The 60,948-nt window shown below is 36.3% G+C and overlaps 8 protein-coding genes across 12 annotated transcripts; all 8 read left to right on the top strand.

The window, feature by feature from the left end:
- Positions 1-265: 265 nt before the first annotated feature.
- LOC113762073 (F-box protein At1g61340-like) lies at positions 266-2,274 on the top strand. Of its 2 annotated transcripts, XM_027305327.1 has the most exons (4): positions 266-680; positions 878-1,154; positions 1,475-1,549; positions 1,662-2,274. In XM_027305327.1, exons 2-4 carry the CDS (start codon positions 924-926, stop codon positions 1,911-1,913), a joined length of 558 nt encoding a protein of 185 aa, XP_027161128.1. In that variant the 5' UTR covers positions 266-680; positions 878-923; the 3' UTR covers positions 1,914-2,274. The 2 variants fall into 2 exon arrangements, with proteins under 2 accessions (XP_027161128.1, XP_027161126.1); XM_027305325.1 differs by lacking the exon at positions 266-680 and having other exon boundaries at positions 694-1,154.
- A 5,661-nt stretch (positions 2,275-7,935) lies between these two features.
- LOC113762596 (heterogeneous nuclear ribonucleoprotein U-like protein 1) lies at positions 7,936-13,197 on the top strand. Its single transcript, XM_027306111.1, has 9 exons — positions 7,936-8,154; positions 9,390-10,153; positions 10,271-10,459; positions 10,589-10,697; positions 10,804-10,862; positions 10,946-11,042; positions 11,305-11,667; positions 11,792-12,127; positions 12,649-13,197. Exons 1-9 carry the CDS (start codon positions 7,989-7,991, stop codon positions 12,744-12,746), a joined length of 2,181 nt encoding a protein of 726 aa, XP_027161912.1. The 5' UTR covers positions 7,936-7,988; the 3' UTR covers positions 12,747-13,197.
- A 5,736-nt stretch (positions 13,198-18,933) lies between these two features.
- LOC113763154 lies at positions 18,934-20,205 on the top strand. Its single transcript, XM_027306885.1, has one exon. It carries the CDS (start codon positions 19,208-19,210, stop codon positions 19,964-19,966), a length of 759 nt encoding a protein of 252 aa, XP_027162686.1. The 5' UTR covers positions 18,934-19,207; the 3' UTR covers positions 19,967-20,205.
- A 3,140-nt stretch (positions 20,206-23,345) lies between these two features.
- On the top strand, positions 23,346-29,246 carry LOC113761126 (external alternative NAD(P)H-ubiquinone oxidoreductase B2, mitochondrial). Its single transcript, XM_027303979.1, has 10 exons — positions 23,346-23,739; positions 24,670-24,952; positions 25,253-25,459; positions 25,760-26,010; positions 26,826-27,045; positions 27,186-27,290; positions 27,790-28,062; positions 28,146-28,267; positions 28,614-28,733; positions 28,864-29,246. Exons 1-10 carry the CDS (start codon positions 23,651-23,653, stop codon positions 28,949-28,951), a joined length of 1,758 nt encoding a protein of 585 aa, XP_027159780.1. The 5' UTR covers positions 23,346-23,650; the 3' UTR covers positions 28,952-29,246.
- A 1,122-nt stretch (positions 29,247-30,368) lies between these two features.
- LOC113756575 (heat stress transcription factor A-2-like) lies at positions 30,369-32,121 on the top strand. Its single transcript, XM_027300212.1, has 3 exons — positions 30,369-30,722; positions 31,223-31,961; positions 32,087-32,121. Exons 1-3 carry the CDS (start codon positions 30,369-30,371, stop codon positions 32,119-32,121), a joined length of 1,128 nt encoding a protein of 375 aa, XP_027156013.1.
- A 1,563-nt stretch (positions 32,122-33,684) lies between these two features.
- On the top strand, positions 33,685-34,818 carry LOC113756565 (heat stress transcription factor A-6b-like). The gene is made up of 2 exons (XM_027300204.1): positions 33,685-33,924; positions 34,291-34,818. The coding sequence occupies exons 1-2, from the start codon at positions 33,685-33,687 to the stop codon at positions 34,816-34,818; spliced, it is 768 nt and encodes a 255-aa protein (XP_027156005.1).
- Positions 34,819-40,951: 6,133 nt separating this feature from the next.
- Positions 40,952-47,308, top strand: LOC113763994 (protein TRANSPORT INHIBITOR RESPONSE 1-like). Of its 4 annotated transcripts, none has more exons than XM_027308011.1 (5): positions 40,952-41,029; positions 41,720-42,255; positions 43,867-44,359; positions 45,054-45,815; positions 46,647-47,308. In XM_027308011.1, exons 2-4 carry the CDS (start codon positions 41,735-41,737, stop codon positions 45,804-45,806), a joined length of 1,767 nt encoding a protein of 588 aa, XP_027163812.1. In that variant the 5' UTR covers positions 40,952-41,029; positions 41,720-41,734; the 3' UTR covers positions 45,807-45,815; positions 46,647-47,308. The 4 variants fall into 4 exon arrangements, with proteins under 4 accessions (XP_027163812.1, XP_027163811.1, XP_027163814.1 ...); XM_027308010.1 differs by lacking the exon at positions 40,952-41,029 and adding an exon at positions 41,096-41,251; XM_027308013.1 differs by lacking the exon at positions 40,952-41,029 and adding an exon at positions 41,441-41,552.
- A 5,823-nt stretch (positions 47,309-53,131) lies between these two features.
- On the top strand, positions 53,132-55,616 carry LOC113760868. Its single transcript, XM_027303604.1, has one exon. The coding sequence runs from the start codon at positions 53,415-53,417 to the stop codon at positions 55,173-55,175; it is 1,761 nt and encodes a 586-aa protein (XP_027159405.1). The 5' UTR covers positions 53,132-53,414; the 3' UTR covers positions 55,176-55,616.
- Positions 55,617-60,948: the final 5,332 nt, after the last annotated feature.

Genomic DNA, 60,948 nt, shown 5'->3' with positions numbered 1-60,948 from the left:
TACAGTTAGATTACACGTGTATGGTCATAATATCAACCAGCCAAAAGACCCAGTCCATGAACCCATAAACGTGTCAGATAAGCTACCGACCCCGACCAGCCGACTTAGACCGACCATTCCAGCCACGTCACTGGAACCACCCAAGTTACTTCCTCCAACCTCTCCTGCTCCGCCACGTGTCTCTTTCCATAACGGCTAGTTCTTATTTTTTCCCTCTCGACTCTCTATTCTCTATGCATTGCATTCCTTCTTTTTTTTTTTTTTTTTAACCCGCCAATCCCAGGGTGCTCCAAGATCTCCAGTAGTTTCTAGTGAAAAATCAAATCTTTTACCACATCCATTTTCCCTCCTGGATATTTATCTAAAAGCACCCGACCCAGCCCACAGATATTTTTATCCGAGATTTCCAGTAGTTTCTAGTGAAAAATCAAATAAAATCAAAATCTTTTACCATATCCATTTTCCCTCCTACGTATTAATCTATAAGCAATTTAAAAATTGTACCGATGTGTCAGCACACAAGATTAGAAAAATCCTAAGTTTCGTACAAGTATAAATATCTTGACTTACACGGTTATAAGTGGCTTTATTTGTTTCCTTCTCAGCAAACGGCAGTTACAGCCAACCTCAATTTACTCTCTCGCTAAAATTTAGGTATTTAGGTCAAGTTTCGCCTCAAGGTATCTATCTATCTACCGCTTGTCTCTGCCTCTTATTTTTCTAGTTTTCTGTTTCATAGATTTTATCATAACGATTTTAGATTCTGGGTCTGTGTGTTATTTATAGGTAATTTGTTCGAGTCGGAAAATTGGGTTTTCCTTTCTTTTCTTGGTGTTTTGGGTGCTGATTGATTTTGTATGCTTGGTGGAAAAATCAGATCTTGGATTCACGGAACTTTGTTGAAGAGACAGAACAGGACAAAGATGGCATTGGGGAAGAAATGTGGTTGCAATTCCCAGAGGGGAAATGGAGGGTTTGGGATGGGGTTGGTCAGGAGCACCTCATTTGGGCGGAAAAGGGTTGCTTTACCATCCAATGATGTGATGGAAATTGATTGCTTTGATAGAACTCCCACCAAAAAACGCTGCAGCTATGAGGCCTCATTTTTCACTTCAGACAAGTCTACTCTTGAAGCATTGCCTCAAGATGTCCTGGTGAGTTGAGATTTTAACTGAGCGTTGTTCTTAAGCTTTCTGTGTTAATCATACTTGGATATGCAGTTTGTACTTTAATTATGCTGAAATGTAGTTATTGGCTTGGTTTTATGGAGTAATTTTTTTTAATTGCTTAAGAGTTGAAGTGAATGTTCTGCCCTTTTCTTAGGGGCATTTGCATTTACGGTCACTAATTAAGTTTTCCTTTACTGGTGAAAGATGAGGGCTTTTTTGGATGGTCATATTTGGAAATTAATCTTAAGGTTACCTTTTGGGCTGAATGCTATTACTCAAGGATGGGATTTGTTTTTGTCCTGCAGATTAGGATATTATGTGGTGTTGAACATGATGATTTGAAGAGGCTGTTTTTTGTGTCCAAATCGCTAAGAGAAGCGGTAAGCTTTTATATATCTCTATGAATTGAATTAATTTAAAATTTGAGTGCTTTCTTCAACTTGTCTTGAGCATTAGTTGATTTTGATTTGGATTTCTTAAACAAAAATGCAGACTTTGATTGCAAAGCAATGGCATTTTGCATATAGTACCCCCAGGAAGACCCTTGGATTTCCAAATGCTATTGATTTGGAAAATCTGGATGAGTTCAATGAAATCGAACAAGCTCCAAGGCAAGTGAGAATTCCGAGGGCTCGATTGAGCAGCAAGAAGTTGGCTGACATTTCGGTGGCCTTATTTACTTCTGCTGGCGAAGAGAATTGGCCACGAAGAGAGCTATTTGTGGCAATGGATGCAGAAATATGAGTTGAATAATCTATGAAGATCCAGAACGGTCTTCTTCTTGTTGTACAATTGGTAACTTGGTTAAGCTAAATAGATAGAAGACAGAGAGAAAAATCTGACGTGCGGGTCAGATTTTTTGATAGTTTGTACATGACAAAACAAATCCATGCAGGCCCATTTTCTTCAATTCTTTCATTGAAGATAGGATTGGCTTGTTTATACTTTGTTTGTACATGTAGAAGAAATGGTTTAGGGATTTCATTTAAGGAGCTGTAGTGGCCCTTTTTATTCTCAAAGGCGTGTATATATGAGCCTCCTAGCTCTTTGGTAAACTTATTCGAATTGGTTGAATGAATACATCTCTTCCAAGCTGATTTTGCAATTTGATTGTTCTTCTGTTCGCCCGACACAATGTTGTTCTTCCTCCTCCATGTAATCACTACGGTGCAGTAGAACTATGTAAGAGATTATTGTTGGCCAATTTGAGACGTCAGCTGAGATTCTTGTTTCATTTAGGATATGTACTATATATTTTTTTGCCCTTTTATGTTCTGCATTAATGCATCTGTGTCTGAACTCCGCTGATTCTATTTGGTCAATACCTTTTCAACAATCAGGTGATGGGGGGCTACCTGTTGATTTCTTGTTGAAATTACCAGTATTAAATCCTTTTGTTTTCGGGGACGGTTATCGCCAAGATTGTCAGGCAGAGATTAGTACATTATGAAAAGGAAAATGAAGGATCTACCATTATGTTTATTTCCATTCCCTACTTGTTTTGGTGAGCGGCGTCTTCAGAGAACATGGACCTTGCGCTTTCTGCATTAATAATAAGATGTTAATTTCCTATTCTGATACCTAGGATTTCATTGACGATCTGGCTGTATCGGAGTTAATGGTTTGAGGGAACCTGGCTGGAATCCTTGAACCTTAATTACAGGATCAAAATTTGCGCCGCAATGATCTGTCCACCCAGTCAGGGTTTAGTTTTCGGTGCTAAGCTGTCCCAATCTAGAAAAGCATGCTGATAAGCTGCCAGCCAGATATCACCAGAGAAACACGCGGCTTCGGAAACTCCTACTTCGTTTTCCTTTTACCAACAAAGAATCTACTTTTAAGTCCCAATTATCCAACCATGGAGATCAAGCTTTCCTATTTGTTACCATTTGACTTGTGAAAATACCATTTATATTTCATAGTTCATATCATACAACTCGAAGTGTTCCGTAGAGACAAGTTTACGGTACCTAGATTACCTTTTGAGCCAAAGGAATACTGGGTACATTTATTTTTATATGCTAATAAGAGATTCCCAATAGTAGGATTAATACAAATGAGTAAGGATTCAAAAACACTAAAATTATTGAAATTCATATGTAATTGGATGAAAATTAACGTGTAGTTAGATTGAACTTCCATCTAGTGAGATTTAAATCCAGAACGTTTAATTCTTGAGCATTAAAACGAATTGAAAACATGATCACAGGGAAGGTGCCCTTACATGATGAAGGTCTGTTTGCGGTTACTTTCTAGCACCTTGCAAATTCCATTTGTACTAATCCACAATCCTTTAGTTAGCCTTACCTTTCAGAAGATTTTCTTGTAGCTGGCTATGATCATGCATGGGAAGTAAAACCAGAACAAAGAGAAGGAAAAAGAAAGACCAATGTTGCATGCTTGAATACGGTAGGCACAACACAACCGATGTACATACCTTGACACTCAGAATTTAGATACAGGATTATGCCTACTTTTGTTGGTCAAGAGTATCTTGTTTGATTAGCAAGTACTGGCACTCGTTTATAGTGTAGTACCTTATAGTCAGCATATAAAATAGGATTAATCTTATATACGTTATCAGTGTATACACTATCACCAGTAGATATATCACATGCGCAAAATTTGAATTTAAAATTCAAAATTTGCTTCTGTGTCGCCCATCCAACCATGATAATGTATACATTGACAGTGTATATAAAATTTACTCAATATAGGCCGTACTTGTTTTATTGGTTTGTATGGAAGTGATTTTATATTGACAATACTATCCTCGATCTGGAGTTCGAAATTTGCATAAAAAGAAAACAAAAAATATAAATGAAGATAGATAAATATTACTTCAGGTGGAAAGAAGAAGAAACATGAACTTAGCATCATGATAAAATAATAATTTTTATTTAATTTTCCTTGAACTTTTTATAAACAACGTACTAAAGGTTAGAGCAAATGACACACATTGTCACTAAACTATTTAGACTTCTCTATTTTGATCACTAAACTCTTTATTTAACTAAAATGATGCGTTTTGTGACTACAAAGTGTACACTCTCATTAGATTGGTGACTTAGAAATGTAAATATTTACTACGTGGCTGACAAAAAATTATACTTTTTTTATTAGTTCAATGATTATTTCGGCTAAATAAAATGTTGAATTACTAAAACAAAGAATGCCTACTAGTTTAGTTACTAGTTTTGCCATTTGCTTCAAAGGTTATTAAGATGTAAAACATTGTTACATAGTCTGTTTGGTTTTCACATTGGTATTTCGGGCTCAAACACTAATGTCATTTTGTCCTCAAAGCATCATAAAAGTAGAGGCAACAACCAACCTGGATATTGCAAATATAATTGCAAGTACTGTTACTAGAGTTTGTGACCAAGGAATAAACAAATCTAGTATTTCTTGATTGGTGATTAATTTGCTTGCAATGGGTTTTGTCGTTCTGGTTACGAGGCTTTGTTTCAATGGTGCTCGAAATGATAATATTTATGAAGTTGTTTGGGGTCTATTGTTTCATAATTTTCATTTCAGCTATTATATTGCTGGTTCCGACTATATGCTAGTTTAATGAACCCCTTGGAAAAGCAATTACCGTTTTTACCAATCTCATACACACGCACACATAAAATAATGTTCAGTTTTTCATATGGTAGATTGCTGAGTTGAACGTATCCGCATTCTGTCAAGTTGAACATATTCATGTTCTATCAAATGGACTATCCATCTTTTCGCCACTTCTTAAGAATTTGTGTTTTTTATTTTTAAATTCTTTTACTGCTTTTTTTTTGTAATAATTAATTCTCTTCCTTTTTTACTTCCTTATTTATAGTAATTTTAATTAATTTATTAATTTCCACTTTATATATATATTCGTATCACTTATGTCTTACTAAGGCCCTATTTGATAATTCAATTCAGTACTTAAACTTAATGGATTCAAATCTTAACATATTCAGATTGTATGATAACCAAAAATTGAATATCTGAATTAATTAAGTGACACTGAATTTTCTGGGCAAAACTTGCTCCCAAAATTAAGTGATAAGTTATTCACTTGTCACTGAATATGACATACACTCAAATGTATTAGATTTAATACTTAACAATTCAATGACTTAATATCAAATCGCACCCTAAATCTTTTTATCAATCAACTTATAGTTTTTCTTTTTTAAAATCTTTCAACAAATTATGGGCAGTTACTCTTAAGTAATAGGTTAGGAACTAGTTAAACGAATATTTCTGGGTTATGCTCCCAATTGCTTTGGGGCAATTTCTATGCCTTGATTATTTTGGGGCAATTCCTGTACCTAAAACTGAAAAGTCTGTAATAGTCGCATGGACAAATCTTTTAGGGCTAAAGGTACTAAGCCCTGGTTCTCTTCTGCAAATGAACAGAACTTTGATAGGCGGAATTGGCAAATTGCTTCCTCTGTTAAATTACATCAGTTTTTAAAAAATGTCTAATGTTTCAATTTCGTCCTTATCTCCATTTTCTTTTACTCTTTTTTCCCCTGCCCAAGCTTCTCATGTCATCCATTTTTAACAATGCAATTTTTTTATTTTTTTGGCAAATCAAAAAGTAAGTTCCCAAAACATTCCACTTCTATTAACAAAAAATTATACCATATTAAGTAAATTCGAAAACTTTGCTATAGTTAACCTTATTCATTCTCAGATTATGGATATCAATAGATGGAGGTAAGTTACAAATATCGTAAGATGTCTCTTATACACATATCGTGTAAATTTAAATATTTAAACAGAAAATTTTGTTTTTAAAGTTATATGGTATTCTTTCTTTTGCAATCATTTTATGATTTTTTTGGCACTTGAAGTGATTTTATTTTGACTTCTAAAATAGATTTCAAGGGCACGTGATTTTTTTAAGTGGTTGGATTCCATTTTTAAGAACATTCACTTGAAACAAAAAGCCAAATCTTCTTTCCGAGTATTATTTCTACTAATTATTGTTTTGAGATCATTAATTTTTTTTTGCCAAACTATTAATATTGATTGTTAGTTGAGGGAAGAAAGTGCAATAAAAGTAATGTTAGGGGGAAAGATGCAAATGGCACCAAACCATTAGCGGAGGAGAAGGAAGGGGTTAGTGCTTTTAACCCAATCTTTCATATGTAAGTCAGATACTGATGACCTCACTACTTCTCGAGAAAACTAAAACAAGTATGAAATAAAAAGATTTTTGTAATAAAACAAGTACGAAAATTTTTCATCCTCAAGAAAACTTAAGAGTTAGTAGTGCTAGGGATAAATCTTTTATCTGTAACTTAACATACTGATGTCTTAATTATAAAAAAAAAAAAAAAAAGCATACTAATGTCTTTAATAAGGCATCATTTTCTAGGCAGGAAAAAAAAGATTTTTGTAAAAAAAGAAGGGACAATTTCAAAAACCTCCATTGAAGCTTTTAATAATTTCACTTAGCACCCTGAACTTTGAAAAACATCACTTCTCTACTTTTGACTTTTTGTAACAATGACAATCCATTTCAAAATATATTATTACAAAACTCAATTCTGAATTGAGAAATATTTTCATTCTAAAAGTGCCCTTTGTTGTCCTTTTTTTTAAAAAAAAATTAAAAGTACATTAAAAAAGGCTTGAAGTTAATAGACAAATTATGTGCATGTGCAAATTTAGTGGGATGTAATATAACAATAGGCACTTTAAGGTATAAATAATTTAAAACTCATTTTTGAATTGAGAAGATGTTTTCATTCTAAAAGTGCCCATATGTTGTCCTTTTTCTTCAAAATTTAAAGTATATCAAGAAAAGCATGAAGTTAGTAGACAAATTGTGTAAATGTGCAATTTTAGTGGGATACAAATATAACAATAAGCACTTTAAGGTATAAATAATTTATTTTTAGGAGTATATTTAAGGTGTTTCCAAACTAAAAAAATATTATTAGTTATTACAATGTGTTTACAATCAACTCGAGAAGTTTTTCAAATTGTTAGAATTTCTAAAAATTAGAAAAAATTGCGTTTAAAATTATGTTTATAAACTCATTTGAGATGTCTTCAAAGACCAAAAAAATTATTCTTTACTAAAAAGTGTTTGTGAATTTCTAAATTTTATATTTACTGTGCCAACTGATTTCTCCATTTCTTATTAATTGCATGATCCCTTACTATTGTATCCTTTGCAAGTCATGAATTTGGGAAAATTAGGAGGGGGAAATTGTCTAATCCTTTTATTTATATAGTTTGGACTCTCGTTAAAGAAATTGGTGAGGGAAATTGAAAAAAAAAAAATTAGGGTTGAGGGCCTGTGACACTTTTCTATTTAGCTTTATATATAATTTTTTTTTTTACTTTTTACTAATGCACATACCATGCACGTCATCAATTCCATTAGTATTCTTAAATTTTCGATCCAAATCATCTCTCCATTAACCATACCTTAAAGGGATGAGAGATTAAACATAATGGATCAAGACGACCACAAAAGATGATTGACTAAAATAACTTTTTAAATGATGCACCTAAAGTGCACCTGATTAGTTTCTTTTAAGGTTATTAGTTTCATCATAGAGGCTCCCTAGTGGTGCCATCAACTGCAATCCCAGATTACAAGTGTGACGCAACCAATAAAAGTTAAAAACACATGTCACGTGCCATTGCACAGGCAAGGCGGTGCTCAGGTTCTCTATAAATACCCAACTCAACGTAACGGATATGCCAGCAGAATACTGGCTATATATAGTGAAGTGAAATGAAGTGAAGTGAAGTGAAGTGGAAGCGAGCATCAGCTTACCTGAGAGAATTTGCGACAGACATTGCTGAGCGATGGCGTCATCTGCAAAGCGTCCTCAGCCGATCGAAGAGGGTTACGGGGCGCCGTGGAGGGATGCCAAGAAAGGGAAAATTGAAGCAGAAGAACAAGCCTCTGCTGATTATCATCCGGCGCTGCCCGTTCGTCGCGTCCTCCTCAATCCGGCCGATTGTGATATCGGTATGAATTCCATTTCTTGATCGCCGATTTCTTCAATTTCGCAAGATAGAGGGTTGAATTTCGATATCCTATAAAAGGATTCTTTGCATGTTTTTTTTTTTTTTAATTTGTTGGGATTATTTTGTTTTGTGGCTTGTCTTTGTGTGCATTGGGAAATGATTACATGCATTGGTTAATCCGTCAATTTTAGGTTTCTGTTCTGTTGCTTTAGTTTTTTAATTATGACAAAAATGTGTGTTTTTTTTTTAAAAAAAATTTAGGTAAGAAGTCATTGGATTAGGCTAGTAACTTGGGTTCAATTTGCCTTCTCTTATCGTTGTTTAAGAAAATGGGAGAAGAATGGGAGGATGTAAAAATCAAGAGCCCCTTTTCCCCGAGAGTCAAAGGAGGAAAACCCGGGTTTAGGTATATGACAAATAATGCTTCTGAGTGGTTTCGGTGAACTTTTTTAAAATTTTTCCCTCTTCATAAGAGACTGTCATCTTCCTTATTGCAAAGGACTGAAAGAAAATTTTGTTAGATAATGGTGGGTTGTTGGAAATTCTTGCCATTTGTGTATACCTTCTTTTACTGATAAAATGCCTCTTGAATTATGTTCTTGGTGAGGCGGAGGGACTTGAATAGGTTGAACAGATCCATTCTGTATAAAAAATTGGCACATATGACAATTAAATCTTTGTGTAGTTTCCCTCGTATGATGATTGATTAACTTAATAATAGGTGCATCAATGAAATTGTTTCTCAACCTATGTATATGTGTACACAAGTACACAAAAATTGTGATCAAACAGTAACTCCATTTGGAAAGTTTCCTTGTACCTTGTATCATTTAGCATTTACATCAGACATGTCAGGACCCTGAATGTTTAAATTGAGGTAGAGGTCAAGTATATAGAACATTTTTCAGTTAAACTAATCAGAGCTGGGATTTTTTTCAACTAAAACAGTCAGGGCTTGGATGCATTCTACTACCCTATGAAAAGAAACCGTCAGGCATATTCTTTTTATTATTATTATTATTATTTTGATATTGGGGGTGATACACTGCTAGTTTTCCAGCTCGTATGTGAGATTTTCTTCAATTGTTTGCAATCAAGAAGTGTTTCTTTGTGATAATCTAGGGTACAACTCAATCACAATGAACAGCTATCTTTGATCTAATATTAGGAGTAAATACTTTTCCATTATTGGTTTCACCTTTCTATAGCTTGATGTCGGACATCACTCTTTGACAGATTTCAATATTGAAGAAGATGGTCTGCGTGGTTCAGCACTTTATGAGGAGGGATTTGCTTATTGCTGGTCTGGTGCCCGGGCCAACGTGGGAATCACTGGGGGAAAGTATTGCTTTGGGTGCAAAATTATTGCACATCAGCCAGTTGATATGGATGACACTCCACTGGACCAGCAGCATATATGTAGGGTTGGCATCTCAAGGGGAGATGATGTTGTTGGAAATCTTGGGGAGACCCTACACAGTTTTGGTTTTGGGGGCACAGGAATGTTTTCTAATGCAGGAAAATATTCAGGTTATGGAGAGCAGTTTGATGATGGTGACACTATAATTTGCTGTGTCAACCTTGAAAGTAAACCCGTGGCTTCAATTGGTTTCTCAAAGAATGGGAAGTGGCTGGGAACTGCAATTCAGTTTCATGCAGGTTTTGGTGGCCTCGAAGTGGTTAATTGTCCAATCAAAAACTTGCAATGGGAATCAGCACTATTTCCTCATGTTTTGCTAAAAAATGTTGAAGTTCAGATGCAATTCAGGACTGAAGATGGATTAGTTCCACAAGAAGGCTACAAACCGTGGGCCTCTGCAATTGAGGATCGGAAGGTGATATTGGGACCTACGTTTCAGAATGTAAGTGATTGTGAACTAATAATGATGGTTGGATTACCTGCTGCTGGCAAGTCTACGTGGGCTGAGAATTTGGTCAGGGCTCATCCAGAAAAGCGATATATTCTGCTTGGAACCAATTTAGTCCTGGATCAGATGAAGGTTGTACGCCTTTCATATTCACGTCTTAGTATCCTTGTTTTAGTTTTAGAGCTTTTTCATTTTTAAGTAGCATTTTTCTCTTCTCAATTTTCTGATAAAAGCTTGAATTTCATAAAGGTGCCTGGTCTGCTTCGTAGACATAACTATGGTGAACGATTTGATCGTCTGATGCAACGTGCAACTGCGATTTTCAATACTCTTCTGTCCAGAGCTTCCAAGGTGCCTCGCAATTTCATAATCGACCAAACAAATGTCTACAAGAATGCACGTAAACGCAAGCTGAAGCCATTTTTGAACTACCGTAAGGTAACTTTTTCTCTCTCTTCAAAGTATGATTCTTTCTTTTCCTGGAGATTTATGTTAAAAAGTTGAAATTATGCTTCCCCATGCTTGCATTAATATTGTGATATTAAAGGCTGTGTTTTCTTGAGGCAGATTGCCGTTGTTGTTTTTCCGAGACCGGAAGAGCTCAATAATCGTTCAGATAAAAGGAACAAAGAAATGGGAAAAGAAATTCCTGCTCAAGCTGTAAATGAGATGTTAGGTTTGTCTAGATCAGTAGTTCCTTCTATCTAAATTGCCATGCTTTGGCCTTTCCTTCTTCATCATCTGTTTCCTTTTTGTGGTGACCTGTAATCGGTGCATGGCAGCCAATTATACTTTGCCAATGAGCAAGGACATGCCCAATACAGATGAGTATTTTGATGAGGTAAATTGCATTCTTATTCTTCCTTCCTCTATTCATGTTTGGGTTTTAGGCTGCATTGTAACCTGTACTTTTTGTGCTGTAAGGTTTTTTTCCCAGAGCTCAGCCGAGCAGAGTCGCAGAGATATTTAGATCAGATGAAAGCAAATCTCAATGCGAGTGTGGTGGTTTCCTCTCATTCTGGTAAAGGCATTTTCCATTCTCATGATAGTCCTTCATTGTCCTATATAGATCTTCTAATCCTTCATGTGGAGCCCCTGTGCAAAATTATCAATGAAATTCTCATGAAACATCTATTCCTTCCTATGGAATAGAAAACATATATTCCAATGGAACCCCTGTGCAAAATCAATGCAGTTTACCTAGTTTGTCTCTCTTTTGTGGTGTCCAAAATTGCCACATGCAAATGATATGTTTTCGTCTTATAAATAATTTTCGTTTTCAGATGGCATGGGCTTTGCTGGACCTTGGTCTAATAATGCATACTCGCCTTATCCTCCTGTTGGAACACCTGCTGGAAGTAACTCATATTTGTGTCATGGAGGGTATTCTCATTCTGGTGGAAGTGATTGTGGAAATAGATTTGCTGCTTCTCTGGATGTGAATGAGCCTTACAGGAGCTATGGAGCAGGATATACGTCCATTGCTATTGATAATAACAGAATGCACATGACTGAACCCTATGCAAGTTTGGCTACAGTTCCATTCAACTCTCAAGATGTGTATGCTAGTCAGCCACGAGGAAGTTCTCATGAAATGTCTATTCCTTCATTTGGAGCCCCCCTGCGAAATAAAGGAAGTTTACCTGGTTTGCCTCTTTTATGGTTTCTAAAACAGCTACATGTTAATGCATTCTTTTCTCGTCTATATTTTTTCCTTTTTGGATGGCTTTGCTGGACCTTGGTCTAATTCATGCTCACCTTATCCTCCAGTTGGAACCCCTGCTGGAAGTAACTCTTATTCGTATCCAATTAATAGACTTGAAAGCTATGGCAGTCATGGAGGGTATTCTCACTCTGGTGGAAGTGATGGTGAAAATAGATTTGCTGCTCCTGTGAATGGGAATGAGCTTTATATGAGCTATGGAGCAGGATATACATGCAGTGCTGCTGATAATAACAGAATGCACATGACTGAAACCTATGCAAGTTTGACTACAGTTCCGTTTAACTCTCAAGTTGTATATGCTGGTCAGCCACAACGTTCATCACAGGAGCTCTTGGGTACAGGACCACCTACATTTGGGTCTACTACAGCAGGACCATACGGTTAGTAGCTTCCTTCATCACATTATATTTCTTTTAAGCAGAATTTATGAATTATTTGTTGTTCTGTTATTGTGACATCCTTGGTGATTTCCAGTAAAACTTATATTTGGAAAAATCTTGTTTTCATTAATTTCCAAATATTTGTAATAGGAATTAGGAAAATATTCAAGTATGATATCGAGTTACATTTTCTTCTAATATCTATGTGGTAAAACTTAATCAACTTTCAAAATGGTAAAAGTGGGTCATGAGTGCCATACACCAATATGCAACTTTAATTTTATTGCATCTTGGACCAACTGTGATGAGTTTCCTTCCTCGCTGGGTGGAATGTTTTTCTTTCTGTATTTTTGAGCTAGAGATGGTGACAACCTGTTGAAGAATATCAACTTAGTCGTTACTTTGTTTCTCATGCTTGGTATAAACATTTCTTTTTTTTCTCCATTGTGATTCGAATGTGTTATTTGATTTCTTCAACGTACAGTAATGTCCAAAGAGTTTTCTTCTTATTATGATCCCAGGTTCTCCATATGGAGCTCCTGTTCCAAGGCCTTCATATGGAAACTTCCCCCCCGGTAAAGAGCATCATGGAGGTTATGGCCCCCCAGGCCCATGGTAGCATTGATTTCTCAGGGATGCCTTTCCAACTTCTTGAAATCCAAAGCGTTCTTGGATGGGTTGAGTTGGTGGCGCAGTTTTAAGTGAGAAATTGACCCAAGGTATCAGAAGATCTTGGAAGCAATGAAGAAAAAGGAACTGAAGATGTATGGAAGAAATACTCATACAGCCCATGGAAGGGCATCGATAGAATGACCTGCTAGGTTTTCAAGGAAATGCTTCTAACCACCTCCTAGTATTTCCATACATTCCAAGGTGGATAGGATTTTGCTGTGTGCTTATTGTAGGTTACTTTCTTTTATGAGTATTTATTATATACAACGTTAAAAGTTTGTGGGAGTTTAGAGTATTGCACATTGTCGCTTGACTGTTGTCCTGTGAAAAATGCCAGTAGTGCTGTCTGTAAACTAAAGCTGCGGTTATTTACATACAACGTTAGGCCGTTCTATATCTCCCGTTGGTTTGAGAAATGAAACAGAGAATCCTTGGGGCCAAATTTTGGCTGGCTGATTGGGATGCTTTTACTCTTGCCTAGCTGCTTTCTGGTGGGCATCTGTCGCTTCCTCATGCAGGAACAACAGTATTCAAGGAGTCGTAGTTTGGTTTTCTCCATGATGGTCCAAGCTAATGTGTAGGATGGTAATGGTGTCTGAATGACCAAATGACCCTATCAGAGAAATCTTCTGTGCAATGTATTTGTATGTCAACTATAAAGTTTATGCTCTTTATGTATGTGGATAAAGAAGAAAAGAACTGAGATGAAGAGCTTCAAACAAGAAAATGTTTAATTCTTTGCTCCACTACCAATTCCGTTCTTGCCATTCTATTCAGAACCTTCTTGTCTATAATTTTTTTCAACCCAAACGACAGGGGAGTGTTGGGGGGTGGGGAAGAAGAGCTCTCATTTTAGCTAGTGGAAATGTGCCTAAACCATAAAAGCTAAAGGTTCAGATATTCATCAACATGAGGCTTGGGAGAGAAATAGAAGGGCCCTTAGGCATGTGCTGACTGCTGAACACCCCCAAAAGTTTCTTGAATTGCCAGATGTTAAACATTAATTTTGAGGAACTTCTTCTCCCAGTTCCAATATCTTCAATTCGTCATCCGACATGAACTTCTACTCTGGTACAAATCATACACCCTTTAACGTGCACTATGTATCAATCGAACTGACGGCCGGGATTTGCTGTCTGCCACATCTAACTATTAGCCAAAAACCAGTCAGTCGTCCATGATCCTGCAGCCCCATATCCTCATACAGCTCAAGAGGGAGTTACATCAAGCAAAGCAATCCCGACTGTCATTGCATGGCCCCCTCCCCTTTCCTCTCTGCTTTTTGGCCATGGATGATTTGTTCCTGAAGCAATGATGAGATAACAGGACGCTTATCATTTGAATATTATCCGATCACTTTACGGAAAGTTTGTTCAGCAAATCTGCCTGCCTACTCGATCTATCCAAAATCATGTAGCATTAAAGATTCCGTTCTCTGTGCAGGAATTAAATATTTACGCAATTATTGGTAGTTATACGATACCGTACATTGGGAAAGGAAGAAGTGGAACCTATTCCAGGGATCTGCATGACAAAATGATCGAAGTATATAAGAGCTATTACCAAATGAGTTGCATAATCAGGCCATTATTACTTTATGTTGAAAGGTTTCGATATCATTATTATCTCAGAAGTTGTCAATTTACTACTAATTTCACTGTAGTGTTTATCCTACCTTATGTAGGTTAGGGTTCATATCATGCGTTCATTTAAATCCTTAAATTTCTGTATAATGTTTATCCTACCTTATATAGGCTAGTATTCATATCATGCATTAGTTTTGTATCCTTAAAAACAAAAAAAAAAAATTAACCAGTCATTACCGACTTCATCAACTATTGCATTGGAAAACCCTTGAAACATAAGGTCATGTTCAATAATTCTTGAATAATGTCTTTGCCTTTTCGAAACCTTTCTATGCACATGCTTAGATTCCATATTGTCCAAGAAACTCGACTATGTGACAATTTCGCAATTTTAACTCTTAAATATTTGCTTTTTTTTTTCCATTCACTATGTTTATAGAATCTTCTAATTGATGATTTGCAGTTTAGAATATACATTCTAAATGTGCTTTAATATATCGAATTGTTTAATACTTGCAATAACTCTCGGTCAAATCATCACCAGGCAATCAATAACTTCGATACAATGATATGTCATTTGTATCATCAACATACAGTTAAATCAAGTCGAGATCAACTTAAATTAAAAAAAAAAATTCTTGAGCTGAACTCAGCACCACAAGTAGATCTTTTGTATCTTCATGAGATGTTTTGTATCTATCGCTAATTTCTTGAACATTAATTACAATTTTTCCAAACGGAAGACGCATAGTAAAAGAAAAGAACCTTCGAAGTTGCAGAACCAAAAAGCAATGTGTACTCCGTCACATCTTTTCAAGCTAGTTTAATGGTAACCTTTTCGAGCAATTACTAGTTCTTTGCTTTTTCATGGGGACCCCTTTGCTTCTAGAGGCAAAGCAGTACTTGATAAAAATTAAGCAAATTTTTGAAGAGATGTTTATAACTTTAAAAGAATTATGACCTTTTATGAAACAAAAGCTTGTAGTTCGTGTGTTGTGATGATATAAAAAGGAGCACCGATATATAGTCAGTTAGTTAGTTAAACATCTAGTACAATTAGAGGCTTAAGAGTTAAGACTTAAAGCCCACACTGCATTTATTGAGTAAAATTTTCCATTGGGAATTTAGGTTAGCATCTTTTCTGTTTTGTTGGTGCATTTTGGATGGAATCATATATAGAAAATCATTGTTGTTTTTGAGATATTCTTTCGACTTTTCATTGACTGTAAATGAAAGTGGCAGACAAGAAAAACTTTAATGGTAGATTTTCCATTTGGAAAGAACACGATGCTGTTCCAGGTTACCAATCATTTCTTAAGAATTTCAGGACTGAATTTGCATTATACGATTCTTCGTTGTTTTATCTTCGGCAGAAGCCTGTATTGTTGTATGTTATGGCAAATCGTAATTTTGATCTACGAGTTTAGAATTAGAAACTGTGATGGCTGTTGATTTTGTTATTCTGGTAATTAATTTGGTGAGGTGATGATAGTTTAACAGTATGTGTATGTGTTTAACAGTGTTTACAAGTGTAATAGTAGGATTTTTCCGGTTAATTAATTGGAGATGCATGGTAATTAAGTTGTTCTCCATTAATGAACTAAAAACACTGGCATCCAAGTTACATATTCATTAGGCAATGTTGTACTAATTGGGCTTTGCATTTATTAGTTGCTTGTCTTAGCTAGGGCGCAGTTGGATCGGTTTCAATGGTATCATAAATTTGTTAAATTGTTTGGATATCACATTATTTGTAAAAAAAATTATTTGCTTACATCACCACAAATACATTTTTCAATCAACATTTTTATCTTCTTAATCACTTTTCTATTTCACAAACATCACATCATAAAAAATATGACAGACAATAGTACAAATAATATATTAAATAATCTCCTATTCAAACACGCTCCGTAATACTTGAGCTAAATTAGCATCATAGCGTGAAACTAACGTGTATAACCTATTTGAGGATAGCTATACATACATATATATATATATATATATATATCCCTTTTTGGACCTTGTGGGAGGAAAAGAGTATGAATCCTTGATTTCTTGTACATTTAGTACAAAGTATCCAACTATCATACTACCGTACAAATACATATGTAACACTAGCTATTCGCTTCACTTGCTCCCCCAGCCCACGCCTTAAAAAACAAGCAACAAGTGTGACTCGTTGACAAGAATGCCTTAAAAGTATTGCCACTAGTCCCATGCCTATGTCCCCATACCCATAGGCATAGCATACATGTCGCTACAGCTCTTTTCTTTCTTTCTTTCTTTCTTTGTTTTCTTTCTTGAATGCTTTTAAACTATGTAAATGCTGCTACAAGTTTAATCAACCCATCAAGAACTTGGCAGTGATAAGATAGCAGGAGATGGGCGCACTATCAAATGTTGATCTCTTTCGTTCAAATGATATTCATGGCATTAGATGAATATCAGAGCCAACAATGGCTTAGGGCCAAAAAGCAGCCTAACTGGTTTATTTCCAGAAGATAATTGAACTGCAACAGATTAACCCAAAGGATATTCATGATAACACAACAATTGCTCCGTTCAAGAATATATGAATTAGTATTCAATGACAACTACCAGGTGCAATGTTCGCAAACAAAGATGGCAGAAATTTACCAAGGGAGATGCATCATAATAATATCTCACCACGTACGGGGCTTCTACAGGGCTAGAATTCTCATCTTGTATTATTGCCTTGGGTGAGGGTAATATTCAGCAATAGTTATAAAGTCTTTGGTTTTTTTTTTTTTAAGTTTGATAGGTATCCTGCATGTATATACAGTTATACGTTTATCAAATTAAAACTGTGTTAGAATCTGGGGAAATTCTACAATGTGGTATATCACATTATGGTAAATCATATTGTAAAAATAAGAATGTAAAAAAGAAAAAAGAAAAAACTCATGAGGTACCACAAATGTGATATACCACATAGTAAAAGAGCCACGAGCTGAGAAGTATTGATGAAGTCACAGAAACCAAAGATTATCTCAAGAGCAAATCTTATATACACTGACAGTGTATATACTATCACGGTTAATTTTGTACGGGAATGAATATATTGGTGGACAAACCAATGACCCGCCAAGAACTCCATTCCCCCTTGTTTCTTTATTTTTCTTGAGTCAAGAACTCCATTTCCCATTAGTCTCCTAATATTCTTTTTAGTATTATTGCATTTAGTTTTTTCTTTTGGTCTCTTGATTTTTCCCCAGTTTCAATTAAATTCAATGACAAGGTAAGATTTGAACTTCAACAGATTATCCAGGTAGGAAGGCTTATTAAACCTGTCATTATAGTCTTTGACAAATCCAAACTCGGCCCAACAAAAGAATCTCACCTCTGGGCAGGCGGCACATCTGCATCTAGTGTCGAGCTTGGCACTTCCGGCAGAATGGGCTTCCATTTGAGATTGGACTACCAAATTAGTTTTTAATCCTTTAAAAAAATTGAGTTCCAAAAATTACGCAATACAATCTAGGAAATATGCTCCTATTAACCCCTTTTTTTTGTTTGCATACTAATACCTAGAATTGCTTCAGTACACCTGAAAATCCCCACAAAATTGGTACTACTTTAGAAGTTAATTAGGCACACGAACTCCATTTCGATTCTATGCACTTATCTTGTAGAGGGGCCGTTAATAAGGTTGAGGTCCTATGTAGTTATGCTCAACAATTTCCTTTTCAGTTAACTTTTTATGCATCAGCAGTATAATGATTTTTTTACACTAACAGTTATAGATGTATATTACGTTTGCATGATTTGAAAAATCAACTTAAAGCTTAATAAAAAAAATGCTAATAATTCTTTGTTTTATCCCTTTTTTTTTTGGGTTGGGGTTGGAAGCATTTTGTTAGTAATATTCAATACCTTACTTGTAGAACAAGCACTCAGTGTAGTTGTGTTTTGTGCAGTTTCATCCTATTGCTGTACGTATTCAAATTTTGGATGTATAAATATTGAATATATGTCAAATATTTTATTTATATACATCACTTTTACTACAAATACAGTAATTAGGCACACGACCTCCAGTTCGATTCTATGCACTTATCTTGTAGAGGGGCGTTAATAAGGTTGAGGTCCCTATGTAGCTATGCTCGACAATTTCCTTTTCAGTTAATTTTTTATGCATTGACAGTATAATGATTTTTTTATACTAACAGTTATAGATGTAGATTACGTTTGCATGATTTGAAATCAACTTAAAGCTTAATAAAAAAAATGCTAATAATTCTTTGTTTTATCCTAATTTTTAGCCTTTTTTTGGGTTGGGGTTGGAAGCATATTGTTAGTAATATTCAATACCTTACTTGTGGAACAAGCACTCAATGCAGTTGTGTTTTGTGCAGTTTCATCCGATTGTTGTACATATTCAAATTTTGGATGTATAAATACTAAATATATGTCAAGTATTTTATTTATATACATCACGTTTACCACAAATACTGTAATGTAATCTTACACCAAGTAGTTTAAATGATACGAAAGACGTAACAATCAGATCGAATCGCATGGAACCCAAGCCCTTTCCATTATTTGTATGATCATTTTTAACCCATCATACATTGCCACCCCTATACCAAAACCCATAAAAAGCATTTTCTTGCTACAGTCCCATCCACCCCACACTCGCTCACAAGATATCAATGCATGGGATGGATTTAAGTCTCGTCAATCACGTAATCTAATTCTCTTCCTCTCTCAACCGAATCCCATTACTTCCAAGTCCCCAAGTCTGATCTCTTTAGTGCTAGCATCCATCAAATTCTTGCTATAGATAAAGGCAATTCAAATGATCAGATCCTTTCCCCGTCAAAATTTCCCCCTGAAAACAACAATGTCATTCCTAGGAAAAACAATTTCCTCTCTCGTCAACGACCCATTATTCTCCACCATCATCACTCTCTGCATTCTAATTTTCCTCTACTTCCCGACTCTTTTCCTCTCCATCATCTTCTCCCCGGTCCTAATTTCCACCTCAATTCTCTTACTTTCCCTTCTTCGACTGGGCGCAATCCAGAGAACCATAACCTCCCAAGAGGAAACTTTAAAGGAAAATGATCCCATTTCTGCGGAATTCAGTGTCACCCATGATGATGACCATCATGTTGATCGCGGATGGGTCTCCTCCAAATCCAAGGAAAGCTCCGAAAATGGATTGGGTCCAGACTTTTGCAACATGCCGACGTCGTTTCGTACTGATTCCTTCGTTGAGTGGGACGTCGGGGCGCCACTGGAGGTGATATATGAGGAGTATGAAGGTCAAGAAGACGATGAGGACGACGTTTTGGAGGGAAAAAGAGATGCCCAGATGGCCGTTATTGAGAGGTACGCATCCCTGTCGAAGTTTTACCCGGAAACCGACGATTCGGATAGCTCCTCGGATGAGGATTTTCCGGCGATCAGAGATTGGGACCCGCAGGAGAATATGTGTTTCCGGTGGGAAGGGGAGGATAGAGATGGGCTGATAGAGATCAAACTGGAAGGGAAGGGGTATAGTGATGGTGAAGAAGAGAATCTAATTGAGATCGATCTTTCTCCAGCGATGTGATGGGCTTCCCGGCGGAAAATCAAAAGGTTTTCCGATGAGGTTTAGATACAATTATTAACCTTGATCAACGCAAAATAGATACGACTTACGAGTAGTATAAGTAGGATTTAGAGGGTTTTGGGTAAATACTGTTGTATAAGATCATTGTTAAGAGTGCTTTACTGTTAACGAGGGGGCTGTGAATGACTAATATGCCCTTAGCTTTTTGAGAAATGAAAAGGGCTCTTCATCCTTCTTTCTTTGTTTTCCCTCTCCATCTTGGACCGCTAGATTAAAAATTAAAAAAAGCAGTGGGAGAGCAAAAGCCAAAAGGTTGTTTTGTAAAGTACTTTGCAAGTGAATGTATGGAGGCATGTGATATCCTAACAATAAGGCGTTGGCAATTGAATTGACATCCAAAAAGTTGCTGAAATTGGCACTCAACTCACCATCTGGATTTCTTTCTTTCCTTTTATCTTTTCGAATCTTCTTCGTTCCTTCCTGATAATGTGATTGCTACCAACGCTGGAAAGTCAGGCAATGAGCCCCATATATCCCCACTTTCCTCTGCTTGGCTAAGAAAGCGTGGTATATTTCTACTTATGGCTTTCATTCTTTAGCCGATTGGAATATTTCACAGCTTTTTAAACCAAGAAATACAGAAAAGCAAACCAACTTTGATTGGTCTTGCAATAATGACATTCTTGAAAGTTTTACGGTAGTTCTTCGCTCTAGAACATGATGATCTGCTGCACACTTGCGGGTGCTAACCAACCATTCGGGTTAAAACTGTGTGGGTCTTCGATTGATTTTAGATTATGGCGGAAACTCTTATCCATTTCTTGATGGCTTTGCCTCTTGATCTTTGTTGTACTTTAGTGATTGATTTGCATTAACATATCTTGATTGATTTTTTTTTTTTTTGGGATTACCTCTAGCTGTGCGCGTATTCTTGCAAAGGTGAGCATTATTGCTTTCTACAGTGTATTTTTTTTTTTTTGGAGAAAGGCGTCCATCATTGCCAGTCCCACTAACTTTCAGTTCTCTAATCAGATGCCTTGACCGTAGCCACGAATTAGAGCTCCATCAAAATTATGCCATTTTAATCAGTACTTCCTATTCTTGGGTGTAGGGGGAGTTCAAATTCTACTGCAGTGGAACAAAATTTAAGGTTGGTGTCAAAGGCTCAAAGCACCTCTTTGATCTAATAAGATTTGTGTACCTGCTAATTTCTAACACAAGTCTTTTTAGGTCCTTCGCTATAATTTAGAATAGAATAGGTTATATAATAGTTATCGTCTTCCGGAAAAAAAAAAAAATCAGGACTTCCTATCTTATACCGGCTCTTTATACCCTTTCAACTACATTTACTGTTAAATAAAGGAGAAAAGACAGTAGTGAAGTGTGCTCCCAACGAGCACCAAAAAAAAAAAAAAAAGAGGAGGAGAGATTGACTAAGGAATTTGCTAAAGTCTTTGTCCCCATCCTATCCCATCGGCCATGAAATATCCAAACGTAGCCCACTTAAATTGTCGAACAAAACATCGCCAAGAAGAAACCTTTATTCATGATGTTGAAGCTTTGATGGATTTATCATAGGGATTTCGACCTTAGTTGGCTCCATTAAATGACATAGATGTCTCTTATTGTATCGTCTTCTTTCTCATTAGGTAATCTTCTTTCTAGGTCTCTATTTTAGCTACAAGGAAATAGTAAAACCCGGATATTATTCTTCATTTTGCTAGTGGAAAATGTCTCATTTTGTCTACTATCTCTTACCTTTGACTAGCTAACAACAAAATATCAATTATAGTAATGGGTTGTACTATCAAAATGGTGTAATTTTACCATCAAATTGAGGATAGACTTATTGGGCCTGGTTCAGTTCCGGACACTAGACACTTGGGCTCTATTTATTCACATTGCGGCCGGAAATCATACTTGTGAAGGTGAAGTACTCATCCTCAATCTTCAACGTTCTACCGGATGCTTAGTCCAAAAATGTGGGAGACGAGACGACAAACAAGCCTTCAACAGATTAATGAGTTTTCCATCCTTTCCTCCTCTTTACCTGTCTGCCGCCATTGAACTTTTCCACAAAGAAAGCAAAAGACAAGAGCAAACGAAACTTTCTTGAAATTTACAGGTCTGTAATCACTTAACGTTAAGGTGCAATTAAGTGTTAATTTTTTTTTCAAAAAAAATATAGTATAAATATAAGAAAGGACAATAATTATTGATGTATACACTCACATGAAAAATTAATATAATCTAAGTGTATTAACGAGTATTCAATAAAAAAACTCATTTGAAAAACTCAAAATTTATTATTATATGTACACATCTTAGACGTCAGATCTCCGTTGACCAGTCGCCAATTCAAAGGGCGGGCAATAATCTGCAGGACCTGAACGTGGTTGCCAAATGTGCAAAGACAAACGGACGACCACAAAGCACATGTGATGTGGCACATGACACTCGCACCCCCGTTCCGCTGCCGATTTACACGTGTCTGGTTCTTGGGCTCCAAGTCAGGCAATAAAAAATAATATAATATTTCAGAACTGTCGTACACGTAAAGCTCCGTTTGGCTGGATTTATATCAGTTTGAGTCCTTTTTTGGGTGCGGGCAACTTAAGAAATTGGTTCATGTGCTGAATCTATTGATGTGTTTGGTTTTTACCTGTAAAACTCTTCACGCGAAATCCACAGTAACACGACAAGGTGCGTGAGAAATATTTTATTATTATAGGGAGACTCAGGATAAAAATATATAGTTTAAAATAAAAACTTGCTTAAAAAAAAGAAAAAATATATAATTGGTAATAATTTTAATATAAATCAATATCTTGATCTAATCTTGATCTTGTCTTTCAAATTTAGATGTAATAAAATCTCTATCATGCAGGTTATAAATTTAGACCTATGGGTTTGTTTGGATTGCAGTTTATTTGTCAAAAAATATTTGCTTACATCATCATTACAATTTCCAACACACCTTTTTATCTTCCCAATTACCTTTTTATCTCACATACATCACATCACAAAAAGTACTACAGTAAAAATATCTCTAATAATTCACAATCCAAACAAACCCTTTGTTACTTCAAATATCCATCATCTCTACACCTTATAATTCATCACATTAAAATGATGAAAAGTCATAAAATTTATGTAGTAAATTCTAGGTTTGGGTAGTATCATTTATAAAAACTTTTACTATTTCTTGCACACATTCAATTATCTTTTTCATATCACATAAGTTATATTATAAGAGAAAGAATACAAAAGAAAGGAATCAGAAAAAAAAAGGAAATGAAATGCCAAACGGATCCTTCACAGAAACATAAGGAAAAAATTAGGAGGGGAAAAACTGTAACTAGAATAGCAAAGAAAAAATTTTGAAAAAAAGGGGAAAAAAAAAAGCCATGAATACAGCGGAGCACCGTAGAACTTTCTTCTTCTTCTTCTTCAGCTGTCTTTTCCCATTTCCCAGCTCTTTGGAGTGTTAGGCATCTTTTGGCTTTTCATTTTAGTTTCGTCGTCTTCACATGCTTTCCTCATTTCATTGGCTCTGTTAACTAAAACTCTTCTCAAACTCAACTAATTTCATTCACGTCACATAACCTTCCGTCAAAATCCTTTCAAGTAGGTAGCGCTTGCTTTCAAGTAGAGGAAAGAGAGATCGGCGAGAAGATCATCAAAATGCAAGGAATGGCGTTTTTGGAGAGATTCTCGAGAACCTTCCGTCAAAATCCTTCCACTTCTAAGTTGCTGCTGGTCGTCGCCCTCAGGTGTTTCATTCCTCTTTTTTTTTTTTTTTTTTTTTTTCCATTTTCCTTTCTGAATATTTTTTGGTTTATAATTCATGTAGTTTTTTGTTGTCTCTCTCTCTCTCTCTCTCTATTTTTTTTTTTTAAAGTTTTTACTTGTTATTCTTCGTTTTGGCTGTTGAGTTTGAGTTTCGCTCCTTTTTTTTGGGTTAAGATTTGTTTTAAGATTTCTGAATTTCTCCATGTTCATTTGAGCGTATAAGCAGCTAATGAAGTGAAAATGATGACGATAGGTGAATCATTTGATTCCTTGTGTTGTTTGACATTAATTTCTCTGTTTTAGCTGTTCTCTTTTCTAGGAGTAAGTGAATTAGGATTTGGAATTTCAGATGTACTCTGCTAGCGTGGAAAATTTGCTATGGTCCTTAAGGAGCTAATAATGATTGTTAATTAGGTTCTTAAGTTGTGATTCTAGGCTACGAGAAAGTGGTTTTGCATTAATATTCGCTGTGATTGAGTCAAAATTTGGTGGTTGTCTATGTGGACATCACAATAAGCAAAAGATTCACCCTTCTATGTACTTGATTGAACTAGTTGTTGATATGCAGGCTCGATCTTGGAAAATGAATAGATGTTTAACATCTACTGATGATGGTATAAAGCTGCCTTAGTTGTGTTGTTGTAGGCTCACGTTGAAACTAATGGTTCTTGCTTAGATATTACGTGTTTTCCAAAAAGTGAAAAAACGAAAATTTCATTATTCTAAAAGTTGCTCCTAACTCATAAATCCACTATCCACCAATGTTAACGACACGTGAAAATCTATTCAGTTTTCTGATCCTTTTCCCATAATTTTCATGTTCCTCTTTCCTATAGCTCCTTTCATGGGGGAACTACTCTACCGTGATTCACTGGATACTGTCTTAAACTCTATATCTCTTTAATTGTCAGTGGTGGAACCAGTGGCCTTGTTGCGTATTCTGATGCAACACCACAGAATAGTTCTAATATTGTTGATTCAGCTGAACCCGAGATTAAGAAAAAGAAGGTGGTGGTACTTGGAACTGGTTGGGCTGGAACAAGCTTTTTGAAAAATCTGAAGGATCCTTCATATGATGTCCAGGTGATATCACCACGTAATTACTTTGCATTCACTCCTTTGCTGCCAAGTGTTACAAGTGGTACCGTGGAACCTCGCAGCATTGTTGAACCAATTCGCAACATTATTAGGAAGGTAACTGTAGGGATTGATTAGACATTTGTTGGATGGTTGAGTTACTGCTGACTATTTGTTACGAGGATCTTCAAAGTTACTCTTATCAAGTGCTATTGGCTTCTGTTTAGGTTATTAAGTATTTCTTGTCCGTTTCTGGTGGTAGTGCATTTTTCCAAAATCTATCATGCAAAATTTTGTTGCAATGGCCAGAAGAGGAGTTCTTCAGTTCCAGAGTTTAATCATCCATTTTGTTCAGTCGTTAAAATCTTTCATGAAGTTATAGATGCAAAGATAAAATGCTTCTGTCTTCTATTGCAGAAAAAAGTAGATATACAGTATTCAGAAGCTGAATGTGTTAAGATTGATGCTGCAAATAAGAAAGTTTACTGCCAATCTAATGCAAATGCAAATCTGAATGGGAAAGAAGAATTTGTTGTCGACTTTGACTACCTTGTGATTGGCGTAGGAGCTCGGTCAAATACATTCAACATTCCTGGAGTGGTTGAAAATACTCTTTTCTTGAAGGTAACTTCCAAAAAAGTCTACTTATATGTCCTTGGCAACTTGTTCTTGCTTGGAACTCAATCATCTTAATTAATGAGTTAAAATGGACCTAGTTGCACTGAACTCTTATTTTCCAAATCAATTCAACTATCTCAGTTTACTTTCTGGTGATCCATGAAATGCAAATGCATTAGTTCTTCTTCATGTGGATAATAGTTTTTTCTTTTTTCCCTGTTTGAGGGTATGATATTATACTGAATGGGTCTTCTATATGTGTAGAAGTACTCTGCTGACAGTTCCTTGTAAATGCTCACCTTGCAGGAGGTGGAAGATGCTCAGAAGATTCGTAAGAGCATCATTGACTGTTTTGAAAGAGCTGATCTGCCAAGTCTCAGTGATGAAGAGAGAACGAAAATTCTTCATTTTGTCGTTGTTGGTGGTGGCCCAACAGGGGTGGAGTTTGCAGCACAACTCCATGATTTTTTGACTGAAGATTTAGCCAAATTGTACCCTGACATCAAGAATTTGGTCCGGATAACACTTCTTGAGGCGACAGATCATATTTTGAATATGTAATTTCTTCTCTGCACTTCCTTCTCTTTAGGATGTTTGATTCATACTGAAGAAAATAGTGTGGCAAGATTAGTGTAGAGGTTAACATGATAAAACTCAAAAGGCAGCCATGCGATATATTGGTTGACAATTTTAAGCTGAAACGCAAAGTTATGATAATGAAACTCTGCTTGACCGAATGTCCTTGAGTATCCTGTGAATATTGTTTCTATTCATTGGGACCTGTCATAGCTTCATATGCTGCCCTTGTTATTTCTGGCTGTAGCTATGTGTAATTCTTTCGTTCCATGCCTTAATTGCATCTGTGTATGCTACCTTCTTTTTGTCTCCTTAATTCATGGTCTATTATCTCTTTTAAAGTTTTTATTTGTGGATTATGCATTTTACTCTGTTGTTTGGAATACTGACTTTTACCTTTTGGTAATCAAAATTTTTCTTTGCTCTTTAGAAAATCATATTCCTAGAATCAATAGTATTCTCATATTAAATTCGCAACTGTTGAATGTGCACTAATGCAAGATGAGCAACTGTTGACCTTATGGCCAGAAACACCCCAAGTAACGCTTGTATTACATAGAGCAACTGTACCACGTTGCTTTTGTAAGATTTATTAACATAAATCGTATTGTCAACATCATTCCACGACATGCTGCAAGCTGTTTATGTCCCTCTACAGAGTTGTTCGTGTTTTGCCTAGATGATAATTGCTTTCATATTAAGCCGTCTCTGCTTGGAAGAATAGTACAGATCTGACTTCTAGGCATGTCTTGTTGTATCTTTTGGTGTTAATATAATAGAACTTTCTGATTTGTAGGTTTGACAAAAGAATCACAGCTTTTGCAGAAGAAAAATTTAAGAGAGAGGGGATTGATTTAAAGACCGGGTCAATGGTTATCAATATATCTGACAAGGAAATTTCGACCAAGGAAATCAAAACAGGGGAGATATCATCAATGCCTTATGGAATGATCGTTTGGTCAACTGGGATTGGGACACGCCGTGTCATAATGGATTTTATGAAGCAAATTGGTCAGGTATATTCTTTATACACCAGTGTCCATATGATTGAGCTTTATTTTGCCAACTTTGTGCAGATCTATGCAGAATATTGGTGCCTAGACATAATTGGTTGATTATTACATCTGTGGATTAAGATCCATTTCATTGTTTACAGAGTAATAGACGTGTTTTAGCAACTGATGAGTGGCTGCGAGTCGAACGATGTGACAACATATATGCAGTAGGAGATTGCGCCACTATCAATCAACGCAAAGTCATGGTAAATCTTACATTCATCTAAACTTCAGAAAAAAAAAAAAAACCCTTTTGTCCTAGTCTCTGGCACTGTTTTGGTGTCAACTTTAGTGGTTGACAAAACACCTAGAGTTTCTATTCTATAACCATCCATTTACATTCTCTTGCTGTTTAAAGTCATGTAGTCCCATTCTTATGTGAAGAGTTGACAAAGGAAGAAAACTAAGAAGCACACACTGAACCATGCACAACAAGAGAGCAGAGGAAAAATATTAATGTGCATCCACCCTTAGCAGCTGATTTCTGGTCTTGGCAGTAGTACCTGTTTCAGTTTTTGTAAAGCTTGAAACTCATTGTGCAGATATCTGTTGAGTATTTAAATGTCTTACCACGATTCTCCATAAATCATGACTGCAAAAAGAAGTGTCTACATGCAGAACTGCCCACGTCTCACCTATTTTTAAAAGATAGATGAGAACTCTCTTAGTCTATTTGCTATCACTGTCTTTTGGTCAATTCATCAGGAGGATGTTGCAGCCATATTTCAAAAGGCGGACAAGGACAACTCTGGTACTCTTACGGTCAAAGAATTTCAAGAAGTCCTTGATGACATATGTGAGAGATATCCTCAGCTGGAACTATATTTGAAAAATAAGCAGATGCATAGCCTAGTTGATCTTTTGAAAGATTCAAAAGGGGATGATGTAAAAGAATCCGTTGAGGTGAACATTGAAGAATTTAAATCGGCTCTCTCCCAAGTTGATTCTCAGATGAAGAGTCTTCCTGCAACTGCCCAGGTTTGTTAACTATGATGTCCAAATTTGGTCAATCGTATCATGCGAGTTACAGGAAGCAATATTTTTTTAGGATATTTTTACAGGTTGCATCTCAGCAAGGTGTCTATCTTGCCAATTGTTTTAATCGGATGAAGGAGGTTGAGACAAATCCAGAAGGTCCTCTTAGGTTCAGGGGAGAAGGACGCCATCGTTTTCGCCCTTTCAGGTATCAAGGGAACCTTTAGTTAGATATCTTCTGTATCCCCACTCATTAATAGTTCCACTCTCCTGACACCTACTAATGCAATTTGGAGAATAAGATGAAGTTGGAGATTAAAAAATCTTCTTTTCGGATGCAATTTGAGAATGTTAGCTTGTTTGGAGGCAGTTTATTCTACCAGATGATAAGAGATTCTTAAGAAACACCATATGAGAATGAATACTTGGATCAGAAGAAAAAACTGTCTGTATAGAGTTGGCAAAGATAGAAATCTAATGAAAAGTTGCTGGGTTATTGCATGAGCAGCTTATAGTTATCTTACTTGTGCAATGTACTTTGATGCTTGTTTCAGGTACCGGCATCTTGGACAATTTGCTCCTTTAGGAGGTGAACAAACAGCTGCCCAGCTTCCAGGAGATTGGGTTTCAATTGGGCACAGCAGCCAGTGGCTCTGGTACTCAGTTTATGCAAGGTCTGCTGCTCAATTCCCTCTTCATTTCACCTACTAAAAAGTCCTTTGAACTTGCAAGATCTTGCAATTGATACATGTCCACATACTGTTATGCTTATGATTCATTTGGTTACTACCGTTGAATTGTCAGCAAGCAAGTCAGTTGGCGTACAAGGGCATTGGTTGTATCAGATTGGATGAGGCGTTTCATTTTTGGCAGGGACTCCAGCAGCCTTTGAGGGAGCAAGGCTTCATTTTCTGCTTTCATTTACTCTACGGGCTTTGACGGAAATTTTGCTATTAATCTATCTCAAATTTTTCTCCCAATTGTCTTGAGCAACTTGGTGTCAATTGTTTTGGAACAAAGGCATTAGAGATCACAATTTTGCAGCTAGTTTGGTGTTAAATCTAAATGTTGGTTTATAGGGATACACAATCTCCCTGGTTTGTTACAAAAAGCAAGGGAGGAACCAAAAGGCAACAAAGCGGGTGTTTTTACCAATAGATATATTGACTACGCGGCGTTCTTGTTTCTGTTTAATTGGTTTCATGCTTTTGCTTGCTTATTATACTCGATGCGTGCATGATGTGTTGCTTTCTCTTTTTTTTTTTTTTGGGGCTATTTGACTTTTAAGAGACTTGTAGATACATGTTGAGATTACCTGCCTATGCAGGAGAATTCAAATGACCATAAACAATACAGATAAGAGAAGGCCGCGATTATAGATTGGGGCAAAAATGAGCGAGTCATGTCTCGTAAGTTAGCCCCAGCTTAGTGAAGGTGAAGGTTGTTAAAAGTCAAGACATCCGTTATCTATAAATTTGTTCAAATTGCAACAATTGGATGGGAATGTCGTTCTACTCCAGAAACATTTCTTCCCCAGGGTACTAGTATCTATTGTTAAAGACTTGGATAATGTGGCTATTAAGCATTAAGTTAACCAACAAAAAACAAAAAGTTTTTGTTCAATTCAATTCAGTTAATCATATTGGCCTCTTGGGTTACACGCAATAGCACTAAATAAATATAAGGTAAGGTATTATTCTAACTCAATTTATCCCATATGTCAAGAATGGGGCTTCTGTCTTGCCCCTACCACCCCTCCCCTCATCCCCACGAAAAGAAAAAGAATAATAATAATAATACTTCATAAATAAAAAATAAAAAAAAAGCAAAATTTTGTGTACCTATTTTAGAACTTTTTGGCGGTTTAGATCACGGAAGAAATAGAGTTTTAATATATAATCATTGAGCAAAGTGTAGCTTTTATGACCAAATAGTGGACTGATTATCCATGTACATTTGGAATATCACGATAAAAAACAGAATATGAAGGACAGATAGTACTGCTTCTTTACCAAGATAGAGTAACAAGTGAAGATGGTGTGGTGTACAAGGAATATGAGGTGAGTTACAGTCTTCTGATGCATTGAAACATTTCACATAGAATTGGGGATGAGAAAATGATATAGTAACTAGTGCATGTTTGGCATTCAAAACAAAAGCTTTGTTTCAGAAGCTTGTAGAGGTTCATCCTAGAGAATTGGGTTGGCTACCATTAGCAAATGTCAAGTTGCCGAGTTGCTACAGTTTTTATTATCAAAAGATATTTGTAATTTTTTTTCCCAAAAGAACAAAGAAACTACTTGCCAATTATGGAAGCAACAAACCAGGAGACAAGTGAGGTAACAAACTCTACCAAATATGAGCTGAAAAACGGTGAGAACGAGGAAGAAAGAGTGAATCCAACAATACCAATGGGAACTGATGTTAGTGAAAGTAGTAGCAATGCTATTGTTACAGCTGCTGCTGCAGTTTTTGCAACCCCCCTTGCGAAAGAAGGTCGTGCTAATGGTGCATCCTCTTCATCCTCACGGGTGAGAGCACCACCTCCTTTCTTGCTCAAGGTTTATGACATAGTGAAGAACCCTGAGACAGATTCCATCATATCCTGGAGTTCCAGTGGCACCAGCTTCATTGTGTGGGATCCTCATAGGTTTGCTGCTGAGGTTCTTGGAAAATACTTTAGGCACAACAACTTTTCGAGCTTCATTTGCCAACTCAACACATATGTGAGTATCCTTCTTCAATCATACCATTTGCTTTGTCTCCTGTTTTTCCATCTTCATGTAGACTTCTTTAATTATTTAATAATGTTTTGCCTAGTGTATGTGCTTTTGCGAATTGTTTCTTTTTGAAGTGGCACTTTTTACTGTTATATTAAGAGTTCTCACTCTTCTTATGTGCACTGTAGTACATAAGTTGCAAATCAAAGCAAGAAAACTTGAATACCAAATGAACTTGCCTACTAGTATTAGTATAGATGTATGTGAGGTATAATATTCTGCATATCTTATAAAATCTTCTCTTTGCTGTTGTCGTGTGATCTGATATCATGGTTCTTTCTTTGTCAATCTGTTTTTCCTTTAGTGACATGGGATGAATAACTAGAATTTTGAAATTAGAAAAGAATGAGACATAACTGATTGATGATGTTATAACATTTTAGGGGTTCAGAAAGATCAATTGGGATAGATTGGAATTCCAGAATGCGTGGTTTCAAAAAGGGAAGAAGAGTTGGCTAAAGAACATTAAGAGAAGAATTCAAGGAACTCAAAATGCACATCTATGTAAGCCATTAGAAACCGAAGGACAATTGAGTTTGTCTGGAAAGCAAAAAAAATTTGAAAGTCTAATGCAAGAACATGATGCGTTGAAGGTGGAAATGATGAAGCTGAAAGACATGGAAGAAAATTTAGTGAAAGAAATAGAAATCCTTGAGAAACAAGCCCAGTGTATTACATCCAAGCGACAAAATATGCTAAAGTATACGATCCATGAACTTCTGATAAGAAAAAAAAAGCTGCAGAACAATGATGTTGCAAATGAACAGGGATCAGGTGGAAGACAAAGCATTGAGAGCTCAGTAGAGCTCCTGGTTGAAGGGGGAACATCTCATGGAAGCCGGAAAAACTCTCCTAGGGCACAATCAGGCACGGGAAAGACTTTTTCAAATGTTGACTTGAGCACTGCTGTTCAGGAGGAGGAGGATTGTACTGTTTCCATGGGAACATTTTCTAATTTCTATACTACAGTATACTCATCGCTAGAGAAGCAGCTAATGGATGATATAAGCTGTGAGAATGTGCTTGAAGAAGAAAGAGCAAATCTTCGGCAAAATGAAGTCATCCATTTGGAGGATTTGATTGAAGGACCGGCAGATTGGAATGAGTTTGCTAAAGGAATAGGTAACAAATCCAGGAGTTAGGAGTTCAAGAATTGATTTTACTGGTATTACCTGGACCTTTAATTTCTTTTTCACAATTGAGATATCAGTTTCTCTTAATCACATTTATCTGCTATTCTATGTCAGGTACCTCATCATGGTGTTTCACTGGATTGCCATAGCTCTTGCAAAACCAGTTCAGGAGCAAATCCCTCTATGGATATCAGATGATGTCCAGCTTTTATTCTATCTTTCTTTTTCTTTTTTTCTTTGTCCATCAGACTATTTCAACTCATTCACTACTGATTTTGTCAGACTTCTTGAGACCTGTATTACTTCAGTTTGTTTTAAAGGTAAAAGATGTCTTGATCAATTGAACTACATTTCTTTCTAGTTTGTTTGGATGCCTTGCTACTGCAAAGGTTTGAACACAGCAACGACCTCTAAACATGGTTTCAGAGTGCCTTTTATTTGGAACAAATTTTCTTCCATTAGTCTGTTTACAATCTGGTCTGGATTTTATTTTTTACCACAATAACACCAGTAAATGAAACCAGAACTTTACTTCAAGTGTTAAAGCTACTAAGCTTGCACTTGTATCCTATACGGAAAGAGAGATTGCACTGTAGTTGCATCACATATTCTCTTTGGAGGAACTAAGTTGTTTTCAATTGAGAAATCCTTATGTTTCTATATGTTGCTTTACTGTTGTTATAAAAGCTCCCATTTGACAAACAAGGAAATGTTCCAAATGCAAGGTTTGTTACCCACTGCAGTAAACATTCTGAAACAAGATTTTCTGGGAAATGGGCCAAATTCTTAAGTTAATTGTGATTATCTCTCATTATCAATTAGGAATGGAGGTAATCACTATAAACGGATGAATGATTTTATCTCTTTTCCTATATAGAAATGGTTGTTAATCTTTCACAGTTTTTTCTGTCACACTAACAGAAGTTGTACTCATTTACCAAAACAAATAACAGGAGTTTCACATATCATCATTCCTCCTTGTCTTAATTGCATATCGATGTGCCTTGGATTATGAAAAAGACAACCAATTCATCCTTAAAACTAAATAATGACTAGATGGATCAAAATTCATACCATATGTCTCCTTTCTTTTCTTCAATTTGTTTCCTCTCAGATTCCAAAATGCTTCAATCTTGTAACAGCATCAAAGTTAATTTACATGACACTTTAAGGAACAAGGCCGGTTATGGCACAAAACTTAGCTACATCCTAGTCGCTTGTTTTCGAATGATACTTGGAAAGGAAAAAAAAGTAGACGAGGTAGATTGCTGATCTATATAAGCCTAGAGTACACTAATGCAGCTTCTATTAACAACTCATTTTGAAGTACAAGCACACCAGAAACATGCTTTAAAATTGATGTTGTCCTCCCCCCACTTTGATTCTTAGATGAACAATCAAGGCCACTCAAATATGGAGATAAAAATCAGATTGTACTTTGTTTACGAAATAAGTTGAAAGAGGAATATATTCTTGGTAAATAACGCAGTGATATAACAGTATTAGACTCGTTCTTGCTAAGGTTGGTAATTGAAAGATAGTGAATAGAGAGTCATGATTTCACCAGAGGGGGACTAACCTTTTTGATGAAATTTTACTTAAGAACAGCCACCGCATGCAGGGGCAGTTTGTTTAGCCCATTTGAACATCTTTCAACTTAAAACAATATTGACTACTACCTCATGGAATGCAAAACAACTCGTCAAGATACAATGGAAGTACGTGGTGGAGGAATAGCCGGAAATGGTGGGATTGTTAGGCCATCTTCGCTACCCTCCAAGCAGGCCTCAGAGAAGATGAAATTCATGAAGGGAGTGCGTGGTTTTACTCCGCCCCCCTTCTTGACGAAGACCTTTCAAATGGTGGAGGATACAGAGACGAACAACATGATTTCCTGGAATTCTGACGGTACCAGCCTAATAGTCCGGGACCATCTCAAATTTGCTGTAGAGGTTCTACCAAAATATTTCAAGCACAGCAATTTCTCAAGCTTTATCTACCAACTCAACAACTATGTGAGTTTATGCATTTCAGATTATTGCATACCTTTTAGAACAAATCCTTTTTCATAGCATGGATATCGTATTTTTAGATAATTTTTTTTATCATCATTAGAAAGTCTCTGTAAGAATTTGTTATGTCTATCACAACTCGTGAACCTAGGTAAATGACTTTTCTTATACTTATGCTTGCTACTTTTGCTCATGCTTTGTGTTTGCAGTTTGAATGTTAAATAAATTCCTCGTTGAGACTCGAATTTAACAGCAATTGGGATCCTCCCTCCTAATCTTTGATTGTTTGCTTTCTAAACTTAACAGGGATTCAGGAAGATTGGACTGAGGCAATATGAATACGAGAATAAATGGTTTCAGAGAGGGCAAGAACATTTTCTAATGAACATTAAAAGGCGAAATAATGAAGATCCAACAATCAGGAAAAGACGAGAATCGAGAGAACAACACGTAACGGCTGCAAGGCCTTCAATGGAGGTAGAGTTGGAAATTTTCGAGGATCACATGAATGCACTGAAGGAAGGAATCATAAGATCAAAATATCATATGGGGAAACTTGAGCATAGCATAGCAACCTTCAAGAAAAATATGAAAAGAATGGAGGCTAAGTCAAAAGCATTGATCAAGGTCTTAGCCAGAATATTCAGCCCCACCTTAGTTAAGGAGATGATTCAGCGTGTGGAGGAAGAACCAGAACTTGAAATCCTTCAGACCATGAAGAGAAGAAGAGTGATTCTACCACAAAGCTCTAAAACCACAACAAAGTCCACGGATGATGGAGCTTGTGGCATGGACCAAGATGATCAGGAGGCAACCACTTCAATGGCAGAATAAAAAAAAAGTGCTGATCAGAAACTATGGAAGAGGTTCATGGGAGATGATTCAGTTAGCGAGGATGAGTCGGAGCAACAACTGTTGAAGCAACAACTGTTGAAGCAACACTCGAGGATTGATATGGGATTCGATGATTTGATGGTATCCAAGATTGTGAATGCCAAGGAGCCTAATTTGGACGTGGAGGGTGAAGTTGTTGTTGACCTCTGGACGTGATTATTTGTTTCGCAATCGTGTGATCTTCTTGCCTTGCTTTCCATTTTCCATCTCACAATTGACTTACTTTTCAAGTTATTGAATCGTTAAACAAAGTTTCATCAATGTTCTGTAGGGTTTCACTTGGTGCAACATTAAGAAGATGAGAGAAAGCAGCTGCTAGAAGAGTTGATGCAGCAGAATTCTCTTCTTCTTTTGGCTACTTTTATTTGCAAGATATGCATTTGATATTTGTAGATTGGGGTATCCCTGTTTCGACCTGTGTTTGCAGCTTTTATTTGGAGATATTACTGGTTTGTAAAACTAACTAGTTACGTTGGAAAACATCTGTGGTGATATTATGCTAGCGACTGTTATTTATTAGTGTAATAAGCAGATATTGATGGTTGTTACTGCTAAATTTGAGAAATTATGAGTCTCAAATTCTTTCAATCAGCAGAGATGGCTACCTAGTACTTATTATTACTGGATGATGTCGATGCTTGATGCTGCTAATCTTGAGTAGTTGTGAAGCTGAAGTTTTTTTTTTTAGGTTCTTTCCAATTATTATTTCACGCAAAAGGCTGGTTTTGGGCCTTTTTGGCTGATAAGGAATATGTTGCATCAAAATTTTGTATGTTTCGAAAATGTACAATACACAAAATTGTAATCCCAGCAGAGTGATAGATAGATAGTATTTGGGTATTACGTGTAAGGCCCTACCCCCTAGACATCGAGTAAGGGGGAAAGTGGGATTGCAAAGAAGTCATCCTCTTCCAGCATAAAAAGATTAGTTAGGCACAGACACTAGACAGATACACAGAAATTGAAGAAAAAGTTAGCCTGTTGGTTGGGGGGGTTGGTGGTAACATGAGGTTCTTAAAGCTTTGGAGACAAAAGATAAGAGGGGTCTCTATTCTAATCAAATGATGCATAAGAACAGCCATCTACTTCGGGTTCTTGAGAAACAACAGGTTTATCTTTATTGTTCATTAGTGATGTCAATTCCCCCCTTTTTTGGTCAAGTACTAGGCTTCATAGACTGGTTGATCTTATCCTCCATATTCAACATGGGATGAGAAGTGGCATACTATATCTTTACCTGATGCCCCCACACACACTCACACAGAGACTTGCTAAATTTTTTAAGAAGGGCTGCATGGGTCCAAAATTTGTTGACTTTGGACGAGAAAACTGAAAGTGTTAATTCATCTGTTTTAGAATTTGTTAGTAGCACCAAATTAAGGTTCTTTCTTTTTCAAGAAAATCAATTTGCATAAAGCAAAGCCCCAATGACTAGCTTTTGGTGGAGATCATAGGAGGTATATTGAGGGGTTCTACATAGAATTTCTCCATACAAAAAAAATGGCGATTTTGTCAAAAGTGAGATTAATTTCTCCTTAATCATTTGGTTTTCCCTCTAGTTTTTTGAGGAAAAATGGCAGCTCAGCTCACATATAATTTGTAAATTAATGTTAACCTTTGCTGTAAATTAGCAAGCATTCATGTTATCATTACTTTATATGTGATTCTATTGAAGATTTTGTCTTATAAATCGTAGGTGCACTTTGACCCCACTAACAACTAGGTCATCTTTGTCTTCCTTACTCTGAAATTTGATCTCGTAATTAATTCCACATAATACAAAATTAGTTTATGATTACATTCTTGAATTGATGAAACAATTGTTGCTTTGAAAGAATAAGTATCATCATCTTACTTTACATCATTTATCCATCAAAAAAACTTGGAAACTAGAGGGAAGGTTGGTGTAATTTACCCTTCTAATTAAGATTGATAATTTGAGATGCAATTCTTGGCCAAATGATTTATGCTAGTATATCTTTAGAGAAATTTCCCTGCATCACTAACAACAGATTTTCACTCCACCTTTCACTTTTCTCACTTTTCACTTTTCTAAAGTAAACAGAAGAATCAAATACATAAAATCAATCCAACTAATTCACTTATAATTAAACTCGAGTAATGGATATAAACAAGCAAATCTAGGTTAGCAATTGGCAAACCTTAAACCAAAATTCTATCGACCCCTTCGTTTTAAATTAAGGCCTTTTAAAAATAAAAAAAAAAGACCCTTTTCACAATAATTGTCGGATGATTCGTTTCTTGAATTTTTCTTTTTATTTGTTTTTTCTAGAACAAAAAACAGGGTACCATGAGGTCCATAACCATCTATTGAGATTCAAGACAAATATTAAAGTTGATGAAAGTTACACACCACTGACCTTGTGGGGTTGAGGGAATCACGTGATCCCCTCACGTGACTAATAATTTTTATTGATGAATGAATGTACTCAAAACAGCGCGTGAGTGCCACCTTGTGCATGATTCTATCTCTTTTCCATGATTTTCCTCTTTTTCTTTTCTTTTTTTCACCACTTTTGGCTAAAAGGTTTTCTCTTCCAAGGACTTCGAGAAATTGAAATGCATTCATGTTTATGTAGTTTTCAAGTTTCTGTGGAGGACAAGATTAACACGACTAGGGTTGCAAACGGTCAACTGCTCGAGTCCGAACTCGACTCGATTTCGAGCAATATCAAGTTCAAGACGAGATCAAACTGATTCAGTCGAATTCGAGTTTAAAAATATTCAATTTATTAGCTCTCGAGTCGACTCGATTATATATATATATATATTATTTTAATAGTAAAATTATATTTATATTTTATTATTTTATTATTTGTTAAGAAGAAATTATTATTTTATTCATTTTTTAAAAATAAAATAATTATTTTTTAATTTTTTTAAGTTCGAGCTCAAGTTTTACATTTTGATCTCGTCGAGATCAAACTCGAATTCGAATTTCATAAAACTAAGTTGAAACTCGACTCGATTCCGCTCATTTGCACACCTACACGACTATAGGATTTAATTGTTTATAAACGTTACAATCTTGGTATATTTGGATAGGAGATTATTTAAAATGTTATTTGAAATAATTACTACAACACCTTTTTTATGATTTGATGTATATAAAATAAAAATATCATTGACAAAACAAAAAAAAACTGAAAACGTGTTTGTAATACAAATAAATAATTTTTTGTAAATAATGCCAATCCAAATATAAAGTTATGAAAGGATAATGTACAGTTTTAGATATGTTTAAAGTTTTAGGATAATGCCAATACAAATATAAAGTTTTTCCTATGATGTTTTAATGAGTTTATTATTTCTTCTTCTGTTGCGCCTTTCACCTCATTATGTTGTTTTCTCTTTCAGCAACAATAGAAATAATCGTGAAAAAAAAAAGAATTTGTCCATTACATGTCTTGGATAAATTAATGAGAGGAATTAAAATCTGTTGGGTGTAAACTTTTTTTTTTTTTCCGAAAACGGAAATAACACACACAATCAACTAATTTAGACAAACGCAGGAGCAAACGAGAAATCGGCCCGAAAGCAATCTAAGGGTGTAAACTGATATGATGAATTTTGAGTGGCGTGGTTAGCATGAGAATATAATAATCCGCCTTTAAACTTAAAGTCAAAAGGCGGAGTAATGGAGTCTAACTTAGAGTATAGCCTTTTTAGTCTTTAGGCAAAACGGCTCCAACCCATCTCCTAAAGGCGCACTAGGGAAAATCACGCCTTCTGTGCCACCCAAAAAGGCTTAAATTATAAGAAAAAAAAGAAGCCCATGCGTCACAGGGCATTTTGATTTTAGAATTTACTTAGTCTTATTATTCTAAATGATTTTAGAATTTGTGAAGTTTTAGAATATATTTGGATTGCATATTTTTTAAAGAAAGACTACTGTAACACTTATTATGAAATCTAATATATGCGAGATAAAATGATGATTTTCAATATACACAATAAACGGAGTAATTGATGGCAAATTAATGGGAAAATTTTTTCTGCAAAAAATGCAATCCAAATAAGTCCCTAGAATTGTAGTAACGCTTTAATAAATTCTTGTTCATAAATCCAAGTTAACGCCTTCATTTCAGATTTGGAGTTCTTCAAAAATCGAACTGAGTTGACCGATCCTGATGGGCCACTAATAATCCAACTGGGATGCCAGCTTCTTATTAGTCACCCCGTCATAAATAACTGATACACATGAGAGCAACTAACTGACTAAGCAGCAAGATTGAAAGTCAATCCCTCACTTTTGCACTTTCTGGGATTAATTTACAGGATGAATATTAATGGAGGAGATTCCAACCCCTGGCTAGTAGTTAGAAGCGTCTTAAATGGTTTCTGAAAGCATTTGATGATACTTTTGCAGTGAAATTTTGGGAATATTTTCCAAAATAAAGGGTTGTAAATTGTAACTTGTACCTATACATGTTTGGCAATCATTTATTTTGTCTATTGATATTCAATTTGGAAGAGTCATGGATTTTTTCTTTTTAAATATTACTAATCATGAGTTGTTGGGAGAATCTAATATTCTTACTTTGTCAAACATTTTGATTGATTAGTGATTGATTTCATAACTGCAACATACACACAATCCCTAGATTTTCTTATGTTCTAGATCATCAACGATTATGACAGGGGCAAATTAAACGTTTGAGGAACCCTACATTTGCAAGGCCCTTGAAGCCATCCATCTTATCCAACATTTTGGTGTTGAGGAATGCTCTTACTTTTTTCCTTCATCGGATCGTAATTACTCATGACATGTGCGAAAATTTCAGAGTTTTTTATCGTGAGTTTAAAACCTTTCACTTAAAAAAAACACTCAGAACTTATCGCCTTTTATACGATTACTTCCTTTCTATTCATGAATTTTAGTGCAAGCCTCAAGAGTTGATAATCTGAGAGCCTCAAGGGCTCATAGTTCTTCCCCCTCTTGGCCAACCGAAAATGTGACAGTTTCTTGGATGCTGGCATAATAAATGTACTTGTTAGTTGCTATCGCTTATTTTCTTTTGATAATTCCTTCTTTATTTTTTCGATATACAATTTAATTTCAAGGAATTGAGGAAGTTTCTACTGAACTGAACCTAAAGAGAATCAAAGATACCTCATCCACGCAATTACACTGCAAAATAGAAAGAGTTGAGTCAAGTTTGAACAAACTTGGCACTGTCGAGCCAAACTATATTTTGGCTCATTGGCTTTTCAAGCTGACTCAATTCTATATATTTTTACTAAATTTTTTATTAGATTCAATTGGATTCAAATTCAAGCTTGAGTCTTATACTCGAGACCTTGATTGATTTAAAACTCAAATTTGAGTTGAATTCGAATTAATTCTAGCCAAAGCTTGACTTGGTTCCATTCTTTTGCAGCACTTAGATTACAAGAATTCTTTTCTTTCGTTTTAAGCAAAAAGAAAGAAAGAAAACTCGTTTATTCAACCACAGTGAAAATTGCAACCCTCTCAAAGTTGCAGTTTGGCTTTGTTAGTAAATAAGCCTAATATTTGCATTTAGTTGTTGAACCATGAGTTTCTAAGCTAGATCTTCTAATCTCACATTTATTTCTTTTCTTTTATAATGTATTGTATTACCATCAGAGGCTAGAGTCAGGTAAACACTTTCTTTTCTTTTTTTTTTTTTGGGGTTTCTTTTTCTTTCTGTGATCTTTGGAAATTTTCTTGATTGACCCATTGTTAACTCTTGCGAAAAAATGCACGTGGCAGCAAATAAGAGAGAAGGGTGGACAAATCACACACCAAAGTGTACATGTCAGACTTGTCAGTTTGCCACTGCCAGCTTAAGCTAAGTACTTAAGATGGGATTCTTTAATCAATTATTTAGAGCTTTCTTTCCTAAATTATTGTGCATAATTACTGCTCCCCTTTAATAAATTATGCTTCATCTCAGTTCTCCCACACTTCAATGCCTTTAAGAAAAGCAGAAAAAAAAATTTCAAGTATACCTGGTTCTTTTTTACTTTTTGCTTGTCTATATCCATAATATGCAACAAGGAGTGGTTAAGTTGTGCTACCCCTTAAGTACGGTCTTGTAGCCTTATTTATCAAATGTGGGGTGGTCCAATAAATTTCTAGCATTCAGCAATCAAGAACGCAAAAGAGGTAAGAAAGTGAAAGCTCAAAGCTCCACCCTTTTGTTCATGGCCTCATGCATCCCCCACTCAATCATCCACTTCTTACTTGTATAAAAAATTATACTTGCATTGATTTCATAGCTGTCAACTTATAGCATAATATGTGTGTGTAGTTTTTTTGGGCCTTTTTCTTTTTGTTCTACTGTTTCTCTTCTTCTGATTTCTGAGGTAGTCTTGAGTAGTTGTAATGGTAAGTAATTATGTTTCTTTGTTTTTGTGGTGGATCTTGAGTTTCAGTTATTGGGTAGTGCTTCTTGTTTTCTAATTCTCTTTGTGTTGGGGTTGGTTTTGTTTGCTTTAGGGGAGAGGGAGGGGGGGAGGAGGTGGAAAGGGCCATATCAATGCTTGAGATACTCATGAAATTTTGCTGAGTTGCTGCATTAAGTACTTGTCATTCATGAATATCTGTCAGAAAGGTTGCAACTTTGGGATGAAAATCCCAGCATGAGGTGTAAGCGTCTCGGTAATTCATTTCAAGATTTGGCTGTCATGTTAGTATCATTTCTTTGAGTGTGGAGTATTCCCAATTACTTGGTACTCTTTGATGTTTCCATTTTTCCTTTTGCATTTATTAACTAATTTTAGAGAATTTCCTGGAAAACAAATATATAGTCTCAGTGATGCTGTCTAAACTTTGGTATTTATGTTAATGAATCAGAACCAGCTGTGGAAAATGGATCCGAATATAAAGAAAACCAAGAACTCAGCAGATTCGGCGAACTACCCTGAGGCAATTCAGTCACCATCCCAATTTCCAGATGAGGTCTTAGAGAAAGTCCTCTCTATGCTGCACTCCCACAAGGATAGAAGCTCAGTTTCCCTCGTCTGCAAAGATTGGTACAATGCTGAGCGTTGGAGTCGGACCAAAATATTTATAGGCAACTGCTATTCTGTCTCTCCTGAGATTGTTGCCAGAAGATTTCCAAGAATTAAGAGTGTGACTCTCAAGGGAAAGCCTAGATTTTCGGATTTCAATTTGGTTCCACAGAATTGGGGTGCTAATATTCATGATTGGCTTGTTATGTTTGCGAAAGTTTATCCCCTTTTGGAGGAGTTGAGACTAAAAAGAATGACTGTGAGTGATGAGAGCTTGGAGTTCTTGGCTATGTCATTCCCTGGGTTTAAAGCACTCTCATTGCTTAGTTGTGATGGTTTTAGTACTGATGGGCTCAAATCAATCGCTACTCATTGCAAGTAAGAGTTCTTTTACGTGTTTTTCCCATTTATTTTTCTGAGTTTCATGTTTGTTGGACTAGGATCAGGTATTTATTTCGTGACTTATCTGGGCTCTGTTTGCAGTGTGTTTATGCAAACTGTGTTATGATTGATTTAAAGAATTCGAGATCTGTTATTTGAGTGTCTTTCATGTGCTTGTTCTACGTGTATTCGGATTTGATTTATGCTTTGTTGTTTATGAATCATCTACAGTTCCCTCATTGATTTTTTTTTTCCCTTGAGAATGGACTTAGGAGAATCTGATCACTGGAGGGGGGAAAAAGTAATTACTCTTTAGGGTCGAGTTTCTCTCTCTCTCTCTCTCTCTCTGAGTGTTCATGGACCAGAAAAGTTGAGAAAATTGTTTATGGTTTGATATGTATAAATTATCTGGGAAAGTTTTGGAGGAGATAGATAGGAGGGGGTTTTTGTTTTCTTGCTTTCCCTGTACAAAACAGAGTAGTAGTAGTGGAAGTTGAGTGCTTCTACTTTATGGGTTCTTTTTCTCTTCCTTTTGCTGTTGATTTCTGGATGTGACGTTTGACCTGTTGAGGAGCATTCAATGGATAGATTGTCCTTGATACCATAATTTATACAGATACGGTCATTCTCACTGTACAAGGCAAGCCGCATTTGCCTTGAAATCCGACAAGCTATTTATTCTTTGCTGGAAAAGTTGTCTTTTTGGCTGAGTTCAGATACCTCCATTTCAATACAAATGTTGGTCGTAGAAATGTTGATATGCAAAGATCTTTGCTCAGTTATTTGGTCCAAATCTGTATGCCAAGGCAAGTCTGCTTACTGCCCTGAACAAATGGAGTTCACAAGTCAAAATGCTGTCAACCTGGAAGATGAAAATTCTATCAGGATACTTTGGATGTCTTGTAATTCATATTAGCAAACCTGGAATTTTTACATAGCAATTGATTATTCGATATTCTTTATTTTCATTGATATTTCGTTGCATCTTGTTGTAGGTTTTGGTATCATTCTGTCTGAGGAAAGACCTTCTCTTTGTACTTATATTCTTTTTTTCTTATGAGTGTCTTTTGCTGCTGAAAAATCAGAAGGATTAAAGCAACTGGAAGTTATTTCGCTTTTGATTATCATTAGAGGTTTTACCAAATTAGTTTGTTACCACTACGTGGTTTCCACTGACATTCATTTTCATGGCTAAGAAAGAGAACCACGCAGGAAATTCAGTCTTGTGAAGCATATGTAGTTTAGTAAAACTTGGATCTACTCATAATTGGCAATTTGGCATCTTGTCATTTTCTTAGAAAATGCTCCCCGTCTTCTTCAGAACATGAGTCAGCATTAAAAATTATCAACCTCGCCTCAGATATTCCATATTACAAATTCTGACTCGTCAATTACTTCTGCATCATTCTTTGGTGAATTTCATCAATCAAACTGAACATTCTTGTACATCATATACTGCTCTTCAACTTTGGTGTTTCAACAGTTTATCTTCTTTTATGTCCAGATCTATCTTTTTCCCTTGATGATCCTAAAGCCTTCTTTTTTTTGTTCTTTTCATTTTCTTTTTTCCCTCTCTAATGAGAATATAACTTGTAATTTGGCTTGCAGGAAACTAACTGAGCTGGACATACAGGAGAATGGGATCGATGATGTTAGTGGAAGTTGGCTAAGTGCCTTTCCTGATAACTTCACATCACTGGAAATACTGAACTTTGCCAGCCTGAACAGCGAGGTCAGTTTTGATGCCCTTGAGAGACTTGTCAGTAGGTGCAAATCTTTAAAGGTCTTGAAGGTCAATAAAGGCACTGGCTTAGACCAGTTACAGCGCCTACTTGTGCGGGCACCTCAGCTTATGGAGCTTGGTACTGGTTCTTTCCAGCAAGAACTCATGTTTCGCCATTGTATGGAGCTTGAGAATGCATTCAGAAACTGTAAAAACCTGCAAATCCTCGCTGGATTATGGGATGCCTCTTACGTCTATCTCCATGTTCTATATCCAGCTTGTTCCAGTCTGACTTTCTTGAATTTGAGCTATGCAACCCTTCGTAGTGATGAATTCACGAAGTTAATTGCTCACTGCCCTAACCTGCGGTGCCTCTGGGTAAGAAACTTTGCGTTTGAAGTTGCTTAGAATCTGCACAATCAGTTCCTTTCATTGGATCTGTTAAAACTGCAACACTGAATGAATGATCAAGACTGGAGGATTATCGAACATAGTAATTGCTGACATCATGAAAACCATGAACAATTTCGTGTTCAGACATTGGCCAAGTGAACAATCTTCTCTACCAGTCACCAATCTGAACTATCAGCACAAAATATAAAACTTTTTAAAGTCATTTGTATAAAACTGAGCTTTTCTATTACACAATCCCTCATGTTTTCAATGTGTTCGTCTTGCTGATGTCTGATACAGTAGTGCACAATTTGTCTACTTCTTGATGATTTGTTTGAGAGGTTTCTTTTTACTAGTATCCTTATTTTTTTTCATACTTGTTGCTTGGGAGATGGGAATGCATTGCCCCTGAAGCTCAGATATGCACATGTACTCTCTGTTCATGACATTTCATATATACACCTCTGACAAAGCTTAAATTCACTTATATGCTTATGCTGAAGAAATTAGTTGTTTAACTTAGAAAACCTCAGTGCTTACTCTGAGTTGAATATAAGACTGTTAAAACCACCAAATTTTCTACACGTGAAAAAGATAAATTGAGATTTGTTGCTTGGAGTACACTGAATATGCTATGCTCATGGAATTTGCATTCTCATATGTGAATGCTCTGATACAGGTTCTTGATACTGTTGAAGACAAGGGACTAGAAGCTGTAGGATCCTGCTGTCCCTTGCTTGAAGAAATCAGGGTCTTCCCTGCACATCCTTTTGATCAAGATATCAACCATGGCGTGACTGAGTCAGGTTTTCTGGCTGTTTCTCATGGGTGCCGCAAACTCCACTATGTTCTCTACTTTTGTCAGCAGATGACTAATGCTGCAGTTGCAACTATAGTGCAGAACTGCCCTGATTTTACCCATTTTCGTCTCTGCATAATGAATCCAGGCCAGCCAGATTACCTGACAGATGAACCCATGGATGAGGCTTTTGGTGCTGTGGTAAAGACTTGCACTAAGCTTCAGCGGCTTGCAGTTTCAGGCCTCTTAACTGACCTGACATTTGAATACATTGGGAAGTACGCTAAGAATCTTGAGACTCTCTCGGTGGCTTTTGCTGGCCGCAGTGATTGGGGTATGCAGTGTGTGCTTGGTGGTTGTCCAAAGCTGAGGAAGCTTGAAATTAGAGATTGCCCATTTGGAAATGCTGCACTACTGTCTGGGTTGAAGAAATATGAATCAATGCGTTCGCTCTGGATGTCAGCATGCAATGTAACAATGAATGGTTGTCGTTTACTTGCAAAGGAGATGCCAAGATTGAATGTAGAGGTCATGAAAGACGAGGAAGATGATAGCCATGTGGACAAAGTTTATGTATATCGTTCTGTAGCTGGGCCAAGAAGGGACGCCCCACCATTTGTTCTTACCCTGTGAGATTCTAAGGTAATCAGTTCTTGGTCATCTTTTTCTTTGAAGGTATGTGCATGTGCATCTGGTTTGTGATTTTTTACAGCAGACTCGTACATATTCAAGAACACGTGTTAAGGTTGGTTCATTAGTTCATTGGCTGGGGCAATCCCTATTCTGATATCTGCTGTGTTCATAATCATATTGGACATATCCTGGATACGGCACTTTTACACTAGCAGTGAAGCCTTGATAATTTATTGAACATGTTATAAAAAACTCTTGTTGTCAATGCATTGGAATAAAAAGATGTGCTTCTGGAGAGTTCTGCTAGTTAACTTGATAACTTTGATGTTATTGGATCTTTGAAACAATCTGGTTGCCTCATCTCCAAGTGAAAATTGTAAAAATTTGCTGGCATTGCATATGTGGTACCACATGCCCCATGAGTTTAACTATGTGATAGGATATCAATAAATGGGTTGAAGCAACACAGGAAAAAAAAATAATAAAAAGGTTGAGCCAACACTATGGTGTTAGATAAATTGTATAAGCCGAGTCCTGAGTATAATATGCTCTTGAATTTGCTATATTAAAGAAAAGCTGCCAAACCTGGCTGACAGTGTTGGAGCTTTTTCCTCTTCAGTCACACACATCTAACTTGCTGTGAATTTGGATATAAAATATATTCATATTCAGCTGACAAGTTCAAAAGCCTGTATTGAATGTCCCCGGTATCTGTGCCCGGGGTAATCATCTTCTCTTGCACTTTGTGCTGTCAGTTTCCCCATAGGCTGTTCATGTTATTTTGTTAGTTTCCCCATAGTTTTTGAGGCACGAACAAAAAGTAACAAGTCGTGCATGCAGGGTTTATGCAGGTTTACGATGAATAACTCCCTAGCAGTCTTCCAGCTGGGATCTGATTATTGAATGAATGTTATAGTAGTGGTAAAGAAACTAAAAAAGTCCTAGTTCTTGACTGATGGCTCTTTCAAGTATATTATCTGTTCGCTTTGCATGGAGGAGCGGGATAACAACAAAAGGCAAGGATTGTAAGGCCCTCCTGCTTCAATTGCTGTGGAGTTGGTTGTACTTGCATCTGATGACTGAAGAATCATCATATATGCAAGCGCTCCAGCTATCAAGAAATGCAATCGACTGAGAAAAATGCCTTGCCTCTAGAGAGATAGATATATAAGGTGAATTCCAAAACCAAAGTGCCAAAATGAGCTACATCTTTAGAGGTGGCATGATCAAGACACAGGAATAGCCATTTTCCTTGAGCTTCTTCCCAGTATGTCATTCTAAAACTTCCAGTCCTTTTTGGCCCTCCTGTGTCGTGGTTTATTACTTTTCGGGGTGAGATCTTGTGCAGTAATTCCATTGTTGCTACCCTTATCTGCACTGGAATTACTTCCCCATTATTGTCACCCGGAGGAGGAGGATACTGTCACATAAAGAAGGAATAGTTTCTTTATTTATTTATGAAGATCCAATGCAACCTGTTCCAACTTCATTTTTGTTGAAAACAACATACAAAATTACACAGAAGAATGCTGTCTATCCTTGTTTCATTTCCTAAAGACAGCCAGTAAGACAAGGACTAAATGCTGTTGACAGGAAGATACTAATTCATCCCCCCCAAAAAAAAATATATATATATACAAAAGACAAAAACCAGTTCAACTTTTAGTTTTGTTGAAAACCACAAACAAAATTACACACAAGAATGCAATCTTTCCCTGTTTCATTTCCCAAAGAAACTGCCAATAAGACAAGAACCTAAATGCTGTTGACTGGACAGCACTAATTCAACAATAAATAAATAAACACCGTAGCACTACTTTACTTGAGTGCCGCAGGGGTGTAAATTTTTCTCTCAAGCATATCATATGCGCAAAAATAAGATTTTTAATTTAAACAAAGATTATAGGACCTGTTTGTGTTTAAAAAAAAAAATTTTTTTTTTTTACACCACCTGTGTAAGATTATGTAATTCTAAGAGTGTTAATAATTGTAGATGAAAAATGATCGGAGAAGTCCAAGTAGATCATATAAATTATCCATGTCCTAGGTCTTGAGAAGAGTCTGAGTGCCATTAGTGGATGGCCACCCAATGTATATCCCAAACCCCAACCAAATTGTTAGACCCAATAAGGGAGGAAGGCTTGTAGGACAACGGCCCACCAATGCTCCATCACCTTTTTTTTTTTTTTTTTTTCTGGCAAGGGTGGTTACTGGGGATGGTGAGGTGGCGGTGGACGGCCGAGGACCCGGGGGGGGCTGTGGAACTTCTATGAAGTACTTTTTCAAAAAAAAAAAAAAGAACTTCTATGAAGTAGCAAGCTTCTTTTGGTTTCTCTCTCCACCACAAGAATAAATAAATAAATAAAATTCTTTTGGCTTTTCAATATCAGTAGTTAAAGAAAAAGAAACCACTTGTAAGTGTAACCTGATTGGTTCTGCACAAACCCACTTTGGACAAACTTCAATATTTTTTTTTTTGGTTTATAGAGAGACTTCAAACTTTACAAAAAGGGAAGGGAAAAAGGATTGGGATCGAGAATCAAATTAAGAACCTCACGATCACCTCACCTGATCAATTTTCCTACCAATTCAGTTGGATTATAATTTGACCAATACAGTTATTAACCTATATATAATATGTTTGGTTCTTCAACATTACCCTAATACATTACTCATAAGTGATTAGGGAATGCTAACCGTTTAATTTGTGTGTATGTTTCTGTATGTGGTTCCACTGTTCAATTTCAAGAAAATTTTAAGCAATCTTTAGTATGGTAGGTTGCCTTGATTTGACCTTCTAGGCCAATAATAACCATTTATCTTAATTAGCCTATGAAACACTGTGCAGATCTCGTGGATGACCCCTAAGCTATATCTAGCATAAACCACCACAATGACTTGCGACCTAAGATGAAGACTGATCTAGCAGTTAAACACTATGCTAAGACCATATAATTGTTAGATATCAAGCAATTAAGAAGAAACAATCGTGTCAAATCACCTATCAAGATGTAGACCATAATAGAATCCGATCTTCTAATCTCAACTTTCTTGTATTATCTATCTACGGTATACGTTTGTCTGTTCAACTTCAATCATGTCTGTGTTCACACTTAAAAAGGTATTGTTTCATAACTTGTAAATCAGGTAATTTGATATGATACCTATTGGTGCACCTGATTAAACAATGTTTAGTGTGAACTAGATTGGTCAGAGAGCATATGTGCACTTGTGCAGGACATTCAATTCTATATGAACATGCTGCTGCACAAAGTTGAGCTTCTTTTTTCGTTCGAGAATAAGCAGTTCCTACCGACCATTATACAAATATTGATCTGTAGTATCATCCTAAATTCTAGAAACCCAATATATAGCCAACAGTTAGCAATCTGCAGTTTGGCAAATGGCAATTGAAGTCATGAAATGCACCATGCAGCAACCAAAAAATTGCACAACGCCAAGAGATTCATGGGTTTGGCTCATCTCGTCGCACAACTTCAAAGCTGACTAACTAGCAAATGCAAATGGCTGGTGGTTCCCTTGAGGCTTGAATGAAAAAGACTCGAGAGAGCGTAATAGAACACTATATATCCTCTTGCAAGTGTCCGTACCAACAATTGCAACAAGCCAACAGCCCTTGATCGGTTACATCGTGGCAGCTAATTAAAGCACATTTTAACTAATTCCGAAAGTTTTTATTGCTATACCCTAGTATTTCCATTTTCTTCTGGCACTATTAATTGCTAAAGGAAACTCAGTTGATTTTTATTTCTATGACCAGTCCATCAGGCTCTCATCATCTCTTGATCTTCCGGGGAATTGTTGCTTAACAACTTTCTTGAGGATTTACTTTGAAGAAAAAAAAATCTAACACTTGGACAAATCCAAGCTTTAACAACCCCCAAGCCCTTTCTAAGTATTAGCTGTTGAAACAAATTCAAGCCCTTTGTACGGCAAATGATGATTGCATTATTTGGATCTACTTTTTCGTTGATTTTTTGCAAGCACTCATTTATAATAAATTCTCCTTTCTCTCTTTGTTTTTTTTGGCCCTTTGTTTTTCTAGTGGTTTTTGCATGATGAAGTTGGAGAATGCATATGAGCCTATGAAATTGTAACATGTAGTAGTTTTTTACTTCGAAGCTAAGGTATTTGGTAGCAGAGGATGTTCAGTTATGAATTTCGCTTCCTCTCCACTCAAAGGTGTCTTGAATATGATCACTGGATTTTTGTTCCATCTCTCACATATCGCCCTTTCTACCTAACCTTTGGATCCGCATTAAAAGACCACCACAGCGTATAGTTGATGCAGCAAGCTTGTGCTTCTCCCCTCATAATTTCTTCACTATTAGACAACAACAGCTTGGCCCTTTATTTGCCTCACGTCGCAATCTTCGAAAATGAAAGATGTAAAGAGATGTTAAGGTAATTATAGTCTGATGATTTGATTTTCGCATAATAATCATCTAGAAGAGAAAATCAAATTTCCTCCAAGTCGTGTGCAGTAGAATGCAGTATGTAGTAGTAATTGCTTCACAAGCAAATTCTTTCCGAATTTTACTTTGATAAAGTAATGCACGTGGCAGCAAAATGTTACCATAGAATGCAGTATGGTTAGAATAATAAAGCAAGCAAATGGGAAAAGAAATTAAGTTCAAATTAATCTAATGATTGGGAATAAGACTCTTAGTTGGATTTCAACAAACATTTGATGGATGAATTGGTCGGCCTGCACGCTTGCAAGTTAGAAAGCCCTTCAGGATAAGTTATCAAATAGAATTGATGCAGATGCTCCACTACTTTAGTCCAATTTGGCATGGCAGTAAAGTTATTCTTCAAAACTTTGTTAGAAATGCAATGCCGTAGACAAGAAAAGCTGAAAAGCTCTTTCTATAAAAATAACAATCCGTGACCAACAAAGCAATCCATGCTAATTTTGTCACTTAGTGAACACCATTAATTAGTAGTAAATTGGGCATCCAATCATATCCTAAGTAGTACGTTTTCAATGTATGCTGTGTTTTGTGATGCCCGTTTTTCACCATTACTAAAGCCAATACTTGATTTGAATGTTTAGATATGCCAGATTACCAAAGCCAACACTTGATTTGAAGCAAACTTGACCGGTTAGTTCTGTTTATTTTTATCTTGTGAGGTGAGGATACAATACATAATCTTGATTTCCTAGTGAAAAGGTGAGGCACCGGAGCTTGGGGAATAGAACAAAGGGGGGTTCACATGGTGGGGTGAGGTGGTGTCATCTCTACACTGAGGGGCATTGAAAGCTGCTCCCTTCCCCCCTCCTTCCTTTCTTTGCCCTTTTCACCTAATCAAGAAGGGTGTCCTTATGAGGGTGGTCCATTGTCCCTCACGTTTTTCCCAGTTGAATGTTAATTGTCTTGCTTCGGCATCTTTCCTTTCCATACTTAGCCGTCACGCTTTTTGTGGCTTGGTATGTATGTGTATATAAATGATAAATCAAAGTGAACTTCAGCAGACCATTGCTGATATTTCCCAAATCAAGATTTTCTTTGACCTCTAATTTGCACTGGGAAAATGGCACGGGAAATTTGGACCAAATGCAAATTTGGCCTCACTATTTTGGGTATGGAATATTTTTAACAGGTATTCTTCGCACCTCAGCAATACTTAAGAAGGAAGGAGTAGATTTTACTGCATTTCCTGCTGCACTTGTGTAGTGCCAAACTGCAGAATCCCCCGGATTCTGAGTTACTAATCATTCTTGAAAACCTGAATATATCATTAGTTATAACGTGCACGAAATAGATATTTTCCATCCCACGAAACGTCTCTACATTCATTAACCTTTGCAAGCCAACTCATGCCCGAAGAATCACTAGGACCTATACCATAAATCAGGAAAAGGTTTTGACAAACGTAATCTACCAGATGAATGAATACAACCAAAAGAACGTATACAAAATTTACATTAATACTTTCTTGATGATCGTAACAAATTTCAGCTGTACCGCTCTACTTAGGTAGTTTTTTTTTTTGAATCACCGTCAAACCACACGATGCACCACACACAGTATAAATTTAGGACAAACCTCATATTGAGGCACATTGATGGAAGGCAAGATTTGAACCCTTGACCTCCCACCCCACAATTAATATGGTGGTCAACTCCTCTAGAGGGAGTTGGTTGCTCTACTTAGGTAGTTAGGTTACATTAAAAAATTTTAGGAATTTGTTTTGTGGTACCAAATTCCCTATATATCCGTAGGATGTCTAACAGGTTCCTGATTATTTTAATTGTACAAAGAATTTTGAGGCAAAACAACAATGTCGCTTTCTTCCTTGTATTCTCTCTTCAAGACAGCTCACTAGTTTGGATTTTTTCTTTTCTTTTCTTTTTTTTTTGGCCCCCCTGTCTTTTTGTTAAACTCAACGTCACCTTGTCATCAGTCCTAGACAACTTTCAACAATATGTTTAGGGTTAGGTATTAATCTGGCTTTAACTTGTACATGCCTATCTTATATATCAGTTATTATCACTCATGTAGCACCTAGCTTCACTGTCTCATCTTCGCCCATCTTCCCCAACAAGAATCCAAAACCCACAAAGATTGAGAACAAAATGGTTATACATTCCAGGTTTAGGATCAAAAAATTCGATGGGTAACGAAGATCCTTCATTATCACCATTCACCAGTCCCCCCTGCATCCCCAGTAATCAAGAACCAATAGAAAATGAAATGCTGGTTTTTTTTTTGTTGCGTGAACTAAGATGATGTCAACCCCTTTTTTTCTCTACAATTGTGTGTTAGGAACTTAAATCTTGTTAATATCCTTGCTATATTATTGCTATATTATACTAACGTAACCAAATGATTTGGGGAGAGAAATAGATCGGATGGATGGATCGTAAGAAGAGAATGTGGGTGAGACGTCTCGAACTCGGCCCCGTTTTCAAGCATTTAGTATATTTTTGTATCTCCAATTATAACTTAATTTATCCTCAAAAGAATGCCACTAAAAGGTAAGAACAAATAGTGCCATCTTTTTACTACTTTTACAGAAGTTATTTTTCTGTTAAACAACTTTACGCAAAGTTCAAAATAAAGAGAATACTTTCATCTTTTAGGACCAAAACTTCTTTTTCTAAAAATAGGACCAAAATATTAGATCGTGACAAGAACAATTAGGTAAATTAACCCATAGATGTCCTTCCATGTTAGAAGGCAGAGAAACTTCCGATTCCTACCATTTGCATATTTCTCAAACAAGTTGTCCTATTATTTCTCATGCTCATCCCTTAACTGTTGCAAACCCCTCAACTCAACCGACCAACCATTTTAGGCTCGCAAAATTTCATAATTTACCCTTCCAATTTCCCCTATTGATATTAGGTTCCCATACTAAGTATAAGGCCATAATAGTAGTTTCACCCTCCCGTCAGTTTCAGCTACATGCACTCGCTACGAGTACTGCAGATAAGATCCGGTATAGGAGACCTGGTCATTCTCTTCAGTTGATAAGATCCTTAACCCTTACTACACTCTCAACTGTCACCGGAATCTTGAATCCCCGGCGACCGGAAAGAAATGAGCATCCCTTTTCAGCCAATGAGCAATTAGTACCAATATGGGTGAAGAGAGCAGAAGCTGCCTAGACACGAAACAAGCCGAAAATTCATCTGGATCATCATCATCATCAGCCCTGGAACAGAGAAGTATTGAGCATGCAATTCAGGTCATATCTTCACTGATTTCTATCTCTCATTCCATAAAAGTTTTTGCTGGAAAATGGCAATCTATTCGCGACAAGCTTGAAGAACTTCTTTCCAGCCTCACGGTTATAGAAAACTGTGATTCTATTGACAACCCTTCACTTGTTAGCACTCTCAAGGCCATATTTCATGCTCTTAAGGATTGTGATGATCTTGCAAAGAGCTGTTTGAGGCTATCCTTTAGTGGGAAGCTGCTCATGCAGAGTGATCTTGATATAGTTTGTGCAAGATTGAGCGATTATACTAAAAGTCTCTCTGATATTTACACTCTTGGATTGCTTACTCAGAATTATGCAATAGTTTTATCAAGGCCGAATCTTGGAGCTTCGAAAGATGACATGAAGCTGTATGTGAAGGACTTATTGTCAAGACTCAAGATTGGTTCTGCAGATATGAAGGTACAAGCTTTGATTTCCTTCAATGAAGTCATTCAAGAAGATGACAAATATGTCAAGATTGCGGTGGAAATCGAGAATTTTGTCGGTCTTCTAGTGAATTTTCTTGATTCACATGAGACTGAAATTCAAGAAGAGGCTGCAAAAGCAGTTTCTGTGATTGCAGGGTTTCAGGCTTACAGGGGAGTATTGGTTGGTGCGGGGATAATTGCTCCACTGATCAGAGTTTTGGAAAGTTGGAGTGAATCGAGTAAAGAATTTGCAGCAAGGTGTCTGCAGAAATTGACTGAGAATTCAGATAACGCGTGGTCAATTTCAGCTCATGGTGGGGTTACTGCCCTGATGAAAATATGCAATAATGGAGATAATTCTGGTGAATTAGTAGGATTGGCTTGTGGGGTGTTGAAAAATCTTGTTGGAGTAGAAGAAATCAAGAAATTCATGGTTGAAGAAGGAGCAATATCTGTCTTTATCAAGCTGATACGGTCTAGAGATGGTGCTGCAGTTTCACAAATAAGTTCAATTGATATTCTTCTAACAATGGCCTCAGGAGATGAATCAATTAGGCAAATAATTGTCAAAGAAGGTGGGGTTCGCGCACTAGTCCGTGTTTTGGATCCCAGATTATCATTCCCCTCAAAAGCAAGGGAGATGGCATTAAAGGGCATCATGAGCTTTTGCTTTTCCTCTGTCAATTGTTTTAACATATTGTTAAATTATGGTTTCTTGGATCACATCATGTATTTTCTTCACGATAGGGAGGTTTCACTCCAAGAATTAGCATTAAAGGCTGCATTTTGGCTGTGTGGAACGTCAGAGGAAGCAAAGAAAGCAATGGGGGATGCTGGATTTATGCCTGAATTGGTCCAATTTCTTGATTCTAAGTCATTGGAGGTGTGTGAAATGGCATCTGAAACACTCTATACAATGATTTTAGTACCCAAAAACAGAAAGAGATTTGTGCAGAATGAGCAGAACGTGGGACTTCTTCTACAAAAGCTTGACCGAGTGGAGATGAATTCAGGTAACAGAAAGTTACTGCTTTCCATTTTGATGTCACTGACCAGCTGCAACAGTGCAAGAAAGAAAATTGCAAATTCAGGGTACCTCAAAAAGATTGAAAAGCTTGCGGAGTCTGATAACTCAGATGCAAAAAGGATTGTCAGAAGGCTTTCCTCCAATAGATTCCGTAACATTTTTAATGGATTCTGGAATTCCTGAACGTTACTTTTACTTCTTATTTATTAAAATTGCTGTACATCACCATTATATTAAGTGAGTTTCAGTTGTAATTTTAGGTAGATCTCCTTCTTACCCTTTTGTCTTCTGCAAAAAGAAAAATACGTGTACAACATCTATCTAGTTCATCGTAGCATTAATTATTTATAGGGTTCCATTGGAATGAGAATTTTGTATTAGGCCAATAATGCCTCTGAAGGGAAAAAGGGCGTTTAAGTAGATCTTTTCTATGGTTTTGTGAAGGGCACATGGGAATGGCATGAAATGAAGATAATAGGCATGTGATCAGTAGCAATCAATGCTTTGTCTTCCTTCAATTTGTACGAAGAAGAGAGTGATGGATGATATGGGCATTTGGCTGGCTCAGTCCTGTAATTGCTCGTCTTTCCTTCCTCAGCCAGTGTCTCTTTCTTTCTTTCTTTCTCACTATGTGTTGTGCGTGTAAATAACGTGTGCGCTGCTCCTCTCTTCCCATGAAGAACTTTCGTCTTGAAGAGCCAATGCAAAATCCATCCAATCTTGTGCAAACTTGGCTTCTCGTCTCTGATTCAAACCATTTCAAGTGCTGGCCCGACATTGTTTCAGTATTAAAAGGCGAAAAGAAACACTGAATGTTTATCAACATTTTCACCAATTTATGAAAACAGCATCTGTGTTATAGACTTAATAGCGGTCAATAATAGAGCAGTTCATTGTGAAACAACCATGGTTCAAAGTTGCGGTCGCAGTTGTGGTCACGGTCCGGACCGTTTCACATCGGTTTCAGCATATTAATCACGGTTTCGGCGAAACGCAAATTTTTGAAATATTTAATATTCTAAAAATGATTTAAAAAAATGATTAAAAAATAATTAAAAAATTAACAAAACTAATAAAAAATTAAGCGGACTCGGGATGAATTGAGACGACTTGACCGTTTCTATCCGTCTCGGAGACGTTTCGACCGAGTTCTCGACGATTCATTATCTCGGAGTCATCTCATCCCAGTATCGGACCCGTTCCAGTGACGATTCGGCCGAGTCTTTGAATCATGGATACAGCTGGTTTTAGTGCAAAATTCAGTGAATTATAGACACGATGATGAGGGAAACATTGGGGACCATCTTCTATGTCCACAAGCCATTGCAGTGAAGTTATTGGACCGGTTTGCTGGCCTTGTTCAAATGAAACTGCCCCCAATAGACCATATCTATAATCTATGGGAGTGGCGCAACTTTTCAAGTGAACTGATATCCATATGTCCATGGATGTTAACAACTGTTATGTTGTTATGTTCACCTGCAGATTGAAACGACACAAAATCCTGCTCCTGCACAACAACACAAAAATATTTTCTAAACTTTCTTGACTTTTTGTTGCAAAGATTCCTTGCAAAATTTGATTAAACGGCGCATCACGGGAGGCTGTTCCATGTCGCATCAGAATGTTGTAGTGGAGCAGCAAGTTTCGTGCACGTCATCATTAACATGAATTTCTTGATAATATGATGCACACGATTTAGGAGTTAGACAGGCCCGAGCACAGGCTGAGGCTAATCACGGCTCCTTTTCAACAGTATGCGGTCACTTCTAGAGATTTGGCAAGTCAGAACCCAAGATTATCACTTCTGTTGTGTTGTTTACAGGGTAAAAAAAACACCCTTTTGTTGTTCGGGACGAGCTAGTGCTGTAATTCTTTTATTTGGTGAGATACGAAAAGAAAATTCCCAGTACCGAAAAGGGAGATAGTTCTTCTCGATGTCAGATTCAGGAGAATTAAAGAAAAAAAAGGACCATTTAGGAGATTCCACTGCTTATATGTCCAAATAAGCCGACAGAAAAATTGCTTAGGTGGTCTACAATAGCCTATTTGGTCATTCATCCAACCATTAATAGAAATGAATGAATAATGTCTATTGCTTTGGTGCAGGGGTTCTTCGACTCGCAAAATATCCTAGTAAATGATAACCACTTTTGACTTCTTATGACTCCACTAATCCACCTAATCCGCTATTTCTTTTTTTTTATATATATATAATTTAGAAATCAATCACATAAATATATTAGCTCGCAAATTATCAAATACACATGGTACCATTATTCTAATTTTCACCAGACTAGACTAGGGTATGCACAATATCGCCTAGTAGAGATAAAACATGATTAATTCTCCATAAAAATTTTGATACTAACCAGGGACAATCACTGTTTGGGCTGTCTTCATGGGAAAAGTGCCCAAAGCAAACAGAAAGTTTGGGCCTAACCCATGGGTGCAATAGACTACTGGACATTACTTGGGAATGGGCTGACTGTGGCCAGAAAATCTTTCCTGGCCGAATGGAATCAGACCATTATTTTAGGACTCTCTGACCTTTTCCTTGCCTCATTAGGAGTCCATGTCAGTGAAGACAAAAACTAAACTGGACACATGGGCTTGACAGCAAATTGTGCTGATATGCCAAATGGCCCAACAATCTCCAGCAACTCTTCTGACAAAACTTGCTTCCCATGAGTTTGCACATGCGTTATGACGATTTCGCATTTGATTTAGAAATTTCTTTGTTATTGTTTTCAATGTGTCTTTGGCATTCACGAATTGTTTTTAAGTGCTTTTTTTTCTTTCTTTTGGCCTATAAACTGTCTGCTTCTAAGTTTTTCTGATATGAAATTTTATCACCCATTAGAAGGGCTACGCTAATTTCTTTTTCTTTTTTTTTAAAACACGATTCACTATGTAAAATTAGAATCACGTAAGATTTACATTCTACGGGAGAGTTGGATTAAATGATAAAATGAACAGACGTATTTTGAATTTTCTTGCCCTAGTTTCATATTTTACTGCATCGGCTCATGAGTTATTTTCTTCCCGTTCTCCATTAATATACAACTGGTACAACCTTTCTCTGGACTCAGAATTTTATGACGTTGGACGGAAACTTTTAATCAAATAGATCTCGTGATCCCAAAAAATAATAATAATAATAATTTCTGCCGAGTTTCCCTCACTGTTCTTTCATGATTTTAGTAGTTGAAGCCGCACGTTATTAGTTGTTCCATTTTAGCTGTATCCTTGGCGACTGTAGACAGCAATTTGACTTTGAGATTAGAGTAATGATGCTTTCAATAATGTCTACTTATGGTGTATTACGCGGTAATGTGGAGTACAATTACTGAGTTGATCGTTGCTAAATTAACGTATGAACTTTGAGGTTTGAATCTAATTAGCCGTTAAGAAAGGTGAATAAACTAAACTTTGTTCTATAAAATGTTTGAATCGCAGTATCCGCTATATACTATTTGTTGAAGTCAACAAGTATTTCTGCAAAAGATAATTTAAACTACACATTGACCAAGATCCATTGGTTAAGAAGTCCTGTTTTTCCAGCATAATTTTTGTTTCCGATACTTTAAGAATCATTATTGATGTTAAAGAAATTCTGTTAAATTATACACTTCATTGTACCAAGTACTATGCATGCTTTCTGCTCTGTCGTTATCCGAATCCTAGAAAAATTCATTGCTGAAATTCCACTCTGTCATGATGTGAAGTATTACGCTTTCTTGCACGTAATGAGCTAATGTAAGACACGTTCACTTAAATGGAAATATGTTAGTATATATAATTTGTAAGTACAAATTTATGCGTGTATTGTGTATTTAGAATAGAATAGCAATTTATTCCGAAAAATATTCACACATGTAATTCTTTTTTAATTTTTTCATCTCATGTTGTATCCATTGTACTTGACACATAAAAGACCACTAAAATGATTATAGAAAACTAGTCAGTTGAATGAATACTCTAATAGACATCTAAGAATCTTTGCATGTATCGTATGTAATGTTAAATAGCGTGGTTATGATTGATCCCAATTTAATGTTTCTTTTCAACAGGCATATATATATATATATATATATATATATAGACATAGTTCCTCTTCCTCATCTTTTATTTCCTTTTTATTTTAAGATAAGATAGAGCTATGAATGGCCATTGAATGTATTTGGAACTTCCAAATTGCAATAAACTTTCATTTTCGAATTCATTTGCATACCTAATCAATCACTTACTTGGAACTCTTCACCCCCAACAAAACCAAAAGAAAACTGAAAAAAGGTGCTCACAAAACCACTTTTTAAACCAAAACCAACAGTGTATGGATAAGCCAAGAATAGATCCCAAGAAAGGTTATGTTTTAACTTTGGGTTGCTTCTAATGAATGAGAATAAACGACACATGTCAACACAAATTGATTCGGTTGATAAAAATAAGTCGTTTTCTTACAACAGATTATGTATTCGAATTCTATTACTGATGCGAGAGTTGTGTAAGTGAGCGATCTGCAAGTGACTTGTTTTACCTCCAAGGCCCCAACAAAATGCTGTGAAAAGTTTACTCAAATGCATTCTTGGTTTATCCCAAATAATTGAGAGAACTATTAACAAAAGAAAAAAAAATACTAGCAAATTTACTATTGAGCATGGATGTCGACTAGTGATCTAAAATATTAAATGCGCTTCTGGGCTATAATCCCGATCTTTTGCCCCCCCCCCCCCAAAAAAAAAAAAGGCTCATACGAACGAAGCAGCTGCCCGAATCCATCTCGTGGAATATTGCAATAAACTTCTGGTGTGATTGCTACAACTCAATAACGTCTGGTGAATTACCAAAGACTATGGAAATGGCGAAACTAAGAATCTCCATGTTACACGGGAACGGTCAAATTTCATTTGTCCTCACAATATAGACTTGCCTCTTCAGAACAACCAAATTAATGTGGTGTAGTATTCATATGATGATACATCCTTTTCCCATCACTTAATTGGTTAGGGGTCAATGTTGCATCAATTTTCCTTTTTCTGATTTCTGAATTGTCAAACTCGAAACATCCTATTAGGTAGGAATTAATTAGTCTTCTCTCGTACTTGTGCCCATTCACAACTTGCATGTGCTTGTGTTTATTTCATTATTTAAGCATTTGCAAAGGATTGATGAGAGAAAATCAAGAATTTGCCCAAACTGTAATAGTTATATAATGGATTGTTATTATCATTATAATGTAGCTTAACAAAATACTATAGATTAGGGTTAATTGTGATATGCAATTATTATGCATCTCTCAACCTACCATTTTACACAATAAACTGTCACTCGTAGCTACTTCAATACCTTTTACTATCAATTTGATCACTTGTTAATAATCTTGGGTAAAACAAACTATATTTTTTATTTTTTTTGTGGTCGACGAGAACAAAATGCAACTTTCAAGTTGACGAATCTTTTTGAAGTCCACTGGTGATATAGATCCAGTAATCAAGCATTGAGGTAAAATATCCCCACCGTCCCAAGTGGTCCTTTATCGGAATTAATATGATAGGGACGGACTTTTAGTTTCTTATCACTCTAAGACAGGCCATGAACTGGCAGCAGAGCAGTTTCTTTCCAATGCCCAAAGCTTACGAGATATGTGGCAGTAAATTTTTATATATACATCGTCCGTGGATAACTAAAAATAAAAATCTTGCTTCATCACAAATTTTGCTTCAATTATAAATTAGACATGAATTCATCGGACATAATATGTTTTTCTTTTTAATATAACATTGGGACCCAAATAGTTGCGCGTACTCATGGTTTCTCTCCCAGTGGGCATATGCTCTCGAACGAAAATATTTGAGTGCATAGCATAATAATTTCCATAACCACGATGACTGGTTTTTCCACAATCGCTATTATATTAAAGGGATAATTGTAGAAACCTCCCTTGAGATTACTA

Source organism: Coffea eugenioides, chromosome 2, assembly GCF_003713205.1.
Source record: "Coffea eugenioides isolate CCC68of chromosome 2, Ceug_1.0, whole genome shotgun sequence".
Taxonomy (NCBI): Eukaryota; Viridiplantae; Streptophyta; class Magnoliopsida; order Gentianales; family Rubiaceae; genus Coffea; species Coffea eugenioides.
This window is presented reverse-complemented; position numbering and strand designations above follow the sequence as displayed.

Excerpts from the sequence above, each read along its gene's own strand:
- LOC113762073 (XM_027305325.1), top strand. The coding sequence starts at position 858 with ATGCTTGGTGGAAAAATCAGATCTTGGATTCACGGAACTTTGTTGAAG. Across the intron at positions 1,155-1,474 it reads CATTGCCTCAAGATGTCCTG|ATTAGGATATTATGTGGTGT; the intron begins GTGAGTTGAGAT and ends TTTGTCCTGCAG. Across the intron at positions 1,550-1,661 it reads CCAAATCGCTAAGAGAAGCG|ACTTTGATTGCAAAGCAATG; the intron begins GTAAGCTTTTAT and ends ACAAAAATGCAG.
- LOC113762596 (XM_027306111.1), top strand. The coding sequence starts at position 7,989 with ATGGCGTCATCTGCAAAGCGTCCTCAGCCGATCGAAGAGGGTTACGGG. Across the intron at positions 8,155-9,389 it reads TCCGGCCGATTGTGATATCG|ATTTCAATATTGAAGAAGAT; the intron begins GTATGAATTCCA and ends ACTCTTTGACAG. Across the intron at positions 10,154-10,270 it reads TAGTCCTGGATCAGATGAAG|GTGCCTGGTCTGCTTCGTAG; the intron begins GTTGTACGCCTT and ends AATTTCATAAAG.
- LOC113763154 (XM_027306885.1), top strand. The coding sequence starts at position 19,208 with ATGATCAGATCCTTTCCCCGTCAAAATTTCCCCCTGAAAACAACAATG.
- LOC113761126 (XM_027303979.1), top strand. The coding sequence starts at position 23,651 with ATGCAAGGAATGGCGTTTTTGGAGAGATTCTCGAGAACCTTCCGTCAA. Across the intron at positions 24,953-25,252 it reads TTCGCAACATTATTAGGAAG|AAAAAAGTAGATATACAGTA; the intron begins GTAACTGTAGGG and ends CTTCTATTGCAG. Across the intron at positions 28,268-28,613 it reads CATCGTTTTCGCCCTTTCAG|GTACCGGCATCTTGGACAAT; the intron begins GTATCAAGGGAA and ends TGCTTGTTTCAG.
- LOC113756575 (XM_027300212.1), top strand. The coding sequence starts at position 30,369 with ATGGAAGCAACAAACCAGGAGACAAGTGAGGTAACAAACTCTACCAAA. Across the intron at positions 30,723-31,222 it reads CTCATAGGTTTGCTGCTGAG|GGGTTCAGAAAGATCAATTG; the intron begins GTTCTTGGAAAA and ends ATAACATTTTAG. Across the intron at positions 31,962-32,086 it reads TGAGTTTGCTAAAGGAATAG|GTACCTCATCATGGTGTTTC; the intron begins GTAACAAATCCA and ends ATTCTATGTCAG.
- LOC113756565 (XM_027300204.1), top strand. The coding sequence starts at position 33,685 with ATGGAAGTACGTGGTGGAGGAATAGCCGGAAATGGTGGGATTGTTAGG. Across the intron at positions 33,925-34,290 it reads ATCTCAAATTTGCTGTAGAG|GGATTCAGGAAGATTGGACT; the intron begins GTTCTACCAAAA and ends TAAACTTAACAG.
- LOC113763994 (XM_027308010.1), top strand. Across the intron at positions 42,256-43,866 it reads TCAATCGCTACTCATTGCAA|GAAACTAACTGAGCTGGACA; the intron begins GTAAGAGTTCTT and ends TTTGGCTTGCAG. Across the intron at positions 44,360-45,053 it reads CTAACCTGCGGTGCCTCTGG|GTTCTTGATACTGTTGAAGA; the intron begins GTAAGAAACTTT and ends GCTCTGATACAG.
- LOC113760868 (XM_027303604.1), top strand. The coding sequence starts at position 53,415 with ATGGGTGAAGAGAGCAGAAGCTGCCTAGACACGAAACAAGCCGAAAAT.